General features: G+C 42.1%; 1 protein-coding gene across 2 annotated transcripts; it reads left to right on the top strand.

The window, feature by feature from the left end:
• The first annotated feature begins 17003 nt into the window (after positions 1-17003).
• TNFSF11 (TNF superfamily member 11) lies at positions 17004-42274 on the top strand. Of its 2 annotated transcripts, none has more exons than XM_056329342.1 (5): positions 17004-17384; positions 25487-25654; positions 32266-32311; positions 32391-32489; positions 39873-42274. In XM_056329342.1, exons 1-5 carry the CDS (start codon positions 17163-17165, stop codon positions 40292-40294), a joined length of 957 nt encoding a protein of 318 aa, XP_056185317.1. In that variant the 5' UTR covers positions 17004-17162; the 3' UTR covers positions 40295-42274. The 2 variants fall into 2 exon arrangements, with proteins under 2 accessions (XP_056185317.1, XP_056185318.1); XM_056329343.1 differs by lacking the exon at positions 17004-17384 and adding an exon at positions 20946-21118.
• Positions 42275-72089: the final 29815 nt, after the last annotated feature.

Genomic DNA, 72089 nt, shown 5'->3' with positions numbered 1-72089 from the left:
TGCCATAGTTTATGATTTCAAGAGAATGATATATGATTTAGGCTACCTGTTACCTAAGGAAGACAAACTATGACTTCATAGCCAAGAAACAGAGAGAAGGTGTTAATGATGCATAGACCTCTACTGCAAGTACCTAACCTGGCATTGACTTCACATTGAGAGCTGGAAAATTGCAGCCTACACTTCATGTATTACTCTGGATCTTTGGCTGTGCTTGCGTGCTTTACTGTAGACAAAGCTGATTTCTCCTTGCTTCCTTATAAACCAGCAAGCTCAAGGTGAGATCTAGAAGAAAAGCTATGTGTGGGCATTTTAGGTAATCTGCTGTCTTCCCACCATGCCCTCTTCGCCCTCTGGCTTGTGCTATGAAAATGGCAATTTATATTTGTAACTCCTGCAAGCATCATCAAGAATAATTATTAATGTTTTATCTACAGTGCTTATCTTCCCTAACATCCCAAGAACCACACAAAGACATTAAAAACATTAAACATTGAAGAACGCAAAAGATAATGAAGATAAAACACAGTCACAGAAATAATTAAAGCAAAATCTGAGATGCAATAGAAACCTCTTCCTCCACACACACACAATTCCTCCCTGCTGTCAGCTATCATTAAGCTGACTCCTGCAGCTGTGCTGCAAGACATGCTGGGTTATAGGCGCATCGATACTATGCAAATACACCCTGTACGTAGATTACCTGTTACTGTGGGAACAGACTAACCTGCATCCGCCACATTGCTTTCACTTTTACTGGACTAGGTTAATGATGAGAGTAAGTTTAAACTAGTTAAAGGTTAAGCAACTGATTACAGAACAGGAAATTGAGTTACAAAGAACTAAACCAACAAAATGTGATGCTAATGTCTTTATTTTGAGGGGGTTCTTCAGGGTTTGGCTTTTTTTTTTTTTTTTAGCTGGAACTGAATTGGACCTTTAGCTGTACCGGTATTATCTTCAAGATTTACAGAAGGTTAGAGAGCACACATTTATTTGGCACTGTAACTAGATATGCATACAAAATTACAAATATCAGAAGGTGAATCCTGCAACAAAGGTATTTCCCTTTTTAGCTTTCAACTTGGCTGGCTTGAAGACTTCTAAAACATCTGCTGGGGACTACCCATTATCTACACCCTGGTGATTAAAGATGTATCAGCGAATGTGAATTGTCCACTCTTTCTATATTTTTTGTTGTCGTTTTGTTTTATACATTGACTGTAGCTTGCAGAAATACTTTCAGGTTAATTTTAGGGTTAATCCACCACTTCCCTCGAAAATTCAACCAGTAGTGACACCCATATAGACTATATAATGCAACCTCTAAAAACCATACCTGAAAAATTTTAACACAATTTTAGAGTAAACAACACTCGACCTTTGGGAAACCCTTACCAGAATGGAGAGCTACACTTGTTTTGTGATAACTAGCTCCCCAGGTATTGAGGTCTAATACTGAAAATGGTGTATTGCAAGCAAGCGAAAAGAGCAAATGGAAGCTGCACAAACCAATTTGCTGTTTTCACTTACACTTCAGAACTCTGAATGTCATCTTGGGTGGAAAATGCCTTAGCAGTTTTCTCTAGCTATCTGAATCCATTCTAATATATTGAAAAATGGCAGTGGCATTTCCCCAAGATATTTTTATGTGCAGTACTTGGTCAATCCTAAGTAAGAAGAGAAAAAAAGGGCTCTGATTATAAACAACTCGGTGTCCTCACTAGAAGTGGTCATTCCCCCCCACCCCCCTCACCCCCCAACATGTATTTTTTTTTCTAGAAGAATCCTCATATTCATTAAAATGATGTCTTTTTAATTCAGAAACATAAAGTAATATAACCTCTCCTCTCCTCTTTTTTCTTATAAAATGTTGACAAAACTTCAGCTGCAGTCATAATCCATTCATTTGCCATTTTCTGGTCAAGCTGAGCGGAGCCACTGAGTACAAGCTTTTCAGTATCCGCAAAGGCTTTTGGACCAGCAGGTAAAGAGTCTAAGGACTTTTATATGGGTATTTTCTCTCTTCCCATATGGTGGTGGCTGAGCTGCAAACCAGCTAGTGCACTTCAGGTGAATTACAATCTTTAGGTGCATATAGAAAATGGGAAATAAATCCAAACCAGTCCTGGAGTAGCAGTCTCCCCATATGCCAGGTTTTATATTTTAGGGCTGTTGCCTTGTGGGAAGTGTGGAAGAATCTTTTACTCAGTGCCAGACTGACTAAGGAAAGCTCCTTATCAGGTTCTGGCTTCTGGAGTAGCTCGAGAAATGCTGGATATATCAGGACATGCTGTTCGTGTTGTCATAGTTAAACAGGCAACTGGTAGTGACACAAGGTGCTATAAATATTTCTCAGGCTATAAAGATCCACACATGTCCCCTAGAATCAAGGTGGATTTAGAGTAAAACATGTCCTGGAGAAGCTGGAGGCATATATACACCTCTTCCTGTAGAGCAAGATGACTCCACAGTCCCACTGGCATCAGGTACCAACTCCCTTATTTCTGAAGACAGAAGTGATTTAGGATGAGACGTTGACCTACTCTGTAGAGAATTATTGTCACTGCTTCACAGGTGATGTAAGCTAATACATTTCTTGCTGAACTGAACTACAACCCTTGTGCCTTTTTCTGTGCATATATTCTAAGACAATAAAGGAATAATTTCTACTGTCAAAAAAAGTCTTAAATTATTATCTTCCAAGTGATACTTTATTTTGGACTGGGACCACATAGTGGTTATTATTGTTTGTGCATTTCTCACACAAAATCAGAAATAGGCTTGGACCTTTAGCGAACAAGCCAGAGGATTTATTATATAACCAGGAAAGCCTGTGATCTAAAACCAGCAGTGCTGCTCATGGATGTACAATTTTTCCTGTGTGTTTATGAGTTCCACTCTGTAAATGGTGAATTTTGTGATCAGAAAGTGAATTAGTGTCTTGCTGATTTATTAATATTTGTATACACACCCTTGATGCATTGTATTGAGGTAGCCTTGGCTTGGCTCTCAATTACATGGGCTGACAGCAGACAGCACTGCCAAATGGGGTATGTCTATGGGATTTGGCAATGGAAAACTTTTCATTTCATTTCCCAGATTTTTGACAGAGTTGAACTAGTCTCCAGATAACCCCCAAGTGACCATGCCTCAATTTCCCTGTCTGTTAGATGACTGCAATTATACTAATGTGTTTAGAAACTTACTTGAAGATTCATGGGTGAGAGAAGCACCAGTTAAAAAATGGGCATCAACATCTTCAGTGTTGTTATTACTTGTATTACCTTAAAGACATCACGTCCTGTTGTCTTAATGTTTGTAGTGTGAAGAGATCATGGACACAAAATGAAGTCAACAGGAGGGAGAATACATCCACACCTGCCAAAAAAACCCAGTTCAGGCACAGAAGTGCCAGAATGTAAGTGATATGCAGCCTTGTTTGAAAGTAGCGGTGAAAGCTGAGAGGCCAAGTAGCCCACTTTGAAAATCTTTCCTAAAGATGTTGTTGCTTCCATTTTTTTTTTTTTTTTCTTCACTTGGGGATGTGGATGTTTATCAGATAATCAGCTTCACAAACAAAATTGGGAGCATGAGCTGGATTTTATCCTGGCCAGCACGTTTTCAAGTGAATCACTAAAGTGATTGTAAGAAAGCACTGGAAACACAATTCCTGGAAGTAATTCCCAGCTGTCATGTTGAATTATAGAGACACTTAGAGCTGCTAAATTTTCAACATCTCTGTTTAATCCTCTGTAAAGTGAGTAAATGAAAACATATCTCAGAAGGATGTAGTGAGTTACCAAAATGATATTGTGAAAGATTTCCTGTCTCTTCGGAAGAGGTGAGCTGTCTAGTTCAAGGTATTAGTGTTCTGCTGTGATGAAGCAATTCTCTCTCCTAGATAAAACAAGGCAAAATCCTGTAACTTGGTGTTTCACTACTTATGACTGACAGCTCACTTTGAATTCATAATTATAGCCAAAACCCACATCCATTTCTTCATAGTAAGTGTTTGGATTTGTGTAATTGTGATGTAAGAAGAAAATGTTTAGACCACTTCTTTAATTTCTGTAAAGAGGAATAAGGGAACAGCATGAGATACTGCTAGTTTCAAATAAGCACCATTAAAAAAAATGTTGTTTGTATTTTGCTTTCCTATATGTTACACATTTTCCAGGTTATGTTAGAAATACATATTCACTTCCTATGTAACGTATTTGTTATTTTCTGGTTTTCCTCCAAGACATCTTGCCATTATCCTGCCAGGACTGTATGTTGTCTGACCACTTCCCCATTGCAATTAAGGATTGAAACCACTTGCTTACGCACAACGGAGACCATCATACCTAACCCCAAAGGAGGCCAGAAACTCCTAGCACACTGCATTTCCCAGACCAACCAGGAGGCCCAGGGCACAGAAGGACAGTGTGCTATTTGCAACAAGGGCTGGCACACTGACAATCCACGAGTGGGGCACTTCAAAATAAAGAAAAAAATAACTCCAAACGATGCGGGGTGTGTGTGTGTGGTATGTGTGGTGGGAGTGGGGGGTGGGGGGGAAAGATATTTAACACATCTCGTAGAGAGGTACTGCCTGAACTTTCATGATAAAATGAGATAATAAAAGATAATAAAATGAGATAAACTACTCAAAATCTGTTGTTAAGAATATGCTACTGAAGAGCCAGCCCCAAGGAGTGATGTTTAACCAGAAGCTTTTCTTCAAATCATGCAGTATATATTTGGCAGTTAGTGTGCAGAATCACAGGCTAGATCCAAACAGACATCAGAACATGAAGCTTGCACAAGTGACACAGCCTTCCCCGGGAATTTCACTTTGTCCCTCTTCCCCCTTCCCCGCTTTTCTTCTCTTCTTTCTCCAGTTCCAAAGCTGAGGAGGAGAGATGATGACTTGGGGTGCTGGAGGTGGGATGTAAAAAAGAAGGACACAGTCTCTGACTCTAAATGGAAATATTTCATCACCTTCAGTGTGTTTCGAATCAGGCCCGTTGTACTCAACAAACGTAAAAGTGACTAGCATGCAATAACGTGAGCTTCAGAATCATATGATTGGGAAGATGAAAGTTACTGCTGAGTCCAGACTACAGTTTTCCTAGGAGTGTATGTGTGCACAGATGTGTTTGGAGGCTGGGGATAGTACCGATTCATCTAGTTTATCAACCCATTGAATTAGTTTCTCATAAGGCAAATCTTGTCCTGTTACAGAGCTGTGGTGAGAAGTGTGTGAATCTGGTAGCCTGTGATGACAACAATCTGCAGTCATTTGTTCCATCTCTTCCTCAAAGCTGATGTGTAAGGACTTTAAAATGAAAATCAGTTTGGATCGCCACAAAACACTGGATCGTTACAAAAACACTGAACAGGATCAAATTGTATTGGATATCTAAGTCCACGTGGCAACATTTTTTAAATGCTCTTACACAGTTATAGTGTAAGGACATGATGTTTTCTTAGGATGAGGAAACACTGGGAGAGGAAGAAGCCTCTCAAATGACATACTGGCATAGATGCATACATATATACAGAGACCTTAGGTACGGGGAGTGCTCTGTCTACATGCATATTTAGTTTGAAAGTGGTTCTGTCAGAAGGATCCAATTCAATAGTTAAGAGGAAAGAAATGACTAGGCTACCTCTTTTCCCCCTCTAAACTTCTGTATTAGTCTGAAGTGAGCCACAGTTTGAAAATAAGAAACTGTTTGGATTTATTGTGTTCTGGAGCCATTAATTACAGCGTGTCCCATTTCTGTTTATTTGTCTTAGTTCTTCTTGGTGTTGAAAGACTGACCCTCATGGACATAAAAAAGATTATCTAGCTTCATTTGTCTCACCATCCTCTGCGGCTCAAGTCCTTGTGGTAGGGCACTTCCCCAGACTACATGACACAGCCAGATGTAGCAATTGGACACCGGGCTATGAAATAGCACTAATTTCAGATGTCAACCTTCACACTTCATAAAACAGGGAGCATATTACAGTGTACGTTAAATTCTGGAGCAAATAATACCAAATGACTATGCGGACGTATTGTAGATTTGAATAATCTGGCAGACTGTATTTGGAAATATTCTCTAAATTTCCTTTGTCCCTGCCCTGAGACTGTGGTAAGTAGCACAGAGACCAGCTGTCCAGCCTTGTTTTTCTAAGCCATTGACTAAACACTGAGTTCGTGTTCAAGATAACTGTGGGGAACCAGTTCATGAACTTCTTGAACTCAGCTGTCCATAAGTGCGGTGATGGGATTGAACAACTGCCATTTAATTAATGGTGAGTTTTGGAACTAGAAGTGAACCTTGGATCAAGTGTTGGGTTTTTTTTTTTTTTCATTAAAAGTTGTCTGGGTACCAAAAATAAGTAAAAGTGTTAAGCTGCCTAAGCTGTTGACCTCTTGCCAGGGAAAGACACTGCTTTGTAAAAGAGGGAGATAAAACCATCACCTGCATATACAGTCCAAGGACTTGCAGTGCATGTTGGCTCCGATGCCAGAGTATTTGCATGGAGCAGAATTCCCCTTGGGCTCCTTTCCAGATTCACTTTCCAATCTGCAAAATGTTTAACCTGGAGGTCTTTCCACCGCTGGTGTCTATATTACTGCAAGAGTTTGAAACTTCCCTTTTTCTTTGTGGGTTTCAGTTCTGTGCCCACTACAGACAGAACAGGGATTGGTCTCTGAGGGAAGAAAGCTGCATAGAACTTAAAGTTGCAAACTTGTATTGCAGCTTCAACCTCTAAGCCTCTCCATTCATGTTGATAACAATGCCTAGATGTTGAGCCTTTGTCCAATACAAACTCTTTATTATAATTTTTTAAATTGCATGATACACAGCCTTATTGTATAGATGCACACTCTGCTCCCCCAAGCTAGAAGCCACATAATTCCCACTGTGCTTTAAGGTACACGCTCCTTGCACAAGCAGAGGACCATCTTCCCCTTAGTATGAGAAAGTGTTTGACATCCATAAGTAGAAGTCAACAAAGAAGAAGGGCTGGCCAAGACCTTCTGAGATAGACCCCTGCTATTGCAAGACAAAAAATACTTAAATAATCCTTTTCACAGATGAAGTCAATCCAGTGAGGTTTTGAGAGAGGTTCCCCGCCCCCTCTACTCTAACTGGTAGATTATTCCAGAACATCACTCCTTAAATGGATAAAAGAAGAGTAACAAACCTATTGAGGGATCTAGAGAACAGTCTTCTAAGGAGTGGCTGAGGGAACTGGGGCTGTTTAGCCTGGAGAAAAGGAGGCTCAGGGGAGACCTTATCGCTCTCTACAACTACCCGAAAGGAGGTTGTAGCAAGGTGGGTGTCAGCCTATTCTCCCCAGTAACAAGCGACAGGACAACAGGAAACAGCCTCAAGTTGTGCCAGGGGAGGTTTAGACTGGATATTAGGAAAAATATCTTCACCAAAGGGTTGTCAAGCATTGGAACAGGCAGCCCAGGGAAGCGGTTGAGTCATCACCCCTGGAGGTATTTAAAAGACATGTAGATGGTTTAGGGACATGGTTTAGTGGTGGAATTGGTAATGTTAGGTTAACGGTTGGACTAGATGATCTTAAGGGTCTTTTCCAACCTAAATGATTCTATGATTCTATAAAAACTGCTTTCTGATTTCCTGCTGAAATATTCCTTGCCAGTTTATATACATTTGCTTGTCTGCAGACTTTTAGTTTAAACAAGCTCTTTTTCCTCTCTCATATCCCTAATTTATTTATGGCTAGCAATTATACCCCTTCAGCTTTGATTCTGAAAGCTCTCCACTCCTCTGATATTCTGGTAGCATTTCTCTGTTCTGCTTCCAGTTTGAAAACGTCTTTCTGGAGTGTGGCTACCAGATTGGGACAGATTGTGAGGACTCACTGGAGCCTTAACCCTGCCCCCCATGGAAATAGAACTGGAACAAGAGCATTGTATTTGGAGTCTCACCCAAATTCATCAGCCTGGTGATAACTGCCTTTGAATAAATAAAGCAAATGGATAGATTGCAAACAATTGTTAGTAGGAAGTTCTCAATTAGCAAAGTATTATTTTCATGCTTTGCCTTTATATGAGGCATCAAAGTATTTTATGATATGTAATTAGGATCTAGATCTTGAAAAGTGTGGCAGAATAAACAGCAGTGTTCCCTGTTTCAATTATTCTTTTATTGTGCTTTTGTATGATGAAGCAGAATAGCCTGTAATGATCTGCAAGTAGTTATTCATGAAGAACTTATCCTATTTCTTCAGGCCCCAAGCAAAATGATGATGAGGCAGTTGGTTTCTACTTCCATTGTACCTGAAACCATTGCTGATTCTGTGCACTCCTGGTGTACGTGTTAAAGAGTGTGTACAAGTTTTAGCACTACTGACCTACTGATAGCTGATTATTACCAATAAAAGGTAACAAGCACAAGTGCCTTTCTTTGCTATTGACTATGGTACAGCGTCAGGTGGCCTCGTTCTATAAACCCTGCCTTTGCTTTGTAGTAGTCCTGGGCAGCTTTTACCACAGTCTTTATTTGAGCTATTAAGTGACACTGGATAGAGGATCAAATGAGGTGATAAAGGAGGAAACAAATAGTGGATGTCTGTTTCAGCAGGTTGCTCCAGCTACCGTGTAGGCTTTGATCATCTGCAGTGCCTTGGGGCTGACATGTTGAGTACCATGACACCAAACTTCATGTGATGCTTGCTAAAGCACTGGCGGACACTGTCTGGAACTGTGTCTGTAGTCTATGTCCTCCACAGCAGGTACTTTGAATGAAAGTCTCAGGGACCGGTGCTGAGCAGTGAGTTCCCTTGTGTTGCAAGGAAAAAGCAGAAAGAAAGAGCCTGATAATTAGAGCAAGCATCTGCAAAGACAAACACCTCAGCCCTGCCCCTCTGCTTTCAGGATATGCATTCAACATCACATAATTTACATTAGACCCCTCTCGAAATCATGCTGTCTCCTTTTTGCACTGAGCATCCTACTAACCTGGAAAACTCTAATTTGCTTTCCTTCTAATTAGTCTAAGCAATGTGGAATGGCTCTGACAGATGGGCTTACACAAATGCCTCTGCTCCCACGTCAGAAGAGCAGATGATTGTACTACTTTTGGGGGAAGTGGGACATACTGCTGTGCCTTCCTTCATGGAGGCAGAATTGAATCCAGATGCTCTTGTCCTATGCTTTAACCACTGAAATATGGGGAGAAAAGAGGAAGTGAAAGATGAAGACAGATGTTCCAGAGAGAGATATATTATCTCTAAGGAAGATTTTGCTTTTTATGGGAACACATGCATAACTGTCCCCCACCCCTTCCCCCACGATCTTCTTCCTGCTCCCTTCCTCTTCCCAATCCCTAAAACTGCCATGCAGACCGGGAGAGCCCATCCTTCAGCCAGCACACAGATATGTGGTTAGGATTTCTTCTTGAGGATCCTGGAATATGTGTGGGCTTGAAACCCACTGGCAAAAGAGGAATGTGAAGGCAAGTCTCCCACATCCTGTGGAGTCCTCTAATCCATGACCTAGTAGATGAAATTGTGTGCCTGTGGGAGAGCCCAGCACCTCCTCCCCAAGGGCTGTTCTGTGCCAAAAGCAGTCCAGTGCTCTGAGAGCACCTACTGACATGACTGGTGCCAGTGAGATGAATGGAAAACAAGTAGTTTGTGAAATTCGATGAGATTAGATGAAAGCACTGTCAAAACTTAAATGGGAAGAGTAGAGGCTTTTCCCTTCTAAAAGGAGATCCTCTTTCCTCCTCCCATATGCTTTGGGAATGTCATGTCCCTTTCGTAAGATGAAGATTTGTCTGCATCAAGTGGACAGTTAATTTATCTCACTCAACTTCCTTTCAGCTATCACTTCGTACTTAGTACCAACAATGGCAGTCATATTTAGGGATGTTACTTTTTAAGAAGCTTCTCTGTTGTGTTGACCCTCAGTGTTTCAGTCTTGCTCTGTTCCCATGGCTCTTCATCCAATTCTTAATGTTTCCAAGTCTCCCCTGTTCAGTATCCTCTTTAATCAATCTTTGCTACATCAGCTGGTACTCGGCATCTCCTCTTGTGAGCTACAGGCACTGCCAGGTATGTCTGACAGCTTCTGACTCATATTATCTGTTGTAATAGCTACCATGTTATGTCTTTTCTTTTTGTGTCACATGTACTTGCAACATCCAAGACTCAGCTCCCACCAAGGCTCCATCACTTGTACACACACCATCAGAATCCTCAGGCATCTTCAGGCAGTCTTAAACACAAGAAAAACACCATCGCTGGCTTAGGACAGCTTTGAGCCACAAGCTGATGGAGTGTACTGGGAAGTCTAATTACATGGTTGTCCTGTTCTTTTTTTTTTTTCCTGGGCATAAACTATTGGCCACTGCTGCTTCTGAAATCAGAACATTATTCTCTTGTCTTAGCTGGGTTTACTCACTATTGATTTTGTGGCTATTGGTTTCTTGGGCAGCAAGAGAGCCTGGATATTGAATGAGCATGCAACTGTTCTGCTCCGCACCACTGTGGATGGTGAACTGCAGGTGCTAGGGCATGATCCTCAGTCTGGGGATTTTTTTGGCCTGAACCACCTTTCCAGACAGTTCAGGAGTCTCAGACAGAAATTCCAGGGTGGTGGCTGGAGCTCCAGAGCCCACTTGACTAACAAAGCTGTCCCTGTGAAAGACAGAGCCCAGGGAACTGCAGTTTGGTTTCCAAGGAGCAGGGCTTGAGCTAGCCACACCGCTTTCCGCAGCGGGACATGGCTACTCCTATTCTGCAGCAGCTGCCAGCCACATAGGCAAATGTGAGATCGATGGATCTCTGTCTGACTCAGTACTGCTTTTCTTGTCCTCCTGTGTGGGAAAACTGTCCTTTAGCACAAACGCTATCAAAAAAATTATATATTTTGGATTGTATGTAATATAACTAAATCTGAATAGCAGCAACAGGTTGTTCCTTGGCATCAGAGCAATTCCACCATTTCTAGGCACTGCTGCAGGCAGTAGATCTGCAGTAGCAGCTCAGAAGATGGCCACAAGAAGGTAAAGTAATGTAGCTCCTAACTGCATTGTAAATTGGAATCTTAAATTTTAGGCAGATGGTTTTAATAGAAACTTAGGACTGCATGTATTACATCATAAAGTCACAGAGAAGGAAAGGCTGCTCAGTGAAACTAGACAGAAAATGTTCAACTAATTCTGACGATGCCATTTAATGAAAAATACTATTTCTACAATGCTTTGGTTTAATCAATATATTGTATTGCATGGTGTTTGGTTTTTTTGTTGTTGTTTTTGTTTCATTTGGAAAAATAAAACTGAAAATACCTTGAATTTATGGTTTTACCAGCATAACTTTTCCAATATCCAACACTTCTGAGCACAGTGCTTCACTGCCTGTGCTCCTAGGATGGACTGTAATCACTGGGATGGACTCCCGTCTGTCTTTTGACTCCATCTCATGAGGCATCACAGGAGTCTCACAGCTCTGCAAGTCACCTGTAACTCAGTCATGGAGCTTGTCTAGCTGAGGGTACTTGAAACTGGTACTATAAAGAGATGTGCTGTGGCAGTCAAGTGATGCTAAAGGAATCTTTTCTACCCAGAAACAGGGGCCCTGAGGTGATGTGATCCCAATGTGTGAAGCCCGTACAATGCAGAAGAAAATTGTGCAAATTCACATAAGGTGACTTCGAGTCTGCTGACCGGAGAAACCTGATCCAAAACCTATTAGAGTCCTGAAGTCTTTGAGCTTTTTAACAGGCTCTGAGGACTTTAACTACTGACAAGCAATGTGAGGGTTTTTTTTGGTTTTACCAAATGTGGACAGAAAGAACTGTTCTTCCTTATTGCCCAGAATTTTCCCCACCACCCTGTTGCTGACTTCAGCTCTAAAATAATGTAAGAACACTCCTGCAATTTCATTGCAAGCATTTTCTTCCTGAACACAGAAATAGCTATTTCTACTACCTTAACGTAAGAGTTTTTACATAATCATAAAAGACTTTAATATACTAATTATTTCTGTTGAGATTTCAAAATCAGCTTCATCGCTTTGACCTTTGTCATACTCACTAGACTAGAAAGGAGCAGAATGGCAATTCACTGGGAAATTTAAATGACATTTTAATGCATTTTTCCACTGTTTTCAAATATAGCAATTATTTCCTGGTATATCAATTGCTGTTTCCCAGCATTTTCTAGAATGCTATTTTAAATAAAAGCATAAATTTTCAGTAAGGCGTTCTGTTTTATTGGACATATTTTGCCCCCTTTCTTCTTAAACTTACACATTTACTTATATTAATCACTGTATAGCATGTGGAGAAGTGAAAAAAATGCTTAAGTCCATTTCATGACATTTTTAGAGGTTATAGAATTTCATTTCCTCCTAACATACATGGAAAGCACCTCTCTCTATATTTTCACTACTTGCATCAAAATGTCCCTATTCACACTCAGTAGATTAAAGTTTCAGTATAGGATTCTCTTTACATCCTCCAAAGAGTTTATTACATTCCCTGGAAACCTTACTGTCCAAAACATGCTCAAAATTGATACATCTCAATTAAACATTTGTGCCAGGTCCAAAACAACCTTTTGTTGATGAAGTAATTTTGCCAACAATATTCCAACCAATAGTTACAGCAGAGAAGTTAGTTATGAGCATCTCTCCACAGAAATTGACGGTGTAAGAATATAACATTTGTTTAACAATGCTTGTTTAGACAATGATGCGGCTGAATGGATGCACTTACTGCTTTACTGAAATGTAATATTTCAGCAGCATAATCTCTCCTGAGTTAATAATGCTGCCTCATTTGAAGGATAAGCTGGGAGAAGAACTTCTAGTGATTCTCCCTATGTTGAAGGAGAACAAATGAAAATAATAAAAAGGATTTCTTTTTCTAACATTTTACTTTGACCTGCAGGCTTGCTGCTCTTTGACATTTTCAGATTTTTCAAGTTTTCGACTTTGCAATGAGAATTGACTTTGCAATGAGAACCTACTTTCAAAGCAGCCTTTTATGTAAACATTATGTTTCCTGTTTTGCTTCAAAGCAAAATGATGAAAAAATCCTAGCAGTTATGCAGTCTTATCACAACAGGTAGTATATTCACAATTTGTGTCTGCAACACTAGCATTCTACAGATGATAGCAAAGAGCTGTATTCTGCTCAGGGGCCAAGAGTTCACATTATAGAGCCAGGACCTGGTGCACAGGAACTGTTACTGATGTCATTATTCCACACAATGCAATGCAAGCCACATTTTTGAAGAAAATATGTTTTATTATGCCAACAGATACAGCTGGATAAAGCAGATATTAGATAAAGCAGATTCATTTTCATGTAGATCAACTACTCAGGGAGTCCAAAACAGAGACTGAATATGAAGGTATTTGTAGTTAATTACCCTGAAGTACACCTAATTGTTTTAAGCAGCTGGACATTTGAGAGAAAAGTGTTTGCTATTTTGGGAGCAGAGGGTGATCCTGACCCTGCTAAGAGTATAAGTGGTGACAGAAACTAAATGATCAGAGGCAACAGTAATTCCCATCAAAGAGCAGCAAGACTCGAGATGTGGGGAAACTCAGAGGTCTGTCTCGAATCCATCTCATGTGATGTCTGGTACCTGATAGAGTTATACATTTTAGTTCTCTGGCCCATCTTTGATCTTGCAGTGTCAAAACTGCAAGGTTAGAGATGGAGTAGTTGTTTTGGAAAGACAGTTTTCCAGCTGGTAACTGGATGTTGCTATTCTTTCCTAATTAGGTAGCACATGGTGGTTGTTTGGTTTTACCCATAGAATTCCTTAAGAGCAGTGAACACATGATGTGATGCCTATGACATTTCAGGATGCACAGTGTAGGATCTGTGGATTTTGATGGTTCTGGTGTAGCAGGTGTTTATCATGAGGGTTGTGGCAAGATATGAATCTGATTTTCTTGAGCTATCTGGTTTTAGCCAGCATATGCCGGTCTGCTGGGAATTTGCTTTCAGTGATGTAGCTAATGAGGACGACTGCCATTTCAAGGGAAGGTGGGGTGTTTCTAGGAGAAATCATTTCAAGGTATGATTTGCTTCCAACATAGGCTGCAATTTGCTAACATTTTCCAGTATACTTTTCTTGCATACTGTGGTATGAGTGATACTCAGTACAGGATTTTCTCTCTGTATTGTTGTTCAGATGGCTTCAAATATGTGGTCCTAGAAGAGTGTCACTGAACATCATCTGTAGCTCTGTGAGGGTGTGTCATGAATGTTCTCAGAGCAAATGAGGTGATGTCTGTGGGTTGGTTGTATATCAGTTTTTCTACTGTGTTTTGGATAGCTGATGGTTTGTGGAAGGAGGTGTGTTGGTCTGTGGATTTTCTGCATATGGTAGTTTGAAGGTTGCTATTTTTTATGTTGACCTTGGTGTCTAGAAAGTTGATGCTGATGTAAGTTTTCCAGAGATAGTTTGATGCAAAATTCTGGTTTCTGAATTTGTGGTAGAAATCAATGAGGGAATCCAAGTTTTCAGTACAGATGTCATTATGTATGTCCCTGAGTATCCTAGGAACTCACACTGGTTTGCTGGGAAGGTTAAAGTCTTTTTCTTGAGGTGACTCCTGAAGTCGGATATTCTGGTGATTGCATACAAGTACCTCGGTGCTTGTACTTGCATCTGTGATTTGGTGAGGATGAAATTGTTGTGAAGATGAAATAGATGGCCTTGATATATATAAGATACCAGCTGGAAGACTGGTATCACTTAGGCATGCAGGTCAGGTGTAATGCTTCCCTGGTGTAGCATAGTGATGATAATATGAAAGATGGTGCTAGTAAGAAGATAGTTTATGAAGCAGTGATCCTGGAGGAAGCATGCTTTTCTGAAGAGGATGCTTTCATCTATAACAAAGTATTTAAAGATGTTGTCTGCAGGCAGATCCTCATAGCTCTTCAGTGAAGTCTCCTTGGGTTTCCTTCTGTAAGAATATAAAAGAGCATATTAAAGTTTTAAGGTGGCAAAAGAAGAGTTTACACAATTTTTTCCTTCCTCCTGAGGAAGAGATTTGTGCTCCAAGGTGAAAAAAGCAGAGGTATTTCTTGAGTTCTTCTCATATGAAAGCATCAAAAATCATCTGCTAGCATCACCGATGTTATCTGAACTTCTCCTTTATAAATTCTTTAATAGCTAAGTGGTGACTGGATTTCAAAAAAACTTTTAAAAAACCCAGTTGTATCTTTCAAAAAATTATTCCACTGTTATTCCTCTCCTGAAAAAATTGTTATTGTAGACCAATGTAACATTAATTCAGGGGTGTCCAGCTCAGTATAACGTGAGATTGTTTTCATGGTTATTTTACAGGGGATGGTGACTAGTTTACCTTCATTTTGTTTTCAGAAAGGTTGAGACACACTTAGAAAAACAACTCCTCCAGTTCTCTACAGACCACAATGCTACCAAGCATAAATGTAAGCATTTGGAAAGAAGACATAGGCGTAGCCATTCCACGTTGGGGAATTGCTCCATGACTTCCTGATGGGTGATGCTGGGAAGCAGGTGCTCTCACCATCATTTCTCAGACATGTCTCATTGTTGGTGAAGTAATTGTTATTGCCCTATTTGGGTCCAGTGTTAAATGCTATCAGCTTATTTTGATAGTAATTTGTTGCATGGTGGTTTGGTGTATTTCAGAGAGTTCTCTTTAATTTGCTGGAGCACGTAATCATGTCTTGTTCAGTTAGCCTCTTTGGGGGGTAAAGTTTCTCAGTTTCTTAGCTTGGGCTGACCTAAACAGGATATTCTGTCACGTATCGAGTCAAAAATTAGACTGTTTTTCTACAGTCAAAATGACCTACATGGATCTGTGTTATTCTCCCATGTTCTTCAAAGCCTGAGCTGGACTTCCAACTCACTTGCTTTTATGTCTGAGCCATTTCCCCACTGAAGTTTACAGGGCTGCAGACCTAACATACCTGCGCTGCCTTTGCAACAAGCACTTTCATAGGGTTTAGGAGAATGTTTTCTATGAAGTGGGCTAATTAGACACATAAGATGGATCTATCAAAGAGACAGCTGTATCTCCAACGGTGTAGATAAACTGATGAGTGAAGGTCCAGGGGGAGGAAAGACTACATGGAGGCAGGAAAGACTGTAAATAGACAAACTGTAAATAGACAAACTCTAAATGAGCAAGTATGGGAAGGGGAGACTCGACCTTAATGGCACCCCCACAAGAAAGACCATGAGAAAGATCCTACAGACTGTAGCACGACTTGACAAGGAAGAGTTTTCAGTATTGAATGCAAGCTGAGGAGGTGTGGGGAGCGCAGGAAGATGTTGTTCCCAACCAAGCATTTGGAAACGCCGCTGCAGCAGACAGGCTGTGTGTGCGGAGATGGGGAGGCTCTCAGCTGGTCCCAGCGGCAGCCGGTTGCCAGCACTTTCCTGCCATTTCTTTAACCCAGCCCTTCAGAAGGACTCTGAACTGTGTTGCCTGGACAGCACAAGCCAACACCATTGGTGCTCATTTTAGCCTGGCCTAAGTGAGGGGGCTGACAGGCCTTTGGTCCCCTGAGGAGCTGGTCCCACCAAAGGGGCCAAGGGATGACCGAGGGGGCCACCCGGGGTGCGTGCTGCCTGCAGGTACCCAGGGGTTTGGGGGGAAAGGACCCTCCTGACGCGACCACGGGCTCAGAGAGGCCTCGGCTGCATCGCAAACCTGAGGGGGGCAAGAGTGAGGAGGGGGCCGAGGGGGCGGCGGGCAACAGCTGGCCGAGGGAGGGCAGCCCTGCCCGCGCTCGGTTCGCTCATGGTGGCGGGAGGCGAAGAGCTGCGCTCCGCGGGGAGGAGCAGAGCCGACCGCGAGCTGGGCGACCGGCCTGGCGGTGGAGCCCGGGGCGCCGGGGGCAGGGGCGGGCCCGGCCCGGCCCGGCCCGGCCCTCCCGCCGCCGGCCGGCGCGGGCCGTTCCCTGCTCGGGGAGGGGAGGCGAGGAGGGGGCGGTGGCGATGTGTGCGGCGGCGGGGAGGGGGGGCAGAGGCACGCTGCCTGGGGCTGATTGGCCGCCCACTTTATAAGAGGTGCCCGGCCGGGGCGGCGGGGCTGTTCGTGGAGGTTGGGGAGCTCGGCGGAGCCGCTGGCCGCCTGTGGAGCCGTCCGAGCGGAGCGCAGCTGCCCGCGCCGCGATGCGACGCGCCAGCCGAGACTACACCAAGTACTTGCGCGGCTCGGAGGAGCTGGGCAGCGGCGCCGCCCACGAGAGCGCCCCGCCGCCGCCGCCACCGCCGCCGCTGCCGGCCCATCCGCACCCGCCGCCCGCCTCCCGCTCCCTCCTCGCCGCCCTCGTCCTCCTGGGGCTGGGGCAGGTGGTCTGCAGCGTCGCCCTCTTTCTCTACTTCCGAGCTCAGGTAAGCGGCGCCTCTGCCGGCGCCCGGAGGCGGCGGCGGGGTGAGGGGGCCGGCGCGGCCCCTTCCCGCCTTCTCGGCGGGCGTTGGGCGCCGGCAGCCGCGCCGTGAGGGAGCGGCAGGGCAGGGCGGCAGCGACCGCCTCGCACCTTTCAGAAGGGGCTGAAGTTCCTCGCGTCGGGTGGGATTGAGGCGATTAATTAAAAAAAAAGTCAGAGAACGCCCTTATCTGGCTATGCGGTTGGCCCAGCTTTGGGAGGCTGTCGGGCTGGAGGGCTGCCCGTACCCTGCCCGGCTTGTGCTGATCCCCTGGTCTCTGGAGCTGCTTAGCCTGAGGCGCACTAGGTAGCGTGCCGGCCTGGGGTGCACGCTGGCGGACAGGGTTTGTTAGCCAGGTCGAACATGAGGAGACCCTGAGCTGGGAAGCAGCTTAATGAGCCGTCGTCTGAAGTCTTGTGGGCTTTGGTAATTCACCGGAGAGGTGTTTGACACGGCTTGGCTGCCATTTGTGTTTCACCAGTGGGAGAAATGTCTTTAAGGAGAAAAAAGAAACACAACAAACCACCACACAACGCCGCTTGGGATCGTTTGCCCTTTGGTCTGCGCAGGGCACTGGGGAGCAGGGTCTGTGTGTTAGCGGGCATCGGCTGGGGGATGCCTGCGGCGTGCAGCTCAGGAGCTGGTCTCAGAGCCAGGCCACAGGCCTGCTGGGGGGATGCTTCAGGAGAGGCAGTGGTGCGTGCAGAAGGGAGCTCTGAGAGGTATTGCTGTGGGGGCAGATGAGGTGATGAGCGGTTAGGCTTTCGGAGAGATGAGGAGTCTGCTTCTTGGAAATGGGTCAGCTGGCTGCCTGGATTCACTCTGCTGTGCCTCTTACCCGACGGGCAGAGCCCTCTCAGAGGAAGTGGGGGCCTGCTGGCTGGTTGCTTCTTGGGTTGGGTGTTAGCTTTTTGCTTGGCTTTTTCGTTGGATGCTAATTAGTTCTGTTAATAGGGGCCTCGCTGCCTTCATGGAAGTGGTACGTCTGCTGTGTGTACCTTTCATTTGAAGTCAGCAGTGAGTGGAAACCCGTTTCTTTCGGTTTACTTTCTAGGTAGATGCGCTTGATCTTGATGTAGCAGACTGGATTTCTTAACAGAGTGCACTCTGAAAATATGTTGCACAAATGTATGCCCACTTAAACAGATAAATAACTATCAAACATACAGTAATGCTGCTGATCACTTATTATGCAGACCATATTTTCTTACTGACAATGGCTTTGTGTTTGCCATTTTTACAAAATAAAATGGAATGGCAGTACAGTACTTAGTTATATCCTGCATGCTTCAGAAGAGTGTCATTTAATTTCTGGGACTCATTGTAAGGTAGCTTAAAGCTTGTGTGACAGTGAAATAAATTAGTGCCTGTTTCAGCTTGTGGCAGAGAAATGGTTTTCACTCCAGATCTGCACAAACTTTAAAAGACATCATTGTCAAAACATATCGCTTAGAAATGCATAGCTATACATTGATTAGTAGGCTAGAGAGCCATTGCAATCAAAACAACTAATCAAAGTACACTTTTTGAAAACCCTAGTTCTCAGTTCTCTTTACCTTCCCCCTCTGTTGTTAAGATCTCTTCCTGATCATGTCAGTGCATCACACTGCCTAACAAAGGGTACAAAGAGCTTTCTTACCATAATGGCTATTTTTCTTCTGCTTTCCTAATTTGAAAAATTATGTAATGGGTGTAATTCTGCATTTGGCAGCTTAATTCTCTTGCTGGTTTCTTGTTCCTGTAGATCTGGATTAATGCTATTGGATAGAGTCCTTTGTAAACTTGAACTTCTGAAATATCTAAAAGAGATGATGTAGCTAGATGTAGACTTGACTGAAGTCATTGCCTGAAAATTCTAATGGAGAAAATGTCTTCTTTGCCATCACTGAAAAATAGAATAATAAGTATACTTCTGATGTAAGTATTTAATTCGCAATAATAAGATATGGTAATCCATATTTATTTGCCATTTTTTAAATTGTGAAATAAGTCTTACTTAAATGTCTTGCAGATTGTTTTATTGACATGGGACATGATCTGACCTTTTCAAAAGATTGCTGTCAAATTTAGTTGTATTAAGCTATCTCAATTTATACTTTTCAGTATAAATTTCAGCTATCTAAATTTGTACTTTAACAGAACTTAAGTATTGTGGTGTATTTTGTTAAAATAATGAGAAGTTAATAATGGAAGCTGTGCATCAAAAGACTGGAATTGTTTGGTTGGTGAATTAGAAAGATTTGACTGTATAGGCTGATAATAAGAAATTGTTTTACAAGCTCTTTAAAACTGTACTTAAGAGGCTGAGTAAACTCTGACTCAGTTTTACCATACACATTTTCTCTGTATTTGCATAAAGTTATTTGGGCTGGATCATGACACAATATGAGCTGAGACAATAGTAGAGGTTTTGGGTTTTCCTTAGTTTTGTTTATTTTGTGGCTTGAGCATTTGGAATTTCACAAGACACATCACTAAAACTGACACTAGATTTTCACGGGTAAACACATGTTCATGGCTAAGAAATAATGCAGCACAATGCAAATGAGACAATAGTTGATACATCAAAAAAAAGATAAAATTCAGTTCTTCACTTTTTCTGATACTCTCGTCGTAGTGTTTTGAAATATAAAAACATAAAAATGTTTTGGCTTTTCTTTTTGGACTGTCTTGTGCAGTGTGCTGAATCCAAGAAATCAAACACTAACAAAATGTATTTGTCATAAGTGTTCACTTTGCTTATACTTCATGAAGAACATTTGCTCAAGATCAATGAAAATGCCATGAATATATAGTTAGATACTTGGAGCAGCTGGAGATCATCATGTAATAGTCTCATGCACAGCACAAGGTGAGAGACCAAAGTATTTAGTTTAACTGGTACATGCTAGAGTATAGTCTCCGAAAGCTTTCCTTTTAAACTTTTCTTTCTGGCTCACTTCCTCAATGTACTTAGGTCATAAACCGATAGGAGTTTGGTCTAGCACTGACTGGACTGGAGGGCAGTAGAACAAGCTGGATGCACTCAAAACCAAATGTGGGGACTGGATGTCTAACTCCCATATTTTAACCTAGAACTCCAAGCCTATCCATTTTTCCCATTAGAAAAAAGGTCTGTATTGTATCATATTGAAGAACTCACACTTGGATAAATGAGGACCTGGAAGTCAGATCTTTGTTGGTACTTTGTGGGTCTGTGGAACTCTCACTTTCATTACAGTATGCTTTTAAACAATTGCCTTTCAGATTTCATCTGAAGTTTCATGAGTATTGTAGAGCAGCAGCTAACAGAAAGCAGCCTTCTGGGGGTCATTAGCACTTTTTAGAAGCTTGGTGGTTACACTCATGGAGTACAAAGTGATATTTGATAATCTGGAAATTTGTTTAAGTTTGAAATTAAGTGCAAATATAAAGGCTAGATATTTATTGTAAGGAGTAAATACAGACTGTGGTACTGTAAAATCTCATAATTGAGGCAAAATTTAATAGGTAAAAGTGTCTGGAATGTATTGTATCATTTAAAATGAAACTGAATCCTTTTAACATCGGACAACTGTCAATTCATTTGGTCTCACCCTCAGTGCTGGAGTTCATTTTGGCTGCCCTGAGTCAGGTGAAAAGAGCCCAGAATTGCAACTAGAATGATGAGAGATGCTGAAAATCAAGGGACACCAACAGAGATATGGTGTCAGACCAAGGTCAGACATGATTCATGTGTACACAGCAGTAACATAGGAAAAATAAGCTAGACGCTCCTCTCTTTTAAATAAGGTAATTCCTCTGGGGTATTTAGCTTGCTTAGGGTGTTACAAAGCTTTCTCCAATATTTTTTGCTGCATCTTGGTATTTCTTCCAGGTATTAAATGTTTAGGACTTCATGCTGAAGGTCTCTGCCTTGCAAGCTTCTTCCTGTAGAACATTCCAGTATTTCATCTGGCTCTTCGGAAGTTCTTCTCAAAACACTTCCTTGAAAGTTTTTTCTGTGCGTCGCTTCTTGCCCACAGTTTTGGTCTCCGTGTTTGGTAATGTTTGTTTACAGCTATGGCAGTTCAGTACATGGTCTTTATGAGGATACAAGATGTGGGATTTCTGAGAATGCCTTTTCAGACAAGTGAGCCAATTTTCATGGTTGAAGGTGGTGAAGTCTAGGTGTTCTTTGAAAAAGATAAGGGCAGTCAGGTAGATTAGCTAGTCTAAATTCAGAGCTTCAGTTTTCAAGCACTACATCTCTAGAGACTTACAGTTTGTCAGGGTGGGATGCATAGCTTTAAGTTGTTGAAGCTATCATTTACAGTGTTTCCATTAAGACTTACAGCTGTATGTGCAGAGATTCTGGTTTTCTGTCTTAAGCATTCAGCAGATGAACTATAATCCTAGTAAGTGCTTCTGTACAATCTGCTGTTACTGTTCTGGCACAGTGTTGTGTGACACATTTGGCTGACTGCTGATGGGTGATAGCTGTAAGTCTACGCTGTGCATTGAGAGGATAGATTTAGATTAGATATTAGGAAAAAATTCTTTACTGTGGGGGTGGTGAGACACTGGAACAGGTTGCCCAGAGAAGCTGTGGATGCCCCATCCCTGGAAGTGCTCAAGGACAGGTTGGATGGGGCTTTGAGCAACCTGGTCTTACTGGGTGTCCCTGCCCATGGCAGGGGGTTTGGAACTAGATGATCTTTAAGGTCCCTTTCAACTCAAACCATTCTATGATTGTATGATTTCTCATGCTGGATAATCAGGCCTTTTCAAATTTCATGATCTTCGTGTTGTAAAACGTAGTTTTCTTGTCTGCTTTTCAGAAGATGTGTTTAAATAAATCCAAAACTGTGATAGTAGTCTCTCACTAGTAGAATTACTGATAAAAATATCTACTGACAGTTATTTGCTGTGGCTTCTATCTTCTGTGAAGTGCGTGGAGGGGAGAATACAGACACCCAGATCCTGCTGAAGACACTTAATTCCCTCAGGTTCTCTAACAACCCCAACATAAGAGGCTGTATCTGGAATAACAGGTCCTATTTGGGGTCCCTCAGTACCAGAGGTGTATCAATGAACTGGAGAGTCCAGCAGAAAACCACTGTGAGAGGTAGGGACTGTAGTGTGTCAGAAATGGAAAACTGGATTCTTTAAACCTAAGGAAGAACATACTAACATGAGGGAGGCTAATAACTGTTTTTAGCTGCCTAAAGATGGAGCCAGCCTCTTCAGAAGTGCACAGCAAAAACAGGCAGTCATAAATTGCAGCAGGGAGAACTCTAGCTGGACATCAAAACCAGTGTTTTTAGACAGAGTGGTTAAATTGTAGAACAGTTTGCCCAGAGAGGTGGAAAGTCTCCATCAATGGAGATTACACAAAGCTTGTCTAGACAAGGCCTTGACCAACCTGACCTAAGTTACAAGTTGGCCCTGCTTCAAGCAGGGGGCTGGACTAGAGACCTCCAGAGGTACCTTCTAGCCCAGTTAATTCAGTATTAACTGCCTTTTAGCAGCTGTTGGTGAACATTTTGTGCCTTTTTTTTTCTTTCTGTTTACAGTCGATATTTCTGAGTTCTGGATACTAGTAGAACATACTGGGAGAGATGAGTTGAGGGTGCAGTTCTGCAGTTGTTTCTTCTGTTGCTGCTTTCCTGCTCTTTCATTCCTATGCCTGTCCCTATATGGGCCATGATGCTTGTGTGATACCTGGAGTGGGTTGGTTTCAGGATGCTATTATTTCAGCAAATTAGACCAGCAGTAATTCCTCCCAGGTTATTGATTTAGAAGAGGAAGCTGAGAACCAGGAATGAAATTTTATGGAGAAGAAGGGTGACAGCACAGAGGTGCTGGTTTAGATCTGCTTAAACAATTAATGGGGCTGCACTGCACTAGCTGACTTCAGAAGTCATTAGGGTAGTTTTTGGTGATTAATTCATAGATTTTATTTCAGGTTCAGCTGTGTCAGTCCATCTCAGGAAGATGTTAGTGTCTCCAAGCCATTCTGTAACTAATCTCTACCCCTCTGCTCAAAGCTGTGGCATCTGCAGGGATAACAGAGATGGCTAAACCAGGGCACAGGGGCTGATGATCTGGATGAATCCGGCAAACGTCTCTGGTCTGGAGACTTCAGCAGAAGGGTGGTGATGGAGGAAGCAGCATTTGGTGTTGCCATCTGTGCAACAAATGTTTCTCTGCTGTGTGTGTCTGTTGGATGGCTGCCTGACTGGCATACATTTAAATTCACCTCTGTAATCTTACCCTTGTGCTTTTAAATTAACTTGGTTCTTTTTGGGTGTTAGGGAGTCAGTTTTATGTTTGTGTGAACAAATGATATGTGTTTGATTCACTCTTGCTGTTTTGTTGTTGTTTTGTTCAGTGCTATGTTAAAGGAAACTGAACACTTGTCAAGCGCTATCCATAATGTCTTGGCGTTCCCTTATTGTAATGACAAATAATGTATTATTACCTTTTGTAATTCTCAGGTAAAATTGTTCCTTCCTCCTGATGCAGAGAGAAGTAAATGTTCTTAATTAGACCAGCTGATACAGTTAGAGAACTTAGACAAGGTTTTGAGTGCCCAAATCCTTCAAGCCTTAAGTAAAAGTGGCTTAAATACAAGTTGATAGTAACTGCTGAGAGTCTTAGGCTATCTCTGAAAGATATTGGTTAGTATCTCTTGAGTGTAAAGTATATGGAGTGTGGAAATAGAGGGTGAGGTGGTTTAAATAACATTTATGCAATTAAATTCTGCCAAGGCATAATCCTAATCCTTGGAATGTCCTTCTGGTTTATCTAACTAATAGAATTCAGGAGTATTCTAAACTTACAGTTTAAAATTATAATTGATTCAATCAGAAAGGCTGATGGCTAAGAATATCTTGCAGATATTCTGAATTTACCAGTCTTTGTCCCATGAAGCGGAATTGTTTTGTGGTACAGTTTTATCATCCTTTCGTCTTTCTGAATTTGTGCCATCTTACTTGGTGACTGTTTAATGCAGCAGTATCTCTTGCCCACTGCATTGGTTTAACCCTGGCCAGCAACTAAGGACCACACAGCCACCTGCTTACTCCACCCCGCTGTGGGAGAGAGACTTGGAAGAGTAAAAGTGAAAAAACTCGTGGTTGAGATAGACAGTTTAGTAGGTAAAGTAAAAGCTGTGCACGCACAAGCAAAGCAAGGAATTAATTCACCACTTCCCATTAGCAGGCAGGTGTTCACCTGTCCCCAGGAAAGCAGGGCTCCATCATGTGTAATGGTTACTGGGGAAGACAAATGCCATCACTCCAAATGTCCCCTGCTTCCTCCTCCTTCCCCCTGCTTATTTGCTGAGCATGATGGCATGTGGTATGGTGTATCCCTTGGGTCAGCTAGGATGAGCTGTCCTGGCTGTGTCTTCTCCCAAAGTCCTGTGCTTCCGCAGCCTACTCGCTGGCGGTGTGGTGTGAGAAGCAGAAAAGGCCTTGGCTCTCTGTAAACACTGCTCAGCAGTAACAAAAACATCCCTGAATTATCAACACTGTTTCCAGCACAAATCTAGAACATAGTCCTACACTAGCTACTATGAAGAAAATTTAACTCTATCCCAGCCCAAACCAGCACACCTACAAAATAATTTGTGATAACTGGCTTCTGCTCTTCTGTTTTTCCTTTTGAAAATGATGTGCTAGATATTGTACATACTTTCCCAAAGTTTGACATTTGCTTGCCACCTTGCAAACTATAGTTTTTACAGGCAAGGTGACAGTGTATGTTGCCAGCGAAAATAATTGTGATACTGCACTAAGTGGTTGAAAAATGGAATTCAGGATTATGTATTTTACCGTAAGACTGGGATTTATCATTAACTTTTGAACACCACGCATCTAAACTAACGAACTAGGCAGCTCAAGAAGTTAAATAATTCTTCTGTCACATGCTTCTTGAATGAAATAAACCACCTTCTCTCAATTTTTTACAGTAAAAATTTAGATAATAAACTTAGCTAGGTGTCAGACTTCTTGGTGGTTGAAAATTCTTCCTGAATGAAATGCTTTTAATGTCTCTTGGACAGACCCTTAAAACTGGTTGTACTTATAATTTTGTTTCAGATGGACCCTACTAGAATTTCAAAAGAACATGCACACTGTGTCAGAACACTTTTTGGACATCAAGAAAATACAGATTTGCATGATACATCCTTTGAAAATCAAGAAGCAAAGTTGATACCAGAATCATGTAGAAGTATGAAGCAGGCTCTTCAAAGAGCTGTGCAGAAGGTAAGTGACAGCCAGACTATTCCTTTATTTTGTGCTCCTGTTGAACTTAAAACAATTTTTCCAACATCTGTATTCAGAGGTAAGTTCTATGATGTGTTTTCTAGTGTTCAAATAATACCTGAAGTTCCATCCAAGGTCATGTGGTCTTTGCTCATGAGCCTGGTAGTAGTTAACCAATTCTGTATTCAAACACATTTTGGGTTTTACTTTTTTAACAAAGGAAGACTTGAAGTTGCATTGAGAAAACTATAACTGCATTTAGTTGATTGGCCATTCTGACATTTGGATGGGCCTGAAGGTAGTAGTTTATCCTACTGTTTGTACAGGTTTGCTGACACTTTGGATTTTCATAAAGGACAGTTTAACATTTTTTTTTTTCAAAGTAGTCTTCCTGTTTCTGACAAGATTCTCCCAAGTCAAGATTATTAGCAGGCAAAATATTGCCTGAAAGACAGAGGAGATAACATTTGCTCTCATTTGCTCTTGTTTCTTACTCTTTCTGCAGCCCAAAATGAGGGATAGTATCTCCTTTTTTATTTTTTTGCTCACTGCCAGTTTTCTGTTCTGTGAAGACCATTCCCACTCTGGCAGAAGAGCTGCTTTGCTATAGCATAACTGGACAGTCTTTGCCTAGCAGTTGAGAGTGACAGCTTGTTCCCAAACACAGATAGCAAAAGTAGTCAGCTAAAGAAGTCAGCCCTGCTGCAGTAACTGGCTTTGATCTTTTTGTGTGATGGTGTTTAGTGCTAATTATAGGCTATTTAACAGCTGAATGTCTGAATGCTGTGGTATTTGGTTTTCCTGGCTTACCAGGTCCATTATAACTTGGCTTCTTTACATCTGCATAGGACTGTCAGTTTTTTGTAAAGGTTATTACATTAGGTTTGAGCTGAACTCACACTTCACAGAGTGAATTGTACTTGAGTTAATTATATAGCACTTTAATTGTGCTAATGTCATGTTTGCTTTTAAGAGTACCCTGAGTGACAGATCTTTTTGTGCACAAACCCTAAAAGAGTTCATGTCTTGTCCCTTTTACTAGCCACCCCCTTTAAAAATTTAAGGGGGGGGGGGGGAAAGACTAACTCTGTAGGATTAGTTCTTTCCTTCAGCATTTTATAGAAACTCTCACACTACACCTACTTTGCCCTGTGTGCTGGTACTAGACGGCTTGTTCATGCAGCTCCCATGACAGACTAAGGAGCTTGTTACAGTAAGTGAATGGGCAGCCCTGTGTGTCTGTTCTGGTCATTTGCTGCTGGTTACTCAACAAAGGCATTGGCTTTAGCTGAGACTGCATATCCTGCCGTTCTGGATGGAGGTTAAATGCTGCAATGTCCGTGGCCAAGATAAGTAGTGAGTAGGGATAACTTTTTTGGCTGATGGTCATTAGTTTGGGAAAAATAAAATTTCCCTTGCCAAAGTAATCAGACTCTGAATTTCCTTTGAATGCAACGGAATGTATTAAGCAGCTGTGTCAGTATTCTGGGGTGTTTTGTCATCATATATGGATGACACATAGAAACATAAAGATAGGAAAATGCTCATCTGGACCTACATTTGCTTCTTTTTGGTATATCAGAGAAGTGAAAGAAAAAGTGTTAAGGCAAAATTATACTTTACCATGTTCTGTAGGCTCTGCCATAATGAAGGGCAGAGATGCACCTGAATCTTACTTCCAGTTGTGCTAATCCTCTGTGTTGGGAATTTGACTGGTGTGACTTGAAAGTGGTTTCCTATCATCTGTGCTTTCTTCACTTTACTGAAGGAGAATCTAACCTGTGTGTGTTTTAAGAACCAGTATCCTTATTTGAATTGAGCATATTGCATTATTTGAATTCAGCATGTTAAGTGACTGAAACAGAATGCTTTAAAATACCGTTTACATTTTGTGATTTTTCAAATTTTGTCTTTTGCAATTCAAGCTGTTCAGGAAATGAAAATAGACAACTTGCTTTTACTCAGGTTTATGGTCTGGCTACAGCTTTTAGCTTACTGCACTGGTTCTCATCTGTTTTCCTTGCACACCTGTAGACCTAGTGCTTAAATCTAAAGCAGGCATTGACATGGAAAATGAAAGTGCTCTTATGAAAACCAACATAGTAGGGCTGCAAGGTCAGGTCTAGATTTTCTTTTAATGAAAATCTAATGTTGAACTCCTTAATATATTCCAGGATAAAGATACTGCTTAGGGAGCAGCTTACTCAGTAGACAGCATATTTTCAATATTGCCCATAAACTTTCAAGCAGACAAATAATACACTTTCCTAGCCTGTCTGCTTACTTTTTCTTGCATGTAATCTTAAAAACCTTTTGGCACTCCACATGTACTAACCACAGTTCTTGTGAAGTCTGTTATGAGCCTGAAGTAGAAAGGACTACAAACATATCTTGGGTCAATTCATAAGTAACTTTTCTTGGCAATACTCCCAGCTTCTAGCAGCTTGGGGAATTCAGGCATAAACTAGTCTCCCACATGGCAACGGAGTACTTCACTAGACCTCTAGGGCAGCACTTACAAAGATATCTATATACTTAGCAGACATTTAAAGTGCATATAGTTATAGACAAACTCAAGGTTTCATGAGCGATTGGTGTAAGTTGCTAAAATTTCACTGTTTCTCTCCTGCAACCTTACACGCCTTTTTAGTTTCTGCAGGCAACAGAATACTCATTTGGGTAGAGGTTGTAGTGCTACTGATCTCTGAACTATCTTCTGATGAATATTGGTTCACGTGCTTTCTATCTAACTTCCTTTCTGATTAGCTTTCTTCAGATTGCTGAATTTCCGGCAAGATAATCAGATACTTCCTCCTGGTATTAACCGGATTTAAAGCACTCGGGTAGTAGAAGAAACAACTGCACAAAAGAGCTTTAAGATCACATTTGAAGCAATACATGAATGTCCAGAGGGGTTCTTTTCTGATTGGTCTCAAAAGGCTGCTTAGAGCTGCTCAAAGTAGATATTGTGATACTATAAAAGCCAAAGGGGAGAAAAAACTGTTTGCAAATATCATGTCTGCAAACGTAGCCTTCTCTGTGCATCCTCAACATCGGATGTAACTTGAAGAGGAAGAGTTGTTTGTTTTGAAGATGCTGAGATACTAAGGGTTAAAACCTGCAGCCTGCTGTGGATGAGGAAAGAGCAGTTCCCAAACTTCCAGGCACTTAAAGCATGATTTTATTTTTTAAAATGTGACAGTTTTTCAGCTTCCCAATGGCCTCTTCAATTTCTTGGATGAAGGAAGACACATTTTTCATTTTTGTGACCGGCTGCTTGTCTGTTTGAACAGTGACTGTGTGAAGGAGGTTGGAATGTGGGAAGCAGGCCAGCAGAATTAACTTGGTGGGCAGTGAGCAAATGATGCAAAGGTGTAGAAGTGCAGCTTTTTGTAAGACTAAGTGGTTTGATTTCTGTGTACAGTTTTTCTAAAAATAGCTCAACAGCTTGGTAGCACTCATGGTTCTGTGGGTGGCAGTCTTAAGAAGTCACTGATAATATTTTGTCAGCAGTTCTTATGCCATTATAGCAGTGTTCTAGTGACAGGTTCTGTTAAGCTGTTTCTGCTGTCTTAATGGTAGTACATTGTGATTAGGTATGAGATGCTTAAAGACATTTAGGTGCTAAAGAATGCAGTTTAAAGATCTGGAAAAACCTAGCTCTTAATTCCTTGCAGTAAGGCTACCAGGGAATTTTTATAATCCCACTAAGAGGCTATCTTTAGACAACTGGCTATGTGCAGGCAGCCACTGAAAAATGTGGTCCTTGAGTCTTTTGGAGTCAAAAGCAAGTATGTGCTGAAATGCTTTGAGGTAGGTTGTGTATCAGCACCTTGGAACTGTAGAAACATGAAGTAAAAAAAAAAAAAATCTAGAGAAGTGCTGAACTACTTACTTTTCAGGAGGAAACCCATAGGCCATCTTTATCTAGGGATTAGTTCATGTATTTCAGCTTCCTTTTGGAAGCAACAGAACAGAAAGGAATATGAAAATTTGTGGGGCTGGTCAGAATCCAGTAGAGAACTTGGCACCAATCCAGTGTTTGGAGAACTGATGAAAGATTTCTGTTTACTGGCCACAGGTTAGTCACTTCTAATCCAGTGACAAGCACACAGAAGAGTCAATGAACATGAGACAGTTTCCAGCTCATTTCAGTGTGTTAGTGTTGGGCTCACTCTTATAATCTCCCTTTTGTTGTAATGGCACTTGCATTCCTAATTGCATAATAGCATAGCTTCAAGAGGAGTATAGGAGAATATTCCTGTCGGAGAGAGATGCTCCTGGTATACAGGAAAGTAGGCTCAAGACAGTCAGGACAAGGAGAGTTGTTGACCCAGGTCTTCCTGGGTAGTGGTTCTGCTTACCAAGTGGTGATGTTGCAGATGAACAGCACCACCAACAGTCAGAAAGAAAGCAGCTCAGACTGCATTTCATGAGGACCACAGCTGTTCCACATGGCAGATGAGCAGTCAGGCTGCTAGGTGTCAGAAGGTGAGGTACCCAGATGTTAAAGCTAGAGCATCTTTGGAAGTGTGCAGAAGCAGAACTCTTTACTCCTAAAAAAACCGTAGGTTAAGAGGAGGATAGAAATTGGTCAGTTCAAGGACTTTAAGGGGTGCACAGTTACCAAATGTGGGATTTATTTTTTTTTAGTACTGGTTTAGATAATAGGAGATTAAAATGTACATGGCTGGTTTTTTTGGATCTGCCTGGTAGGCTTTTCAGGCAAGGATGTTATCACATCCCCCAGAAAGAAAAGATACGAAAGCAGGCTCTGCGTCTGAGAAGTTGCCATTAAGAAAGCAAGAAAACGAAGGAGTCTTCCCTTTACAGGGAAAGGATTGAGAGTAAACGTGGTCCAGTAATCTCTGATAGTGTGGTCCATCTCCCAGTCTTTTAGCTTGTGTCTTGTTCTCTTTAGAGGCTTTTGCCACTTTTTGTAGTACCTAGTACTTGCAATTTTTTGTCATCTTCCTACTTCTGATGAAGTTAAAGAGTGTGTGGCTAGAGGCTGGTGCTGGTGTGTAGCTTCTAGAATTGAGCTTCATTTCATGCACCTAGAACTGACATTGATGTAGGAAGATCAGAGAGGGAAAGTGAATGTAAATGGGGGAGGTGGACATGCGTTTTGCTTCTTTTGAAGTTGCAATTCTGAGTTTCTTCTTGTCTCTACAGCAGAAGGCATCTTAATGATTTTTATCTACAAAATCAGCATATCTCTGCTGAAGAGTATGCTTTGATAGTCATACTACAACTTCCATACTGCTGTGGCTTTTCATATTGGTTTAGCATTTAAACACCTACTGAAAGGGGAAAGTGAGAGTAATAAATGTACCAGCTAAGGCATTACAGATTTCACCGTGGCTGCAAAATTACATGAAAGCAAGACTTTGGGTGTTTTGAAAGTAGGATTTCAAATTCTAAAACACGGCAGTGATTGAGAGCACAGTGGAACATTGCTGATCTGGCCAAATCTGAGCCATGTTTCATATATGTGGTATTGAATCAGATGAACAGCAATATATATGACACAGACAAAAGAAAGGACCTCTCTTACGTTTCAAAGATGAGGTATGATTTTCTATCCTCAGCAAAATGTTTCCTTTCATTAAACATTTTGGTGCCTTCATGGTATGAGCTATTCTGAATAGCAAGTAGAATATTACGCCTGATTTTTTAGAAAACATGAGATGAAGAGAGTGATGGGAGAACAAGGGACAGAACTGAGGACTGAATGTTACCAAGACTCAGTCCAGGCTTGTAACAAGAATAGGCTGCTTAGACTTTTGAAAGCTGCTGTTTTTATGTTTTCTCAAGATGAAAACAGGTATGGATTATTAAAAGCAAGGCTTTTTGTGGTGCCTGGTGTCTGTTACTTGCACTGTTCTTGTTTTTGAGTAACACTGGTTTCACGTTAAAATTTGTCTGCAGTTTTGTAGAATGCATATTTCCAAACTCTGGCACCCAGTCCATTTGGCCCAGTACCGGTGTGGAATATGCTTAATCCTTCAGTTCCTGCATACCTTGTTAGATGTGAGCCTTGATTATAAAGCCTTGTAGATCTGCAACCTCTTCCCTGTTAGTGGTCAAGTGGGAGGGGTGGAGGTTTTTAATTTACCTCATTACAAGTGAAATTCAGAGCTTAGCTTTAGTTATTAGTGTGGTTACACACTAGTCCCTATGTAGAACTGCTGCTTTCATTACCTTTTGACCCCAAGTAATTAAATCAGTTCATAACTCTGTTTTATGTGGTGCATTCTTAGCAGCTATTGTTCCATTATACTTTGAGAAATATTCCAAGTGCAGTAAGTAAGAAAGGTTGTAAATGTCCTGTGAGCACTACTTCAATAAATAGTGCAGTGATCATACACATCATCATTCCTATGCACCTTTATCAGAAGTGTTGGACAGAGGAAGTAATTTGATTTGTAGCAGCTAAACTGTGTGTTATTATACATCGTGTAAATATGAGAATACGAGTCCCAGGTATCTGAATATACTGCAGTTAGAACAGCCCCCATGTATACATACACACAGTGTGTGCAAACTACCTGAAATACATGATACTACAAAACCAAGGCACTGAAAGCAGTGACTCTTTTTCATTTTAGGAAGTCCAGCGTGTCATGGGAAGAGCACCACCAAGACCAGAAAAAGGTAGGTGCTGGTTTACAAATAAGAAATATTTCAGTTCTAAACTTGTCTTTCTGAGGTAATGTGATTCTTTTATCTCTAGCTGCAATGGAGGCATTAGGAATGGATCTGTACAAGAGAAACAAACCTGAGAAGCTGCCATTTGCCCATCTCATTATTGATGATAAGAATATTCCATCTGGTAAGTTCATTTTTAAGAGAATTGTTCCAATGCTACTATAAATGTGTTAAACAATGAAGTATATGAAAATAGTTCAGCAATACCAGCAACAGACTGGGATTTCAGAAATGGCTTTTGATAATGAGAATAAATCGGTTGTGTTAAGGAATTTCAGAGGCAGCAGGGGTAATGCTAACAACAGGATAGCTTCCCTTTTGCCTCAGGTATCTCACATCAGTCTGTTATGTGCTGAATGGCCTCTATTTCACATGACCGGTTTTCATGATCAAGCTGTGAGGGCTTGGCCTACCTCTTCATGCTGTCTTCAGGTGAGGAATGGAGGTAGGCGTTGAGTGCTTTCCTCATTTCTTATTTTTGTTGGGCTAGTAAGGCCCATCTGGAGTTCTTCACTGACACTGGACATCAGCTGTAGGTATACATACACACAGACATATGTGTACATACATACAAGGATATATTATACATGACTAGCCATAATCCAGATGTTGCAGGTTGGAAGATGTTTCCCTTCCATTGAATCTAAGATTTTTCTGTTGTCAGATGAAGAAATATGTTGTTTTCTATTGTAAAATTCAAGAATGTCTTATGTCCATCTATTCTACCCTTCACAGCAGCGCTCCTTTTGTGTGCTGAAGTATAATTGGCTCTGTACTGGGTGACACAACATTTGTCTTCAGGGTGGATTTGCAAGCTGAGAATCTTATGTGAATACATAACGCACACGTCAGGTGCCCATCAGTGTAAAAACTTGCCATGAAGGAAGCACATCTTTCATTTTGGGGTGTTGAAGGCCTAGAACTGCAGTCCCAGCGTCATTACAATTTGCCCGCTAGTTCCCTGCCCTCTGTGGGTACTCCCATAGCATAGGACTGAATTTATAGCAAGTGTTTCCTTCTGCTAATGGCATGTTGGAAAGGTTTTTGTCATATTCCATTCATTATTATGTTGCAGTGCTGCTATAGACTTTTTCACATCAAGACTCTCAGGGCCTTCCTGATGTTCAGACATGCCAAAGATTCACAAGGGTCTGTCTGTATCCACCTAGTCTGTTAGCAGGAAGGTCAAAGATCATGGCATTGTACTCTGAGGAACAGGGTTTCTGTTCAGTGTGTTGACTTGGATGCAGTATGTTTCTGAGCTATTGAGTAGGGGGAAAAAAGAAATGTTTGTGGCTTTTATTTGCCCCTATGGTAAGAGGATGGCATTCTTTTATCTTGCCAGAGCTCTTGTTCTCTAGCCACAGGTACCTTTGGATAGCTTTGGGAATATTCTCACTAGTACGATATGAGGGAACAAGGCATGATTCTGCCTTGGAACACACTCCAGAGGAAAAGATTAATTCCTGCAATTTTAAGATATCTTAGTATGTTTCTTTTTTTGCCCTGGGGCAATGTCAGTTGAGATTTTTCTCTCTGTATTCTCAACACAGTGATCATCATTGGTGTGGTAGAAGTAAACCAGAGTGTTTTCTGAAGCTATTAGAGGATCTCAAGACAGGAGGGGACATCGATCACCACTGATTTCTTCTTCTGAAGCTGTATACTTTCTGCAGTGCTGAACTTACTAAGCTATGTGCATTCCTTTTCTGTTTCATATGACCAAACCAAGGGGGAATGCTGTGTTGAGGCTTGAAATCTTAGATTTTTAGCAGGCTGCATAGTATAATACCTTGCTCTTGCTCAATTTAAAGACAAAGCACTTTTGTACAGCTTCTTGCCTGTAGGGATAGGATTCTTTCTCCCTTCAAGTGCATTGACATTGCCTTTATAACCAGAGAGCTTAAGCAGCTTGTCAGATGGCAGCCAGAACTTCTACAAGCTTTCTTATTAGCTCAAATGCCTCCTGACAAGCTTCTGTTTCAGTCAGATATTGCCTTTTGACATAGGTCAATAGTAGAAAATGCAGTATCAGTAAACTTGTCTTAGCATTTTGTCTTTGGAAGGATTCAGTTAATTTGCTAATCAGAGAGATCACTTACATCTACAGAAGTGGAGAGTGTCAGTGTCCCACTTTGAAATCCACCTTTTCCCGTGGGGAATTTACTTGCTGTCTACCTGGATGTTGCAGTAAACTGTATTTTTATCAGGACTAGTAGTGATAATTTTTACTGTTGTGCATCACTGCATTGATCTTCCAAGGAGTGACATAGCACATCTGTGAATAATATCAAGGGAGGCATTGCTTGCTCTATTCATGCTATTTATTTTTTTTTAATAACACAGTCTGCAGGAGCTATCAGAAATACATGTGTGGCAACAAGCTGCTCTGTTTCTCCTTGGAGCAGATCAACCCCTTACCAATGTGATGACTTGAACATATTACCTCCTGATCTGGCGCGTATGACTTCTGACTCTTTTGGAAGAGCATTGGCCAGGATGTTAATTGTGAGCACAGCTTCTGCGGTCCTTGTGGGCATTGCAGCAGTGAGGGGCTGTGTCAGTATGGGTGGCTGGAACCCTGGACCTCTAGTTGTGGGGCACTTCAGTATTATGCTGGCTGGTATGAGGCAGTACCCACTTGGCTGGGTGGCATAGAGGTTAATGACAGGCATAAAGGATGAGGAATTTGCCTGAAGGTCACCAGGAGTTTCTTTCCCATTCCCTGACTGCAAATAGCAATTTCTGTTTTCTTCCCCTGACTCCTTAGCCTACATGTCTGAAATCCTTCTAATCTGAAATCCTTCTAACTTATTTTATGCCATCCATGAGTCTGGACAGATCTGGTCATAGTGTTTTAAGGTTCTCTGCTGTCATCACTCTGATCCAAAGAAAACAATGTCTGGGGGGTGGGGAGAATATTAATTCTTCATCACTGTCAAACAGGATTTTAAGTAGTTTGCCACTGAACACCTTTCATGAAGGGGCACTGAGCAGTGTCTGAGGGAACACTTTTATTTTTTCACCTGGTTCACAATAATATCAAGCTCCACATGGACTTTTGCAGCTAGGGGGAGTATGAGGAAGGGGGAAAATAACCCTTCCCAGATCTTGGTGTCCCCACCCATCATTTGGCTGCAGAAGCCATAGTGGTTTGGCTTGCTGTGTGTATTTTTTAGGTTTGCTGCCTTAGGTTAAAGCTGGATGCTTGCTGGTTGGTTTTTACCAGAGCTCATTATAAATGCTACCTAGGTTTTAAATGAAAACAGTGAATTTTGGTTTATAAATTGATTACAGAAATTACTCACAGTTTAAAGGAGAAAATCACAAACAGAAATATAAATGTTAAATATATAATTTGGAATGTGAACTGATACCTTTCACTGTCTTAAGGAAATGCTGTAGTATTCTGAGCTATTTACAGCTAGAGGTTCAGCTTAGTTGCCCTTTTTCTCCAAAATAGTTTTTCAGAGCAAACAGTGCTTTGGTCCTTCCCTCAGGCTTAATTTATACCTGAAAGCTACTAGGATGCAAAGAAATTATCAGTACAGGGCTACTTTCTCCTCTGGTCCCCTTGCATCATATTACTTCTCAGTAATTAATTTTATTGAAACTCATTTGTATTAGTTCATGCTCACAAATATACAAGACATTGTTTTGATTTGTAATCAAAACAACATTTACAGAAAGACTTTATTATCTTGACTTTTTTTATAATGCTTTTTACTATGTCTGGAATGTTATCTTACTCATTATCCTCAGACATCTTCCTTCTCTGTCAACATGACTGACTTTGTGCTATGGTTTTTTTTTCATGGCTCATAGTAAATTTTGTCACAGAAGATACTGTATTGCAGAGTTTCTGATTGTCCCGTGGCTTGGGTTACATTTCAGAGTTTCTGCTATACGTACAGCTGACTTTCCACTTGCATGCTCCAGTTTTCTCCTCTGTCTGTGTCTTGGAATAGTGATTGGTTTTGGTGTCTCCAAATTTAGGTGTATTACCACCAGAAGTGCTGAGAGCCTGCTTGAACCTTCCATTAAATGTTGCATGGCGTAACTCCTACCAATGTATCTTTGTGCTGTGCCAATGACTGTGGTGTGCCTCTTCCAAAGCTCTGAATTGTGGCAAAAAGGCAATCTGCCTCAGTTAATGCAATCATACATGCATATATAAAATGATGATATATCTATATAATATATATTATATATATAATATGTATAAAATATAATACAAGCATTATCATTTAGGTTGGAAGGAGCTTCCAGAAGTTATCTAGGCTAATCCACTGCTCAAAACAATAAGGGTCATCTTCTATCATCTTTTGGCTTGTCCCTCTATGTGAGTGTGGATGAATGATGAGTATTGCCCTCAACACCAAAACAGTGTGAACAAACTTCACCACCTCAGCACCTCAATTACAAATGACTGTGGCACCTATTATCTCTTTCCCCTTCTTCAGCAGAGAATCATGCATTCCCACTGAAGATGTCTTCAAAATTTCTACTTGTTTAACACTGGCAACTAAAAAGTTTACTTGCCAGGTAAATAAAATCTGACTAGCAACTACCCAGTGGGCCACCAGTCAGTCCCAGCACACCAGCATGCCTTTCTGTTCCATCATATGTATGCATTCCTGTCCCATATCTCTGAATTGTGTCTCCTCTGATCCAAGCAGTGATTTCTTGCCTATCCTCCTGCAGTTTTTCTGGCAGAGTTAACACTGTACACAAGAAGTTCTACAACTTCCTCAGCTATCCCCAGTGCTTCAGAGGTGTACTCTGGTACCCCATCTAAGCATCTCTTGCGGGTGAATAATTCCAGACAAGAAGAGACTTAAGATCTTGGTGTCGCTTCCAATTAATTGATGGTTTTCAGAGGTTTTTGAGGCGCTGCACAGAAGACAGCTTCTTTGTATGATTTTTCTTGTATAATTTCTACCTGCCTGCACTGGAGCCATAAGGGAGCAAGTATTTATGATCTGCCTTTGACAGCCTGTGCTTCACTCAAGTCTTTGTGGAAGAATGCCAAAGCTTTTTGTTCTGGACTACTATTGAAGTATTATTCTCATACGCTGCAAAAGTTACTTGCCCTTGGCAGTTAGGGAAGACTCATGGCTCTCAAATTCCTGTCCCTACTTCCCCTCACTTTTTGTGCAAACAAGTCCAAGAGGCATCTTTTTAAATAATGAAATGTACCTGGGGCTTTTCCCCTGCATGCTTCTGAGCATTGTTTCTGGGGCATGCCTTGATATATGCTTGGAGTTAGAGGGCACTGGGCGCTGACATGTGCCATGGAAAGTTTGGTGGGAATAGGTTGTTTTCGTTTGATGTTGGCAGAATAGAGTACTGAATATTCCAAGCAGGCATTTAGATGCACTGGGAGCCTAAGGTGTAAGGTCCTCTGGTGCCTGTGTGGACCCACGGCTGTGGGATGGAACAAATAGTTAGTCTTGTGTGGTGAAAATTGCTAGTGGGTAGGAGAAAAAGTTGGGCAACTCTCATCTGTTGTCTTCTGCCCTGTGCATTTCACTGAATAAAAGGTAGTGTTAGTGGCTTGTGCCTATCAGGAAGGGTCAGGGCCTGTGCAGCTTTCTCAGGACAGTGCTGTTTCCTCTGCGTGTGTGTGCCCACCGGTCTTGCTTGGATCTCTTCCTCCCACTGTTGCCTGTCCCTCTGTTTTTTGCAGGCAGAGGCTGTGAGATGAGGTGGGTGCTATAGTGGGGTGGTGGTGAAGCTAGGGAGGTGATAGGGCTGTGGGATGTGTGCTGCAGGGCATGTTCCTCAACAGAAAATACTCTGAATCTCTACATAATACGCAAGCTGTAGTAGCATTGCTAACTGGGCTGGTGTTGCAGATCTGCTTCTTAACACTGTGCCACCAAAACTAATCCGAGGGGTCAAACATGACCCGATTTAGAAGGAAGACTCAAATGCTCTCTCTCGGTCCCTATCTGACCTGCCAGGCCATCTCTTAACACAGCCTCAAATAGCAGGATCTAAATGAAATGAGATCTGAGACTTGACCAGCTTGTATCATCTCTTGGAGGTTTCAGTGTGGCTACTTGATGACAGCACCCAGGAGGTGCCTTTTGGGCCAGGATTCCTGGGGGGCATTAGAACCTGTATATGCGAAGTTAGCTTTCTGTGACAGTGCTGAGCTGAAGAACTAATCTAAACATCTCCAGTCTCTCAGCACCTTTTTGTCCTCTTCACAAAGCAGTCAGTCACCTTAACAGATACAGCACAACTTCCTCTTTACCAGGCCATCATCATGCAGGCAGAGCTGAAAGGATTTGTGTTAGAAGGAATTCAATAATGCTTCTTTACATATGTTAATTCTATTAATCTATCTTTTTTGATAGTCAGATTTAGTAACTGTTACATGTGTATTTTGATTCTCACATGCATGATGTTCTATGGAGAGGCAGAATATTATGATAATTTTCTTTCCTGATTTGTGGATCTCCAGTTTAAGACTGCTTGAAGGGGACCATTCTCCTCCACGCATGGCATATCGGCTCATTGCTTCTAGTTTGAAACTTAAGATACTTGAAAAAGAATAAAAATAAGAAAAGGAAAAAAAAAGCAATATATCCAGAGTCACATCTGTTTTCCTAGAGGATTTTTTTCTAAGACTTTCTGCAAGGTGTTAGACAAAGAATCTGAGTTTACCTCCTGAACAGCTGTGACTGCCCAGCTGTAACTATTTGTACACTTCTCAAAGAATAAGGATTGTGCTGTGGGCCACTATCCTGCATATCTAGGGTATGATTAAACCAGATTGTGGAGCCTTATTCCAGTATATGCAAGCACTGGGTTAAATCTAAACATTGTTTTTGCATAAAAAAAATTTGTCATAAATACTTGAAGTGCTATCTAAAGTGTAGCCAACTTACTGTGCAGTACTAAAGATGCACAAGCATACTGACTTTTTTTGCCCTTTTTTGGGGGTTTCTCAAATGAAGATGTTTACCTTTGTACCACTACAGTCACAAGAACATGAAATATGGGAAGGTTTCATAAGGTTTCTCTTTGGAGAATTTTCAGTTTAACATCTTTTCAGATTTTGTTTAGTTATTCCTTACAAACATTTACAAGTTAAAGACTAATAACAAGATTAGCAGTTTTTTCATTAGCAATTTTTCCTTTCAAATTCCTCTCAAGTATTTGTTACTCAAATGAAGTTTTAGGTGGAACGCAGTTTCTGTACTGAGCTTCTTCCATGATTGCTTAGCGTAGCCAAACTGTTGGGGAAGTGTGTTGTACCATGGTCCAGCAGATGTTCTAGTGGCAGGGCAAACAGGTAGAAATAGTAAGCCAAATATGGCAGCTCATGATGGAAAAAAGTATCTTACGAATTTCTATTATAATTGTCTGTCTAATCCTCACTTTAGGCTATATAACTCTAGTTGCTGTTGATTCTAAAACCCAGAGGTTGCTTTCTAAATGTTGGGGTTTGTTAAATGTTTAAAAATAATAATTATTTTTTTTCTTCCCTCTTCAGGAACTCGCAAAGTCAACCTCACATCCTGGCATCATGACAAAGGCCAGGCAAACCTATCAAATATGACGTTCAATGATGGAAAACTAATTGTTAATCAAGACGGGTTTTACTACCTTTATGCTAACATTTGTTTCAGACATCATGAAACTTCAGGAAACCTGACTAAAAGAGGGCTTCAGCTGATGGTGTATATGACTAAAACAAACCTTAAAATAAGGCGCTCGGATGTGTTGATGAAGGGAGGAAGCACCAAATACTGGTCAGGGAATTCAGAATTTCATTTTTATTCTGTAAATGTAGGAGGGTTTTTTAAATTAAAATCTGGTGAAATGATCAGTATCCAGGTATCAAACCCATTGCTACTGGATTCATCACAGGAAGCAACTTATTTTGGGGCGTTTAAAGTTAGGGATTTAGACTGAATCTTTCCTTAGTGTGCTGAAAACTGTTTGCGTTTTTAGTGGTCCAGAAACAACTTGAAGACAGAACTGAAAGTCTTTTGCAGCCCAATTGCATCTGTATAAGCCATATATCTCTAAAGACACGTTATTGCCCTGTGCAGACTCCAGCGTGAGTCCCACAAATGCATAAAGGGCAAAATTACATAGTTCTGATTCAGTCTTATAGCAGTTTTACTTCATATGTCTCCACTGGCTTCGGTACAGCCGTTACAACTTTCACATTGGCATAGTTGAAATCAGAGCAATTAGTATTGAACTTCTGTTTCCGAGTTCTGCCCTTTTTGACCTGTGCTACTTTTACTAGTTTTGGTGCAAACGTAGGACAAGACAAGAACTTGGCTCCCAGCTTGCATTTAGGCCTCAGTTTTGCTTGGGGTTGAGCATTCTGACCCTGAGATGGCAGAGATTACAAAAGTATGACTAATCCCATGCATTTGATGTGGCTTTTCACATGCTTAGTTAAGCCTGTTCTTGCTTTGCTGGATTAGGGTTGGAGAGTTCAGGCTGTGGCAGAAATGAGTTGCAGAACACCTAAACAGTTCAGCTTAAGTTTTTACCTGATTGAAAGGGTTATTCCAGGAAGAAGGGAGATCATCTGGCCTTGCAGTTCTAAAAGGTTAATTACAGGTCATTTTTATTATTGTTGCACAGTTAATTGCAAATATAGATTGCCAAAATACAGTGTGCCTTTAAAGTATTACTTTGTGCCAGAACCTGCAAAGACATTTTTTAGACAAAAAGTATGTATTTTTATATTCTGTAATATCTAAAGTTATATTTCAGGTGTAATGTTTTGTGTAAAAAAAAGTAAATTATATTGTCCTATAGTATTTGATACAAAATATTTAAAATCTCTTGCTGTTTGTATATTTAATGTTTTAAACTGTTTTTAATGTACAGACATGTTAAACTGGTGCACTTTTTAATCCCAATGGGAAAAATTGCAGCTAAAAGAGGTTGTTTGCAATTAGCAAATGTAATATATATCTTTGTTCTTTTTAACTTAATAGATTTCTGTTAATCTTGTCAGTATTATAGGGAGGGGGGGAATCACACCGATGTCATGAATAATTACACCAGAATGCTGGTCACTGGGTGCCTTTCAAACCTCAAGGGTAATTGACATTACAAAGCTGGCGTTACCTAAATAAAAAATAAATTTTAAAAATTAATATGTAATAATCCATTGAAATGTAGGGGTATTTATAGTTACTGAACAGGCATATTTTCCTACAACAAAATCTGCAAGTTGTAAATTCTGCAATTAATGACTTTTTTAGCTTAGTTTCCCAAAAAAGTGAAGCTTATGTCATTGCATTGCCTGTCCTTGTCTCCCCTTCTAGCTTCGAAAGCTCTGCGTGCTTCTGCCAGCTCAGGCAGGTGAATGGCAGTGTTAAGAGATACTCTTACAGGTTTTATGAGAACAGACAGCTGAGAACGACTCAGCCATGATACATTATTTGTCAGTGGCTGGCCACTGTTCATATTAGGCAACAAATTAGTACAGGGAGACTCCTAGCTAGCTGCAACAGGTGTTGTTGCTTGTATAGTTGCTTGGCCAAAAGGGGTAGGTGCGTGGAACCTGAGAGGTGGGTATGTGGGGTGTAGGGGAGAGCTGAAAGTACTACAGGTGATGTTTAGAGCACATCTGGGCAGGGAACAGCAACTTGTTGGGGAAGGGGTGAGGGAGGTTTTAGGAGTGTTTGTCTGTGCTCTAAGGGTGATGGTGGGAAAACCCGCTCTTCAGTGCGGTAAGAATCACAGAAGGCAAAAGACTCAAATCTGTAGGAATTGAGGCTTCATATAAATCCTCAGGCTTTTTTTTTTTTATTTTTTTGGTAAAGAACCATGTTGAATTCAAGCAATTATTTTATACTGTATAATAAACTTTTCTTGTTAATGTTAATACTGTTTTCTTACAAAATATATTTCTAAAAAAAAATTAACTTTGTGATTTCTTTATTTTCGTGTGTCCCTGTATTTCTTGTGCAGCTTCAATCATTTTGTTGAGACTTCAGAACATACAGGCTGAGTATGGTGTAACTCACAAGTGAGGCACAAATTGCTATTTTGAGACAATTACAGTGAATTTTATGAAGCTTTGATTTGGCTCCAAACATGCATCCACCACTTTAAAGTGGAGTTACATCATCAGGGATTGGAAATTTAGCTGGAAATTAGGACTTCCCATTTATGTTTTACACCAAACAGTTGTCAGTTCAAGACCAGGTATGACAAGAATCTGGGGGTTTTCTTTCAAAATTTCGAGAGCTACAGGTCACATCAATCATATCTTTTCCACTGTAGAGATGTCCGGTGGCAGGCTGGGAGAAAAATGTCCGCTCTGTTTCTGTTCTGGGGGTTAAGCCCTGCCCTGCGGGGAGGTAGACTGGGGGTTTGAATGATTTGAAAGTTGAGTTAGACTTGGTGCTTAGGATTTAACCTTAGCAAATGGGCTGCCCGTGGGTGGTGGTATGTGAAGGAGAGGAACCACCAGTGTTAAACGTTATCTGCGTGGCCGCGGCTGTGGGCTGTGAGTGTGTGCTAGGTAAGGTCACAGCATGGGCAGCGTGTGTTGAGCCCCTGGGTTGGTTACCTGTGCATCCAAACCCACCGGAGCTTAAAAGAGGGCTTCTGTGCCTCAGCTCAGCAGCACACCTGTAGGCACCAGAATTTCACAAAGCAATACAGGGCTTTAAATTTTTCCTTGGGTGCTGACTTCTGAGGCCTAAAAGATTTTGGGGTTGTGGTGGGTTTGGGGTGTTTTTGCTTTTGTTTTGCCTAAGCATCCTTTGAATGCAAAATTGTCTGGCTATGTGATGAACTAGGTGGGAGGGATGTGGTAAAATAGTCCTTGTGGGGCTGTATAAGTTACCATGGGGTTTATAATTAGAAACCGAGCTCTGGCTAGTCTCGCTCACTGCAACATAGAAAGCAAATGGAAGGTCCTGTTCTGCCTGTCTTGCCGTGGCCCTTGTCCCTTCTTACCTTTACATGCATTTAAAGGGAAGCCAGAGGCTCCGTGTGGAGCTGTTAGTACAGTTTGATCTTGCTCTTTATATCAGATATCTGAGCAGCCACAGATTGAAAAGCTTCAGTAGCGTCATTGAAGGCAGCCTGGGCCCATATGCCAAGGTGATAAAGTAAAACTACCTGCTGTAGCACTGACCTTCCTAAAACCAAGCCTTCCCCGGGAAGTGTCTGTTCTGTCTGCTTCATTTATTTGATTGCTTCGTCAGGACACAATTAATGAAGAGAGTAGACTAATCAGTTAAGAGAGTTACCTTGAGAAGAAGGTAATGCTTTCTTGGCTAAGAAAGGTACATGTGACTCCTAGTTTGTAATCTTCAGAAGATAATTTTGGTCTGTGGATAGAGGATGATTATTGGCTGAAATTTGAAGTTAAAAAAATCTTACTTGGCAGTGGTTTATTTGGAATTCAGTGTGTTTGCGTGCATGTAAACATCTGTATATTCTTACTGTGTTCTTGCTAAAAAAGTAAATTTCATATATGGGGTTACGATTGCATATTTTGGCACCTGGGTACTCCCCCCTCCGCCTTCCCAAGCTCTTTCCAGCCAGTGAGTGTTTCTTTTTCTGTCTATCCCACTTCCTTTTCTCTGGCTCCTTCCAGCTGCCAGTGTCTCCTGCTCACCCCACTCTCACTGACTTACAGCTCTTTATTCCTGGTGGTGGTGACAGCCTTGGGTCAGATCTAAGCATATATCCCCTTATTTGGCCCACTTTCAGGTGGCTTTGCCATGTCTTTGGGTGGAAAACAAGAAGAATTATGTTTGTCAAAAGATTTCTGAAGCATTGACACAAAGGCTGAGCTGGATAGGGAGAAAGAGAAGCTGTTGGGGAATAGGGAACCAGCAGACTGGACACACAAAGCAGCCCATTCTGTCCTTTGGTTTGATGCACCAGCTTTGGAGGGCTCCAGACAATTATTGTGTGCTTATACTTTTGCTGTGACGAAATTAGTCTCCAGCAAAACTTCACAGACGTGACCGTATGCAGCATTTTGCTGCAGTGATTTGCAAAAACTCATGCCTAAACCAGAAAGTGTTCTTACATGTGTATGCAGGCAATTTCTTGTTCTTTCTCCCTGCCTGTATTGGTGTCTTGTCCGGTATTTCCTGGTTGCAAGTATTTGAGATCATAACCTGTGGACTTTGCCAACTGTTGGTGAGTGCGCTGGGGTCTGACTGTCTAGATCCCATACCTTTGTGTAACGTTACCATTTGTGACTAGCTCCAAAGCAAAGCTCAGTCATGAAAAGCTGAGAAACCCGTGTCACCTTGAGGTGGTTTAAATCAAATTTCAGAGATTTCTAGGTAACTTCAGTTGTTTCTTTTTTCTGCTTTTTTTAGCCTTAAGTCTGCATGTGCTGGGGTTTTTAGCTGGGTTTCCAAGGAAGTATTTGTGCTGGGGTGGAGGTGAGGAGCTGGATGTCTTTGATTTGTTGCCGTCTGTTCACAATCCATTTTATGAAGTTTAGGGAGGGCATATTTTCCTGACATTTGTTCAGCGTTTGAGCCATGTGCTCTCTACCGCCTGCCCTCTTGTGTAAGACACGTTGCTTTTCCCCAGACCACGCATCACCAAACTCCAATCGATTTATGTTTGGCTATAACAGGAGACGAGCAGGAACTCCAGTTGGTTTCAGCTCCTTACGTGCTGCAAGTCACAAAATTATTCATTTTTCTAACCTTCTGGTTCTTGATTCATTCACTGCGTGAGAGATCACTGGTTCTTCTTTTAGCAGAGGGTGCCAGAATCCTTCTTCGACCGCTGAGCTCACATTTTAGGTGTTGTCATGTATTCGTAGCCATGTTGTAACTGCTGCCTCATCCCCTCGGTTCCCAAATCTACTACCAGATGTGAGCAAAGCTGCCTGGTGGGCTGTTTTGGGGACCCTGACTCCATAAGGGGGGGGGGGGGGGGGATTCACAAACAGCATCTTCTCCCTCTGTCCCCTTCCCAGCAGGCTGTGGATTTTGGAGCACTGAAACATAACTACATGAAAGGCAACTGTTTGGGAAGTTCAGGTACTCTCTTGTACACCATGTTTTTACCTTGTGTCCCACTAGTTTGAAGGATTTTAACCTACTCTTCACTGTTAGTTGGACTGACTGAGTGAAATGCTTGGAATGATTTTTTCCTTACTGTGTCACAAAAAAAATGAAAGTTGCCAGAATCACAACTTCTGTGGACACAGATAAAATCATTTCACTGCAGATGTTGACTATGAAGGCATAGAGCAGAGCAGACCTTCACTGCTAGCCCATGGTTTATTGCTGGCTTGGTACAGGTCCGTGTGCCTGCTCTGACCCCAGCGTGGGTTCCCCACCCTGCCTGCACACCGGGGAACTGATGTACAGCAAATAGCGTAGCCTGTACATACTTCCTTTGCCTTCTGGGAAGTAATAACTAATGACACTGCTTTGGTTAGCAACAATTTGCAGACTGTCTACTCTTTTTTTGTATAAGCACCTCCCAAATATAATGCTTTATGGGTTATACAGAAGTTTGACTAGCTCCCTGGTTACCTGCAGCATTTTGCAACATTAGTGTCACTAAATATTTTTTCTGCAGTACAGTATCATATGCAGTAACACAGCTTAAGCAAAACAAGATCCATCTGGCTTAATGTTTTATCACTCCTCATGGCTCCAGATCTTAGCTCTGGAAAAACAACTGCAGTTCTGGAAACGGAGAGTTAGGTTATTTCTGTCCTGCTCACTGGAAGAGGGCTGGAGTTACGAGGCACTGAGTGGCGTACAGCCTTGCTGCTTAAGCCAGCCTCCCTCTTAGGCAGAAGATCCTACCGAGCTGCAACCCACTAAGAGGTGTTTTTATCGCGTGAAACTGAGCGCATGTGCTGCACACTCTGGGGCTCGGCACGGACGACAAAACCTCTCCAAGAGGTCAAAACCAGAGCCAGCAAGAGAGCTAAAATAAAGCCATGTGGGCAACAAAGGTCGAGGCCTGAGCTTCTAACTTTTTCTTCTTTGATCTATCGCTGTTGATAGAGAGTAATAAATTGGAGCATAATCTGGTAGCACAGAACTTTTATTTGTTTATTATTTCCTGAAAGCAGCTGCTGATTTTACCATCTATTTTCACCTGTAAATATATAGTTGAGTTACTACTCCTATGAATCTGCATTTTCTTGCAAATCTACCAGTCCTATTATACCGCTATGAAAAACATGAGATAATTGTACTTAAACCTCATTGGTCTTATTATAAAAAGTAATGTTATAAATGGGTAACAAGTGTGTTGGACTGCCATCCAGCATTCCGCTGCCCGTGGATCAGAAGCACTTTCTTCCATTTCTACTTTGTTATCTGGCTAATTTTTTTTCTATTTGACTGAAAATTACATTTAAAAAAAATTTTAATGAAATTATGAACCAAATAGAAATGCTCCCATGATTTATTTGAAAATATCCAAACAAATTTCCTCAAGTTTGCTCTTTTTCTCTGGTATATGCCATCTGTACACTTGCAGGATTTTGCTGATGTATGAGATTGTGAAACAAAGCAGCTCACATAAAAAAGATAATTGAGAACTCTATTGGCCCAGCTGTGCTGTGAGACTTGCTGAATGTGGAAAATCCCACTCAAATACATAAATTGCTTGTTACAATTCATTCAGTTTTATTAATCTTAATATTGTACTGTTAAGAAAGGGCTTAGCTTCTTACTTTGAAATCAGTGGATGTTTTCCTGCTGACATCAATGAGATTAATATTATAAATAGTTTTATATGAGTCAGTTTCTTTTTAAGCCTTTTTTAGGAGGTGGCTGTTTTAGTATAGGCTGGTATTTGTCACTCTGTGCAGTATAAACTGCTTTAAAACAGCAACAATGCAAGTAATGCTTCTTCTGTGTAAGATCCATTAGTTGTATCTATTTCAAATATAGCGTATATAGTCTGTATGTAACTGAGAATAATACAGCCCTGAGAGCAATATTTGCTCATTAGTGGCATATCTTATCTTTGTATCTCTTGTGAGATCTGCCAGGAAGGAAGATTGTAACCTGTTTTGGTGTTTCTGTGCCTGTGTTAAAAGGATGATACCGCATGACTTTGACAGCATTATCAACGAATGAATAGGTGATAGAAATGCTTTGCTCACCAAATGTCCAGGATGACCCATCTCTTGTCATCATCCCAGCCTGGAACAGGAGCAAGGACTCGTAGTTGCTCTGTCCTAACTCTTGAAGCCATAATCTAGTCAGGGAGAAGAGACATGATGCACCTGACTTGCCAGAGACTTTCACATTGCCTTATCATATGTGCTTGTGCAATGTGTGTAAAACATGACCTAAGCAGAAATTCTGCCACAGTGGTAGGGAGGCTTTTTTTGCTTTATTTTTGTTGGTTTTGCCCAGGTATTGATGACAATCACAAAACTGAAAGGCGGATAGCAGAGGAGGCTCCAGTCAGCATCCGCTGTCCTCTGCTTGCGAGCCAAATGCCTGGGAGCACAGATGGCCTTTATGACCATTATGGGCTGGAGACACATTCAATGAAAAGTAATTTAAGTTCTTACAGAAAAAAAAAAAAAAAAAAAAAAAAAGAAGTATATGAATGTGGGTTTGCTCCCAACACGAGACAGTCTGAATCAACAATGGGAATGGGCCAGTTACCAAAGAGTCTGCTGGAGCAAGTTCCTGCTGCCAGGGCAGGATCTCCTCTCCCTCTTGGCCATTAGAGGGAGGAAAAAATAACAGACTATAAGAGCCACTAAAATAAGGACCAACACCAAGAATGTACCATGGGTTTAATACCAGCTCCTCCTCTCAAAGTAATTATAGCTGATGTTGCCCAATGGTTACCGATGAACTGTCTTCCATCGCGGTCTTTTGTTCGCAGTCAGTAGTTTGGGTTGAACATCAAGACCAGCACACACCAGTTGGCTTCTCACGGAGAGTAAAATAGGACCAAAGGTGACAGTGAGTGTTGTGCTGCTTCAGCCATGAAAACAGGCAGCTGAGTTTGGGCTAGACCAAAGCCCTTCCTACGTGTTTGTTTCACATTGTATAACCTTTACCCAAAAGTTCACCACAGCACTAATTTTAAAGTGAGAAAAGTCCAGGCTAAATGAAATACGTGTATTTCTCATATTAATCAACTCCTGCGTGCTCGGAAATGTGGTACTTGCTAAAAATGTATTGGTAAACTCAGAAGTTTTCTTTGAATTTCTTGATGTGACCTAGATTTAGGTGGTGCAAATAACCCTTGCAATACCATGTTCACCTAACCCATTCCTATTTATGTGCAAAGGAGATGACATGTAACCATCACCATGACTCCCCCATACCCACGTTTGTAGGGCAGTTTTTTTTTGTCCAGAGGAAAATCGACTCTATATGCCTCTGAAGGCTCAAGTTCTGCACTGCTCTTAAATTTCAGTGCCACACGTTTTGGTGTTTCTGCTGCTATGGCAGTGAGTCATTCGTTAGATGCCTGGCTCGTCACTCCAAAGCCACTGATGTGATGGATGTGTTCATGTGTAGCTTTCCACACAGTGGAACCTCCGTTTTAATTACAGCAGCACTTCCTTGGTTAATCAATACAAACTTTCCTCTCTAATATTACTCCCGTTCTTACTCATCTGTTTGGATGTGACAGTGAACAGTGCTGTCTGTTATTTCCAGTGTTTAAGGCAGAACCTTACTTAACGCAGTGAAAAGTTCGGAAAAGTAGTGGGAGACCACATGGAGATCTCTGCAAATGGCAGTTAGTACTTAGGACGTACTCATTAAGGTTTCGATGTCTTTGATAGAGCTGTGATGTGCTCTGCTAGCATCACAGCATTCAAAAAGAAAACTGCTTCCAGAAAACCCACAGACCATTTCTGTGGAGATGGACCTACCGTCACCATCTGTCTTCGCTTTTAAGGATGCAAATTTTTCTGATTTTGCACATGGCCAGAACTGCCCCCATCTGAGCAGCTCCAGCCTAACCCAGGTAGAGGTGTAGAGAGAAAGCTCGCTGCTGCTTTCTGCCCCAGAGGAAAGAAGACAACTGCTGTACTGAGATAACATCAAAGCCAGGAGTAAGCCCAGTCTCTTTATAAAACAGTGTATGTGCTCTATGTTTAGAGATGCTCAAACATTCTGCCATGAAGCAGGGAAACCAGAAGAGCAAGGAACATTCTCTTCCGGCAGCTGTGCTCTCCCCATGTCCCTCCACGTGTCTCCCAGGTTGTTCCTGTGTCAGCAGTGCTGGCCATTCATTGTGCCTGAGCTTCTCAACCACTGGGCAACCCAGCCATGTCTTCAGCGGTGAACTGAAACTGTGGCCTTCAGATGGCCATCCTTTGCAGGGATTTACAGAAGAGCCCCCAGACCTTTTATTCGTTGGGGCTGGGCAGCAAACTATTTCTGAGAACTTGAATCTAGGATATCAAGTACCTCGAATTTTTTTTTGTCCTGCATTAGGCAATGCTGTTAACTTTTCAGGGGCCAGATAAAAAGGAGCAATGATTCAAGGTGGCAGCCTAGCTCACTTTTCATGAAGAGATTTCCCATTTTTACAATGCTGAGTTGAGCACAATGGGTGCAGGCTCCCTGCGAAACTAGGTCACATCTTCAAGCTGTAATTTAAACTAGGTCATACTTTCTGACTAGTGAAGAGGGGGAGTATGAGTTTCAAAAGCTTGTAAATTACCATTTCCTGGAAAAGACCCGACTTCATTAAGTGCTATCCAAAAAATCAACCAAGCCAGCTTGACACATAAGAGGAAGTTCATAAAGCATCACTTTATCTTCCTCCGCTTCATGAAAATGGAAATGTATTTCCCTTTCAAAATAGTTGGCGATGCAAACATTGATGCTGCTTGTGGTTTAAGCTGCTACTGAGTCATTTAAAGTTTTGTGAGCAGGAACATTTGACACAGACTTTTCTGGGTCCGTTCCCATAAATGGCATAAGTAAGGGGGGAGGTTTGCTCTGCCAAGCTTGAAAGTCACTTGGGTTTACAGGGGTCAGAGAAATTTAGGATTTTACTTTCTAAATTGATCAACAAATAATTTTAACATTCATAATCCTCACAATAACCATGCTAAGTATGTAGCTCTTGGAAATTATACATCAAAAACTAGAATACTCAGTAAGTTCTTTAGACTCACTAATGGGAATCAGCCTCAGATGCCCAGCACGTCCGTGGAATCAATTGACCAAAACCAACTCTTCTGACAATTTGACACCTCTGCTGATTCCTGCAAGCATTGATTACTGTACAAGAAAGGCTTGATACCTGCAGGTTCTTCTTAACATTCCCATTGTGTCCTAACTCAGCGTCATAGCAAACAATAACTGAGACATTGTTTAGGATCCTAAATAATACACCTGGCTAAAAGTATCTGGATACAGAATAACAACAGCAATGAATAATCTGTCTGAGATTTTTGAATTTAAACTCGAGGGTTTAGCTACTGGTTTTGCTGAGAGCTGAGCACTGAAATTCCTTCACTGGCTCAGAAAAACTCAGGCTAAGCTTTTCTCCTCTGAATCTTCCTGCCTGCTGTGTGGAAAGAAAAGTGTCCAGACTGATGTTTGTAAGGGAAGACAAGCAGTGCTGGGATAGCTGTTGGGGAGAGATAAAACAAGGCCACATTTTCCTGAAATAGTACTTACCCTCCAGCTGGTACAGGGACACCCCTTTTTACTCTAAATCCTCTCTGACTTGCATGGCAAAGCACGTCTTCCCTCTGCTCAGGGTTCTGGGGAAACCCTGCAGCCAGGAGGCTTGAGAAAGCATGCCAGGGACTTATGCCACCTTCATTTTCTCTCCCTGTGCAGACAGTCTGCTTGCTTACACCCTGCTCCTTGTGGCATCTCTGCTACCCTATCACTTCACCTCTGCTCGGCTCTGTTCCTCCTGTCCTCCATATCCTGGCCTTCTCCCTCACTCTTCCTTAGCTCGCCTGTCCCAAAGCAGCTTCTTTCCCACTCTGCAGAAGCCCTGCATCCATTTGGCACTGATACAGCCTTTGCTGTGATGACTTGTTTTGCATCTGCTGTGTGAGCCCTACCTGCCACTGCCAATGCCCATTTTGGGTACGGGCTTTAAGGAGAGACTGCTTCCTTGTGTCTGTGTAGCCCCTAGTCCAGTGGGGTCCTTGGTTAGTCCTTAGGCATTGCTGTAATAATTGTCATTAAAGCTAAACTGTGACTTACATGGAGCTGAAGTAACTTGCCCTATATATATGTATATTTTTGACTCCTGTATCTATGCACTGGAAAGCTTTCCCTCTTTTCCGCGCAGACAGGACAGCACACATCCCTCCAAGGGAAGTGAGGGGTACTCATCCTCCCCTTTTCTCCCCCAGCATTAGTGTGCTGGCTTAGATGACAAAGAAAGAATGAGTCCTCCCAGGACCTCCCCATGGTTAGGGAGATGTTAGCCCCACTCCTTCACTGACTGTCCCTGGGAAGACCCTGCCTCCTTCTGGTGTTTTGTGTCTGAAATCCAAATAACTCGAAGATCCAAGCGGACTCCTATTTCTTACTAATCTTCTCTTTGCCTCAAAACACACAATACTTCCCCAAACATGATGTACCACAAAGGGTCCAGGTTTAGGTGCCTGCTTTTGCATAGTGCATTGGCAGCTACTTCTTAGCAAGCAAGGGGTAGATATTGAGATATTTGCAGTATCTGATTTGGCCTCAGTTGCAGAACCAAAGGAAGCATCTGCATTAACCAGGACTTACACTGCTTATCATACTCCGAGCCAACATCCATAGTGCTAAAACTGCACCAGAAATCAGCCATTGGCAGACTGGAGTCGTATAACACAGCAAGGCAGCTGCACTACCTAGAATTTCCTCTTCGTTTGAAATGCATAATAAAAATCTGAAGCAGGAAATGGGTTATCTGGTGAAATTTCAAATGATGCCGTTATCTGGTATAACCTCAGCGCATGACCTGCCTTCCAGTCCTTGAAATCAGCTCAATTGTGATGAGCTGTTTTTCATTTAAATTCTCCTAGGAGAGGTATAGACATTCACACTTTGCTCTACTTTATTATCTGTGGGTTATTTCTCCCAAATGCCACTTTCAGCTTTCATCTAGGAGCTGTAATTTGCAGGTGTCGATGTAAATTAGCAGGATTGTGATGAAATACACATATATACATGTATGTCCTTACGTATTTTCTAGATGCACGTTTACAAATGAAAATTTTCACTTCTGATCTAACTGTTCATTTTGTTTCCCTGTGACCACAGCGACACAAATGGGACCAAGAAAGTTATTGTGCTGTCTGATAAAGCACATCCCTTAATAAATGTTTAAACGCTACAGATGTTATAGAAACACTGCCATTAACTAACTAGATAAAATGGGCGACCATCAGTAGGGCACAATGGTCCTTGGCCTTTTGAGTGCCGGTCATGTGAGAATTAGGTTTCTGAGACATTTTTTAAATCCCATGTAAAGACATAAATAAGACCAAAAGCTGTAAGAAGAGGTGTGGTACCTGAAGAGGTAAATAGGCCTTGGGCTGTCCCTCTCAAAGGAGGTGAATTTTAACAGAAATCGACTTAAAAAGAGCATCATATGATGCCAGCTTAGTGTTGAAGCCACCTCAGTTTCAGCCATCTGAGGCATGTGTCCAGGCCTCAAACAGTGGAGACAGCAGATGCCCTAGATGTGGACCAAATCTGCTGTAAAAGAAGAGGTGGGAAAGGTGGGAGGAGGCTCCTTGTGAAGGTGTCTTTCTCTGGCTCACGGAGGCTCCATATACAAAATTTTAGACACTTCCAGGAGACTTCTCTACCCCACCACAGCTATCTAGATGGAACTGTTTCCTCGTGGTGAATGCAGCTTTCAGTGTCACTGACAAATCCCAGATATCTGGGGCCACCCCACAGAAGCCTTCCAGCACAGCCTGAGCTGGCGGACAAGTTGCTGATGGTAGGAGGAAACGGACTACTGCTGAGCTCCCCAAAAGATGAGAGCCTGGAGGGAGAGATCATCTCTGTCAGTGGCGGGCAGAGTAAGGAGGGCTTAGAAGATCCTGCAAGATCCCCCCGTCTGCCAATAGCATCTATCTTGGGGTGGTCTGCAGCAAGGTACTGGTCTGTGCCAAAGAGTGTGGTTGTGCTGCTAAATAAAAGAGGGGCAGGAACCAAGTTTGAGCACAGGCTCCCTGATTCTGTGTGCTGCATAGCTGTGGCTCTGTTTTTTGCTGCTGCAGCTATTACCTCGCACCAAAGAGCCCTGCTCTGCGCAGGGCATAGCTCTCTGTAGGATGGCCAGGAGCCTGCCTGTGGGCTTGGCCTCAGACTCATCCCTGGACCTCTTTTCTGTAGCAGTGTAGATGTGGCCTGAAGGATGTGGCAGAAGCAACTTGTGGTCATTCTGGCCTGGAGGCTGGTGGTTCCTTAGAAGGAAAGCCTTTGTATTTAAAAAAAGCCCCAACAAACACAACATACGAAGTAGAGGTGAATATTGCAGAAGGGATGTCAAGAACCAAAGCAACCTCAGGGGGAAGATTTCTGGCTGCTCACCTGAAGGCTTTTGGTAATGGGTGCCAGGTGAAATCAGCTGGCAGCTTCCGCAGGGCTTGGGTGCAGGAGGAGCAGGGACTTGGCCTCCACAGCTCCAGCAGCCACAGCAGAGGCTGCCCACCTTCCCCTCCTGCCCTGCTCGTCGGAGATGTGCTGAGCAGGAGCCAGCGAGGCAGAGGCGTGGGGGACTCAGCCTTCCCTGCTGGACACTTGTAAATGAGGGAGATAAGCGGGCTGAAAACCAAAGAGGATAAATGTGGCCTTTAGCTTCCCCCTTGGCAGGCTTTGGTTGATTTGACTTCTTGCCACCATAAAACACAGCTGAAAGAGCTTTCCAAGTCAGCAGCTGGGCTGCTGTCTGCTCAATTTGCTTGACAGAAAATCAAAACATTTTGAGTGAAATTGAAAATTTTCTCATGGAGAATTGCCTTTTTGTGAAGACAGTGTTATTTTCCCACTAAAATAATTCCAGCTACCTCTGTGTTATTGGTACAAGGCTGACATAATAAACTGTGAAGCAACAACTCTGTGTGGGGTGAATCTCTCAAGGATGTAGAAGCCCAGAGAGTCATGACCGCCCAAGTTGTTTTGCTTCTTTTTGCCTTTCATATCACTTTCAACCATACTTCCCTCTGGCATGCTCTGGCACTGTCCTTGTATTCTTTCCTGATAGCCTGTCTCTGCTCCCCGCTTCTCTATGTATCCTTTTTGGCATTTGAGTTCTTTTGGCATTTTCGTGTTCCACCAGGCTGGCCTCCTGCTGGATCAATGCCATGTGCTCTGTCTTGCACATTGGGGTGGACTGTTCTTGTGAAATGAGGGGATTGCTCAGCCAGCCCTCCTGGGCTTTTTGAACAGCCTTCCATGGGATCTTGCCTACCACTGCCCTGAAAAAAATGAATTCCACCCTGCTGAAATTCATAATAATTTTTGTACTATCTTCGGTTCCTTCAGGATCTTAGGCTCCACCATCTCATGGTCCTCACAGCCAAGGCTGCTATCAGCTGTCACATCCTTTATTAGTCTTTCATTATTGGTCAGCAGCTGAATTGGCCAAGCAACTCCCTATTTGCCCTGTCCTGTACCTGTGTAAAAATTATCCCCAACATATCCCAAACACCTCCTGGCTTGCCTGAGCCCTACATGCTGCCCTTCCAGCAGATGCTGGAGTGGGGACCTGGAGAACTAGGGCCTGAGATCAGGAGACTTCAGCCAGTTGTTTAAAGAAGGCATCACCCACTCCGTCTTCTTGACCAGGCTATCTGTAGCAGATATCTATTGTGGTATCCCTCTTGCTGATCCTGCACCTTCAATATAGCAATACTATAGATGAGAACGACCTGAAAATGTATCCAAACCACACAGTGTCAAACAATGTCTTCTTGTCACCAGAAAGTAACCAGGTACAGCATCTATTATTGAGGACCAATTTGAATAAAAGACTCTGCACACAGAGATGATGCATGTAAGACAGTGAAGAGTCTGCAGATGAAAAAGATAATGATTTATTCTTGAGAGTACACTTCAGTTCTGATGAGATTTTGATTCTACCGACTATGACCTCAGGCCAGGTTGGCAAACACACAAAACCTGAATTTAATCAAGCCTTTCACTGTTTGCAAAGCAGCAAATGATATGCTTGGTAAGCAGAGTAGACGTATCTGTATGCAGATCTCTCTGCAGTGTGCAATGTGTGCCATGTGCAACTGGGCTGCAGCTACTGCTGCCAAACTCCTCTAAGTAAATGAATGGAGCATATCAATTTACAAAAGTAAAGAGAACACTTCAAACTTCCCTGTATTCTTGGGAAAATACTAACAAGTTCAGCAGCTGGGGATGGTAAGAAAAAAAAATGCAGAGCAGAACAGTGTTAGCTAGAGAAAGTTAATCTGAAGAGAGAAGCATCACCTGGACCATAGCTCAGGTAAAGAACGGCAGCGGGAATCTGCAGATGTCAAAATTCAGTGGGTTAGTTCTGGACCCCTGGCTAAGTCATGGTGCTTTATAGTCTAGTTCTCCTTTCCCCAAAATACCACCTTCTGTGTAGGGCTTCCCAAAAGAGGTGTTAAGGAATAGTACCTTTATCTGGAAATGTAACAGAGTACAACTACCTTTCCAGCACAGAGCTGTGCAGGAGAAAGGAAGGAGAAAGAGCACAGAGACAGGAGATCAACAAGAACATGTCTGTCAAAGAAACCTGGGTGTTGTACAGCTGCACCTCAGAGATGGCCAACCCTCACTGATTTCTCAAGATTTAGGAGCCTGAACATCTTCAAAAATCTGTGCCACAAAATAAGTTAGTTTCTCCCTACATCTTGAGCTCAGGCTTTGTCTGCCTGTCTGTATTTCTGCAGTTCCTAACTGCAACATTTACCCTTTCAAGTCTCTAGACAACTTCCGTCTCTGAATATTCTGCCTTATTGTCCACACTTACCTCTGGTGAAGCCAGAGACAGGACTCCAGTGCAGCTCAGTGTCTGTGAGATTTAGTGCTTGTCTCTGGGGAGTGAGGTCAGTGAAGAAGCTGCTAGGCCTTCACCTTCTGGTCTTCATAGTGTACTCAACTGATGCAGAATCACCAAATATTAAATCTTTGAGAGGTTATGTTATTCAGGGCTAAACACAATCTTGATCAAAGATGCACATGCTACCCAAGATAGGTACAAATTATTATTTTGCATTTATCTGGGAGCAGATTGACTGCTGTCATATGTCCTTATACAGTCCCTTCTTGGCCAGAGTGCTCCTGGATATTTCAAGAACTGCTTAATCTCTTGTGACAGTGCAGAAAGCTTATTGCTTGCCTACAACCAGTCGTGATGCTGCCCACTGTAAAATGGTGGTGACTGCTGTAATGCACATGTCACTGGTAAGACCAACACTCCTCTAACATCCTGTAATTAGCCCTTAACCTTGTTTAACTCCTTCTGTGGGTATCTTTTTTGTAAAGTGTGGCTGAGCATCCAGTCTCCTTTCAAGGTAGGATCAGATTCTCAGAGCTATTTTGAGCACCCGTCTCCTATTCAAATTAACACTGGACATGTGAATACACATGAAAACCTGTGTTTGCCTTTGCCATTATTTGTACGAGCTGTTGATTGCTAGTGGAATTTGATGTCATGTTCAGAAAGTGTTAAGACAGTGCCTGGGGGGCAGAGGTGGTGGTGGTTATGGTTTGGGAGACTCAACCTGATGGGGCTGGAACTTGTTCAAGGCCCACCTTCTGCTCATGGTTGCAATGTATTGTAATAGTCAATCCCAGCAGTGGTGGAAGTGTGGTTCACAATGGAAAAGCCTGTATCACTCAGGGGGTCAGTTACCCATGCAGCTTCAGTTGGCAAACCTACTGCAGAGGTTAACAGTCTGATATTGCATGTAATTCATTTGAACTTCATGTTGGTAAAACATACAGAAATGAAAATACTGCATTTCCACCTTACTCTCATATTCTACGTGTTTTGAAAAAATCTCAAGGGATGCTCAATCATCCATCTGCTTCTTGATAGGATTTATATCCACCAGGGAGGTGTCACAAGCAGCTTCAGAAACAGGCACTGCTCTGCACCCCACACTGCAGGAGCCTGGGATGCCGCAGCAGAAAAGTGGTCAGCTGCACTGAGCTGGATGGAGACTTTCAGACTTTGAGTCCCTATCGCTACCTCTCAAGAGACAATAAAGCTAATACCCTAAAGTCACCTGCCACACATAAGTGTGTATGTGCATTCCTGTGTAGAATTGGTACATTACATGTGTCTGGAATTTAATAAATGTGGAGTTTAAGCAGTGCCCAAAAGATGGCACTGTTTATTTGTGGTTTTTTTTTCATTCTTAATTGCACACTCTCTCCGAGGCTGGCATATCATCTGACAAAACTGATCCTGGATTTATATACTTTATAGAGAAAAGCGGTACAAATCAAACTATTGCCTCAGCATGGCCTTTCCTGTAACCTTTAACGTGCATTATTTTAATGGAAATGGGCATGTTGATGTTATTTAATACTATAACCACAAAGTGGTTGCCCTTTTATTTCCATCTAGTATTTTCACTGTAGATGATTTAATCTCATACATTTCATTTAATACTGGTGACTGAAGAATGAGCTTCAATTATTTAAAAGAAGAAAGAATTATTGACAAGAGATGGACCAGAACAGGAGTTCTGTCTTGAGGGTCTCTGAAAGTTAGCATAAGCACCTCTGCCTGTGCAGTGATCATTATCCATATGTGCTGAAAAAAATCAACAAATGCCAAATAGCATGACAGACAGATTACAATGAATCGATTGCCCACATTTCCATTTGAACAGCTAAATCCCAGGTCCAACCTTAACAGCTTGTTGCAGCCATAGAACAGGAACAAATCGGGAAATACAATTTACCTTGCAGCAATGAATTTAATGAAAGTTTTGCTGGTAACCATAGCAAATGACAACATTAATCCCCATATCAGCTGTCAGGTTTCTCCAGGCCTTTACAGCTAGAAGGTGTGCCAAACAATAATAGCAATACCTATATTAGTAATAATAACAATAACAACAGTGATAATGGCTTATTTTATTAATTCAAAGCTCTTCGCAATCTCAATATAGGAATCACTTCACCCAGCACTGATATCCAGCCATTTCCAAGGTAACAAACTTCAGGTATCAGAATACCTGACAGATGACTGTGGTGGCTTTTGACTCCACATTTTCCCCATTCAGCTCTACATTATGTTGTTTGTGGCTGCTACGTAAAACCAGAGGGTACCAACCAGTGATGTCCCAATGGGAAGAAAAACTCCACTGCCTCTGTCTCTTTCCAGAGCCTCCCCTAGGTGTGGTGCCTCTTGCGCTGGATATAGCTGGTCAGTTAAGGTAAAGTCCGAGTAAAATGTGTGTTGCTGTTGCTCTCTAGGCTGCACAGCACCAGTCCAGCAGGCAGCTGAACAACTACCCCTCAGACATAAAGCCTGAGACTTGACAGGTCTGAGTGGGTAATAGCTACAATTGCACAGTCATCTTTCTGGTCCCTCAGACCTCCATGGGGTTTCATCACTAGCAGCAACCTTCCTGGTACATTTCTCCTTCCTCTGCATCCTCTTCTTCCCTCCTCCTGTTCATATTATTTTCTTGCTTTCCCTCCTGACTCCACTCTTGCTCAGCACTACCTGGATGTGGATCTGAAAGAAATGTTGTGGGCTCAGATGTGCAGGACGAAGACGTTCTTCTGCTTAAAACCAGTGACCTGTGAAGCAATGTGTGAACACAGTGCAGAGCTGTGCCCTGATGATTGCTTCATCGGGATGGGCCTTGCTTTTCAACATGAGATGCCCATGAGGCTGTGTATGAAGAGGAAGAGGACAGAGCAGCCAACCAGCCAAGCAGGCAACAGAGATGGGTGACCCCTAAACCCCACCTTCCTTCTGACTGTGGGTACTGGTTAGCAGCTCTGAGACAAGGGAAATGGGCATTCAGTTTGCCTGAGGGAGACTTGCTTCTTTGCTTCTAGATCCATCCTCAGCATGAAGAAGTTAAAGGCTGTCCTTTATCAGGAAGACTCCTAACCACCAGGCAATGGGGTTGGAGAGAACCACTCTGCTGAAAAGCCTTTCAAAAACAGAAGATGCATTCAAGTCCCAGACTTCTAGTGGTCATTCCCAGCAAACTGTGAACTCACTTTGACAGTTTACAGCTCAAGGAGCCCCAAAGCACCAAACTCTGGGTCCCATATGCCACACCAAGAACTGGGACATACAAGCCAGGTGCTTTAGGCTTTAGTTCCTAGGGTCCTTGTATTGCATGCATTTGGTTCTGAAAACCCGGTTTGTTTGTTCATTTGTTTGTTTTAACCAGGTCTTTTCTAACCAGATATTTGCTAGGCTGTCCTTTGCTTCGTTTTGCAAAGAACAGATATGGTCATGTTTATTTTTACTTTCAATTAAATACATAGACGATGCCTAAAGAGATGAAGTATGGGTTATGTCAGGATGTTCAGTTATTTAACTGCCTACAGTCATGGGTGCCAAAATTTTTGCTCACAATACTGACAATTGGTTTTGAGAATTTAGTTCCACGTGGTGTTAAAGTAAAAAATGAACTATTGGTTCTTCCTTATCTAAATTATTCTTGCATTTAGATGCTTATTTACTGTTCATAGAAAATATGTTCCTTTTTTTGGGGGTGGTGGGCTTGGATATATTTTGTTTCAATTGCAGTTTCAATAATCAGATGGGTATCAGGAAATTACCCCCTTCCCCCTTTTTTTTTCTCCATACATCTTCATTGCAATAATAAGGCATCAGAAATCAAAATTTAGCTGGCAATTTTGATGATGTTGCAAGAAGTAGATATAGCTTGCTCTTCAGCTATATTGGCTCTGCAGTACTGAAAGCAGTAAGAATTTGATTGTGTCAATAAACTGAGCTGATAGATCTTGGAAGATACATATGGGCAAATTTTCAAAGTAATACACGGAGCTCAAGCTGCAAGATTCAGTACTAAGGGGAAGTGAATGACAGTACTGAAAACTTCAGCCACAGAGAGCAGATCTGTGCAGCAGTGTGGTGGCATTTTAAAATCACTCAAATCACTACTATTTAAGGAGCTGTTTTTCTTGGAATGAGGGTTTTTTTGAGGGTTAGCGTAGCTAGGTTGCAGTGAGCTGGCTGCATGCAGAGCAGGATGTGCAAAGGTGGTGGGTGCTCTGGCACTGCTCCCATCCTCATGCCTGCAAGGGGTAAGTCTCCCTTCCCAGCATCAGCCTCCCTAAGGCAGACCTGGGAGCTCAGTATGGTGAAAACCTCTGGAGGTGGCTGATTTTAGAGCTACATACATGCACAGGCAGACTGGCTCGCTGGTGGTGGGTAGCAGCAGAGGAAAAACAAGAAGGGATGCTGGCCTGAGGAAATGCAAGCCCCAGGAGCTGGCATCTGCCTACTCCCACCCCCACAGCAGGGCTTGCTCGGCTCTCCCTGCTGCTGCCTTCTCCTTTCTGAGGATCCTCTCTTGTTGCCCCAGGGCCTGGAGCTGGAAGGAGGGTTCAAACAGCGGCAGGAAGGTGTCTTTGACTTTGCTGTTTCACGACAAGTTGCTCAGAGAAGTTGTGGATGCCCCAACCCTGGAAGTGTTCAAGGCCAGGTTGGACGGGACTTTGAACAACCTGGTCTTGTAGAAGGTGTCCCTGCCCATGGCAGCGGGGTTGGAACTAGATGATCTTTCAGGTTGCTTCCAATCCAAACCATTCTGTGATTTTATGATTCTTTGACAAGCGCCTCAATTCCCATATAAACACCCCCAACTGAGGAGCACCCTTGCTTGACAGGCTAAATTATATTTAAACACAGATTCTCAGCTGGTCTCTTTTCCTCACTCAACTGACAAAGGCACAGAGTGAAAATAGCTTGATATATATCAGCTGAATCTAAGCTAAAATCTTGTCAAAGGCATTGCCAAGCCTGAGAGGAGTGTTGGCTCACTCTCGGATAGGTTTGGTACATGGGCTGGACACAGGAGCATGGCCAGCACAAATTTGAGGCAGGGCTGGTGTGTGGTTTGCCACATGTAGTCAATTTTTACTGTGCACTGCCTTCTTTTGGAGTACGTGCTTCAGTGACTCACCTTGTAAATCAACTGTGGTCATCAACTGCTTTCCAGTGAAATCCATCTTTTTTTGGGTTACCATGCCATAGGGGTGTATAAGGTGCCCTCTGTTAAATCTATGCTTCACTTCCAGACAAGTCTTCTCTGTTTCTTTTAAGGCTGCCTTTCTTTGATGATATCAGATACTAAAAGGATTGTTCCGTGCCATATCTACCCCCTCCAAGTAAACAGAGGTATCACAGGGCTGCTCAGCTCAAGCCAGATGGCACAACCATTCCCTCCTGCAAGCATTCCCTCTCAGCAAAAGGAAGAACAAAACATAAGACCTGCATCAAGGCTTCCACTAATGTCCTAGTGGCTGTCGGGCACTAAGAAGTCACAAAAATCCCTCACCTGACCCCATCCCTGTTGAGGAAATTAATCTTATGAAAATACATCCGATTTTCACACACTGGGACATCAAACATCTGAAAATTATTGCTAAATCTGGATTACAAAGAAAAAGAGAGGAAAAAAAGAAAGGAAAAAAAAGTGGCATTAGACTGTGCTCTCTCTCTCTGCTATTTAACTACTATTTAACACTTTAATCCTCCTGAGGCATTTTTTTCTTTTTACTATAATCCCTGAATATAGTCTACGGTGTTTATAATCATTCTCCTTTCTCACACTCTTTAGGTTCCCATTTAAGCTACTCTCTTTACCTTAATTACTTGGCTAACTGTAATCTGTCAGAAATCATAGGCACACGAGAGGGCAAGCCCTTATGATCAGGCTGTTCTCTTGCCAAAGGAAAGCTACTCACTGCAGTCTGTTTTGTTGAGTTTTATTCAGTAGTTGAGGCTTAAATGACTAAAGTCAGGAAGCTTCTACCATTTTCTTTGAGATATTAGACTGCAGTAGAATAGAAGTCAGTGTCGAGAAAATTTTCTCTAGAAAATTGCAACATTGGCGTTTTGTATCTTCCCTGCATTTACTATTGCCAGGTAGTCTCAGCTGCTGGCCTGTATGTCTCAAGTCCGCGATCTGAGAGCAATCCTCGTCTCCAGTAAGACCTCATGTGTTCATGTTGTATTATCCCTTGGCTGAAGAGTTGAGATAACAAATTACTCCTGGGAGGAACAGACCATCATCCTGGAAGCATGGAGACAGAGAAGAGAACTGACAGCAGCCAGCAGAATGGTGGTGATGTTGCTGAGTGGATCTGCTGGCTCAGTTCATAATAAATGGAGCTGATCATCTTAGGTGATGTAGTCTTTGATTTGTGAGAGCTTTGGTGAATACGGAGTCTAGTGGCATAAGGCATAAGAACCCCACCATGTGCCAGCATGACACTATTTTCAATATCTGCTGAGTGAGATATAATTTATTGTTTTGTTTACCGGCTTTCTTTAAATGATGCTTTGGATAGTCTGTGTGGCATGCAGCTGTGTCTATCACTGCAAAGTCGTGGGCAGGAGTAGGCAGTGCATTTCTGTAGAAACGGAACAGAAATGAACCTAATAACCACAAAATACCTCCTGGAGCAAATAGCTCACAGAAGTTTCCATTCCAGAATAATATTTTGAAATAACTGGAGATAATTTCCTACAATGTTCATCACCTTTTCTGGTACTCAGAATGACTCAGAACCAGCTGCAAAACTTCTGTAGTCCTGGAAACACTTGAAAATGTATGCTTTGCACCAGCAGCCGCTACACAGTCATAAAATGACTTGTATGCTCTCAGTACCTCTTCCTGTGATCCATCCCTCACGGCTCAGGAGATGTTTGTTGCTAAGTACTTGACATTTGACAGTCCAGGATGTGTAGGCCTTCTGTTTATGTGCTTTTATTGTCATCTCTAACACTCATGCCCAGATCCAAAAGTACACTTAGATACTTCAAATGCCGCGTAGGTGGAACCGAAACACAAGTAATGTGCCTAACTCCTCAGTAGAAGTTAATACTCAAGTAAGTGCTTACTCTTTTGCCTGGTCTTGGCAGTCCTGCTAGTACCCGTTTTCAGAGCTGCTACCTTCTCAGCTGAGTGTGGGATTAGTCTGAAGTTCCCGTGGGATCCACAGAGCCTGCCTAGGCCAAAAGCCTTGAGCTTGAGTCAGGTTTGGTATGTTTGTTCTTAGCACATATAATTCACACTAGCGGATTGGACTCTGTCTGAAGCAAAGGAACCACTGCTACATTTTCATTTGTTGGTCTCGCAGGATGGTGAGCCATCAAAGGTGGTTCTGTTCAGAAGAAAGAGAACGAGACATCCACCTTCTATAAAATAGTTGGTGGCTGGAGTATTGGCTGAGGTGGTAGAACCAAGTTTCTGGTGTCCTCTGCTGAAAAGGGGTTGTACTTTCTTCTCTCACAATCCAGGGTACTATAGGAGGTTTCCAGTTGGGAGGGAGACAGGATAAAGATGAAAACAGGATCATTTTACAACTGAAACTGAAAAATTTATGAGACTGTAGGGACTCCTTGCAAAATCGTCTTATGATAAGGGCATTCACTGGCAAGTGTTTCTTCCCCTGTTCTCACAATAGTTTATGTATTTTTATTTTTTTTGTATTTTTGTATTTTAAGAGTTTCTAACATAAAATTAATGCCCAGGAACCTGGCTGTTCCCTTAGCAAACAAACTCCGTAAGCATTAGGCTTTAGAGTCTTTTCCATTCCACGAATCTCCTATTCTTGCCTGGATGGTGGTTGAGTTTCAAGCGAGGAAAGAGCAGTGCTGTCAGTGTGATGGTTATGGGCTCTCCCTGCAGTCAGTGTGAGCTCCTGTTAGATGCAATTCCTTGGTCTGTAATCCTCTTGGTACACTATGTGATGCTTCAGGAACATCTTTCATGTGCAATGAAGTGCAACACAGAGGCACAGAGGCGCAGAGGCACAGAGCCAGGGCTGATGGAGCAATAGCTGGTCCCACCACAGTGCTGTGCCTGGCTGAGAGGGAGGACTTCACTCGGGTGCAGCCCCTATGGATGCACAATGTTAATGCACCAGGTAACGGACCAGCTAGCTCTGTAGCAGCTCTGCACTGCACCATTGATGGCTGTTTTAGGTTTGCATCTTCCATGTGTCTGCCTGGTAGTCACCTATTGCTTGGTATCCCCTCCACTGTTATCTTTGTTGATGCACTACTTCGTTTACAGCCTGTTCCTGCTCATTTGTAGGTGCCTTAATTCCTGTGAACTCAAGGGAGGGAAAAAAAAAAAAAAAAAGACAAGACCTTCATTAATCAGTGTTTGTACAGTGCCTTGGAAATGTAAAATGCTGTACAAATGATAAGTGCTATTTGCTTCAGAGCTAACTTTCTAACCTTGCCTTTATTTTGAGACCCTTTGTTTCTAGCTGTTCATTTCCTTAATTGCATCTCAAGCTTCCAGTTAAAAATGCCTATATATACAGCAGTTATACCATACCCCAGGAAGAAAACATTACGGATGATGTTACTAACTCACCAGTCACAAAGCCATTTCCACTGATGTTCTGTATCCCTCCCTCCATGTAGCCATGCCTTGTCCTCAGTTCTTCCCACCACCTCGCATTCATATAGCTGATATAACCATTGAAATCCCGGGTTTACACTGAGCTTAATAATGCTTTCTCCTCTCACGTGACTTCTACCTACTCATTACTTAGCCCTTTGGTCCTTTTTATAATTATCTCAGTCACATACTTGTATACGTTTTTGCCTCATTTAGAGTGTGTTGTAAACGATAAGATTTTGATAAATTAAGCAATAATCAGAAAACATTACCAATATTCTGTAGATTTCCATTAAATTACAGTTATAGTGACACAATTTTCTCTGCTACAGTTCACACTGGCTTAGCCTTGTTTTCATTAAAACTCTCATTATTTAGAGATTTATAACTCATCCACAGAAATTTGCTGTAGGGTGAAACTTGAGTATGTTTTTAGCTCAGAGGAAAACTTAAGAAAAGTTCATTTGGGTTGTGTTTTGTGATTTTGAAAGAAAATCATTCTACCTGTTTCAAGCTTTTTGTGTTTTTATAACTCAAAATACCCTCAATTTAAGAAATGTGCTATTACTTATAATAATTGCTATTATTACAAATTCTACTTATATAGAGAAGATAGCACTAAACAGTGCAGACAAGAATAAAATCATGGTATTTACTGCATAACTCACACCGCCCCACCCCACCCCCCATTTGGTAGGGGACTAAGATTAATTGTTCCTACTGCACTATGCTTCCCTATGGAATATTGCAAGACACATACATGGAATTAAGCCATGTTGGTTCACACATTATTTGCCAGAATGGTTTTCCTGAGGATTTGGACCAGTCTGCACTAAATAGTGCTTTTACCACTATTCATTCCTTTAGTTGTATTTGGATAACAACAGAAAGAAAGAAGCTTTGAAACAGGAATGGGCAATTGTTAAAGAATGATCAGGCTAAGAGTACAGCATTTGAGCTGCACTGGTAGGCAGCTTATAAAACATGGAAGCAGGTGTATTATGAAAACCAAGACCGTAAATGCCAGTGCAGAACATGTATGCTGCAAGTGTATTTTGGGATTGTGAATGAAATTATCAGTAGTCTGTTATGTCTGGTGTTTATATTATAGAGTCCCTGGTTCACAGGGGTTTATAGTCTTCCTTCATACATGGCCTCAAGGTGCTCCTGAAGGATGAGGTCCAGTGATGGAGTCCTAGATCCTGCTAGGCTGGAAAAATGATGTCATGATAGCAAATGTTAACACCCTTATAGGCCAACACATCAACATTGCAAAACCTTCTGAGTGCTCCCAACTGTCTTGGGAGAATTTGTTCACATTTGGGGGATCTGGACAGGTTCCTGTTCAAGAAAGTCAAAGTTTTCATTCTGGCCTGTTTCCTAGCGTGACCTATTTTGCACCAAAAATAATTTTGCAGTGTTTCATATTAGTTTGTTGACTGTAGTTTCAGAGCCTGCCATACTTAATATTATGTATGCAGCAGACTCACAGTACATTTTTTTGAGGACACACATTCAGCCAATTTGAGTTCACAAATATGAGTTCTGTGTTCCTACTTGGGTGGGTAAAGTCATTTGTGCACGACAAAATTAGACCACTAATTATAGAGACTATCTTAAAACTGCCTGAAAATTTGGTACAAAGCACGTATCCCCTAGGCAAAAAACTGGTTGGATTTTGTCAGTTTGTGAACATGTGACCTGCAGGAGAAAACTAATCCTACACAAATTAAGACCTTGCTGATTTGTTACATCAAGTATAAAATATAGAAGCTGCAGTTTCACCATCTACCATATTTCCAGGTTTATAAGACTAGAGATAAAAAGACTTAACATTTTGCATAGATGCAGTGACTAATCCTGAGGGCTGTGTCTTTATGTTCCTAATAAACTCTTGCCAGCTTTTTGGGTTGGAGTAGCTGGAAAACAACCTTGTCAGCAGAAACTGAGGAACTAGTTATCTTAGTGAATAATGGAAACATCTTGCCTCCATCTATGTAGCAGATTAATGGTACCCAAGTGGAATGGACTCGGCGATTGTGAAGACAAGTAATACTCGAGACTGAAATTTCTGTAATGAACCTTTTAGAAATGGTAGTACACCAGGAAGTTTGTTCTATGTACATGTGTGATATAAAAGAAACACTGATAGTATTCAGATATAAACTTGGTTTCAGTGTTATATAAACAGTTATATAAACAGTAGTAAACCAGATTTTTCTGAAATCAGGACAAGGAGTAGATTGGTTTTAAGTCATGTTTGGGATTGATACTAGGGGGGGAAAAAAAAAACAACTAACCAAAACCAAGTGAAAATTATTTATGCAATAAAAAGGAATTCAGATATTATTCTCTATCTCAACATATTTTCCAGGCAAAGTTAGAAAGGCAGGATTCTCTGGGTGAGTGAACTTTAACTGTGGGTGTATTTGGGGTTCAGTTTTTAGACGAGCATTTTCTGACTTTACCTCTGTTTCCACTAAAGTCAATGCCTTTGCTTTTACTGACTACCACTGACTCAACAGTAACACTTTTGCAATGTTGAATTATCCTGCAAATATCACTTTTCAGGGATGGAAATTCAGTTTTTTGAAGGTGTGTAGGAGTGTAATTCTCTGTAATCACCTGCATATTTCTGAGGATCTGAACTGGACCTGTCTGTCTGCACATGTAAATTATGCATCACAAATATTGTGGCATCTGGAAAACGGGAGCAATATCTGCCTGTTTTCAAGGACCATCCCAAGGGAAGGAAAGAAGCTGCAGTATCTAAAATAGGCAGGTATAAAGAAACTGTCTGAATATGGCTCCAGCAGCCTAATTCCTAGGATCAATAAAAACTCCCTGAAGTCACAGGGAGGCAATATTGGACATTAAAGAAAGCAAAGAAGAAAGAAAACAGTTTAGCTTCTTTCAGCATTATCTTTCAGATTTTCAAGCTAATTTAAATAGAGGCATGCAGCAGTCAGCTGTTTCTCAGAACTGGATCTGCACTGTTTTGGTGAACCTGTAGGGACTTGGGCAACTGCATTAGTAACATATCTTGCCTATGGGCTTTGTAATGGAGTCACTCAGCTCTTGATGAGAAGAAAATAGACAAGGCTATCACCTTTGTTTTGGGAAGCTTTGGAAATGCAAACCACTGAAGGCAAATGCAGTAATTAAGATGGATGCACAGCTGTGCTTTGTTTCTGCAGGCAGAGACAAGAAGGGACCAAAGGATTCCTCCAAGCACCCACACTTCTCATGCAAGATGAATCAGCAGAGTTTAGGATGTGAAGTTCCTTGTGAATCCTCCAGATAAATCTTCTCCCTCACATGAATCGTCGGCCAGCTTTGTGTATAGCACTATGTCAAGGCATAGCTGTCTCTTATAGCGGGGTGGCCCGATAGCCTAGGTGGTCTTTTCCTCCCTGAGGCCTCACAGTCATAGACAGGAAAGGATTAAATTTTTAGAAGCTGCCACAAGTCTTCTTAATGTGTATAAATCCATCTGTGGATACACTGTGATCTCCATACATACCAACAAGAACTCATGTACGGGAATTTCCATAGTTATGTTCCCAACAGCATGTTTTTAGGGACACAAAACAAGACTGTTGCAGAATCCCTGAATCCCCCTGCTAGGCCAGCTGCTTCAAGCATATACAGAGGGCAACTGCGGTTTTGGCATTATCTTTCCCCGTAATGGGACTCATACTGATAGTACAGATGAGGATGTCTCTGGCTCTTGGGGTCATAGAGAAAAGCAGGGCAGTTGGATGGGGTCCTGTCTACTGGGGGTGGTGGGTGCCCTCACTGTGACAGCAACGCTGCCCACTTCGCACTCCCGGTGCTGTAATGGGGCTGGATCACCCACCAGGCTTGCCAGATCCATGGGATGGCCACAGTCAGCTTTAACTGTCTTTGCTCTTCCAAGCAAAGAAGTCCCCTCTCAGGCCACCCACTACTCAAGGCAGCTCAACTCACTTCTGTACACAAGAGGGGGATGACAGTGGAAGGATTGATGCATCTGTGAGTCAGACAATACAAGACTGAAGAAGGGTTGTAATTTTTTCTGAGTAGGCAGGAAATTGATGATTTAAAAAAAAAAAAAAATGTTTCATTTGTTGAGCTGGATCAGGGAGCAGGGGAAAATATATTACCAGGCAGATGTTGCATGATTTGCTGACAAAGGAGAACGTTTTCTGATGGAGTCCTAGTTAAAAATTTGGCAGCTTATTAGATGAGAAATGAGATGCTTCAGATGGAAGGTGAAACACCTCGTCGTATTTATCTGAAGTGTCAAAATAAAGATCAGTGACTGGGTGGCTTAGCCCTGCCATGCGATTGATCACAGTTTATTCCAGAGACAAGATTTTCCTTGCCATGGAAGAACCCTTTCAAGGACTGTTTATGACAAAATCTTCAAACTAATGGGACCTACAAAGGATCTCCTTGGAGCCTATACCTTGCAATGACTCTGCCGTGAAGTGAATTCCCTGGGATGAATATGCAACACCATGTAAGGAGGAGACATCGGGTCCACATACCATATGGGACTTGTGACTGCACCACTTCTGTGTAGTCACCACTTCTGTCACCTGGGCTTGGCTTACTGCACCCTCACCCAGCCTGGGAAGGCAGATTCCAGCAAAGTAAGTTTAAATAAAATAAAATAAATAAAAATAAAATAAAATAAAAAGAAAGTAAAGTGCATGAGAAATGTTTTGAAGGGAATCAGAGCTCAGTTAAGAATAACTAAGCGAGGTATTGCTCTGCTAAGTTACTGTGACAGCCTGAAAGCTGAAACAGCTGAGTCAGGATGATTATACCCGCAAAGTATAGCGTAACTATTGCTGATAACAATTAGTATGATACATAAAATTCAAATGAGTACATGGGATAACAAGCTCTTTATCTATTCCATCACGGTATTCCCATCATTTTTGTTGTTACTTTCAAAGATTTAGCTGTTTATTCTACAAAAACCCTTGCAATATAGAAGGTAATTTGGCATGATTTTAAGAAGTAAGAAGTTCCAGTCTTAAGCAGATTTTTACACACGTTATTGAAAGAGGACCTTGAAGAAGGCTGTCCTATTAACTGTGTGGAGTAGAAGTGTAATTGCGGGGGTGCAGTTGAGGCTGGTGGCTCCCCAGGGACAGGTGCTGTGGGGGGGCCATCAGGGCAGGGCCTGGCAGCCATGGTCTGTCCCCCTGCCTCAGCCCGGAGCAGGGCAGCTGGGGGTACCGGGGCACCCCAGCCCTGGGCATCAGTCGTGTCCCGGGGAGGGGCCAAGGCTGGGCCGGGACATGGGCCCGGGGTGGGCCCGGCTCGGTGGGCCCCACAGCCCGGCCGGGCACTGGGAGCTGGAGATGGCCCCGCTGCTGCGGCCTGGGGGGGGCTGGCAGCCCTGGGGGGCTGGTGGGGGGTCCCGGCTGTGGGCAGGGTTGGGGAGCCCTGGGGGGTGGGCAGGGACAGGCAGGCCCATCAGGGCCCCCAGGGCTCTGGCAGGGATTGAAAGTGGGCTGTAAGCAACAGCGGTAATAGGAAAATATAGTCATTCTTGTACCTCTCCCACTCACTACCCACATGCATACTTTATTCTCACATATGTAAACATTTGCCAGAGAAGCAGAAATGTCTTTCTATTAAAGGCTGTTTTGGCCCAAGCCTGCCACAGAAAGGCTGTTCAACCCATACAACTGGAAGAAGCCAGTTTAAGCCATAGATCAGCCTCTCTTAGATGTCACTTATCCAAGCTATATATCTGCATTTAGTCCTACGAATATTTCTCTTCAGGACATTCATCATCCTGGTACTTTTTGCCTGGATGCTTACCCATAGTTGACATCTTTGGCAGTGATATACACAGCAGTGACATCTGTGTTCCAGGGATTTGTCTTCATTAGAGAAGTTCGTTAAGTGTGAATGAGAGCTCCCGGGATGCCTTGCTGAGTTACCACCCTTCGGCTGTAGCCCAATGGATGTGCCTTGTGCTCCGCTCCTACCTGACAAACTTGCTTCCCAGCGAGTGGCAATGTAACGGTGAACTGAATTTCCATTTGCAAAACATAACATAATACACTGTATTCACATGTTTTCAAAAAGGGAATGGAAAATTGCTTCTTGAAGGCTCCTCTGTCCACCAGTTAAAGAAATAGCGAAATACAGGGTTGGAAATGAAAACTTAGCAAATTTAAGAGTAACGAGCAACTTACCAAGGCTTGTGATGAATTCATAGTTGGATTTTTTTGAGGTGAAGATGGTATTTTTATTTTAAAATTATGTTTTATTTCCAAGAGGAATTGAAGCTGGGCATGTGAAACAGAGGAAAGACTGGGATGCCTTCCAGAATGAATACAAGGAGATAGAAATGGAATGCGTTTTGACAGTACGAAAGTGAAGGTCACTGCTTCAGTACTATTAGCAAGAATTTCTGGTGTAAAATGAAGCTTACCAGCTAGAAATGAAGAAAATCTGACTGAATAAAGCTCTGGACAACCTGGACTGCTTTAATAGCTCAAATAATACAAAGTAGACCCTACTTGGAACAAAGGCTGGACAAAAGGTCTCCCAAGGTTCTTTCCAGCCTGATTATTCTCTAATTTGTACAATTCTAAGATTCTATGAAAGAAAGGTCCTTGATGTGTTAGCCATTAGCCATTATACAATTAGTGGTATAAAATGGGGATGCGGATTCAGATACCCAAATCTAAGCATCTACAATCTATGTGCCTCAATGTGAGCTGGGTTGCTGAGGTCTCAATATAGCCAACAAGGATTAAGCCATCACACAAAATGGAGGCTGCAGAGGCTCATTTAAGGACAAGATGTATAGCTGTTTAGGTGCTATTGACTATAATATAGATGCACACATACAGACACATAAATTTTGGAGTCCAATTCTGGAGCTGCATCCCATCAGCCAGAATTATGATATGGCTATGAAAAAGACAAACACACCCTCAAGAATGTTGCACAAAATGCTCTTTGTAAAAGTAAAGTTCTAATGTTATCTTACAAGGTCTTGCAGCCCTTTCTGTTTTAACTGCAGTTAACCATATTCAAGTCAAATGGAAAAAGAGATAAGCTACTGAAATGAGCAGTGGATTCTCACAAAAATTCCATACTGTCTGTAAGGAATTGGGGCTCCATTTGACTTGTTTATTATAGCAAAATGAGGAA

The sequence above is a fragment of the Falco biarmicus genome, chromosome 2 (genome assembly GCF_023638135.1).
Source record: "Falco biarmicus isolate bFalBia1 chromosome 2, bFalBia1.pri, whole genome shotgun sequence".
Taxonomy (NCBI): Eukaryota; Metazoa; Chordata; class Aves; order Falconiformes; family Falconidae; genus Falco; species Falco biarmicus.
This window is presented reverse-complemented; position numbering and strand designations above follow the sequence as displayed.

Bases quoted from the DNA above. Each gene is read 5' to 3' on its own strand.
- TNFSF11 (XM_056329342.1), top strand. From the start codon at position 17,163: ATGCGACGCGCCAGCCGAGACTACACCAAGTACTTGCGCGGCTCGGAG. The intron at 25,655-32,265 runs GTAAGTGACAGC...TTTTCATTTTAG, and splicing joins TTCAAAGAGCTGTGCAGAAG to GAAGTCCAGCGTGTCATGGG. The intron at 32,490-39,872 runs GTAAGTTCATTT...TTCCCTCTTCAG, and splicing joins TGATAAGAATATTCCATCTG to GAACTCGCAAAGTCAACCTC.